Source organism: Bos indicus x Bos taurus, chromosome 20, assembly GCF_003369695.1.
Source record: "Bos indicus x Bos taurus breed Angus x Brahman F1 hybrid chromosome 20, Bos_hybrid_MaternalHap_v2.0, whole genome shotgun sequence".
NCBI classification, from domain to species: Eukaryota; Metazoa; Chordata; class Mammalia; order Artiodactyla; family Bovidae; genus Bos; species Bos indicus x Bos taurus.
In genome coordinates this window covers 51497849-51569937 of record NC_040095.1, presented here as the reverse complement: position 1 = coordinate 51569937, position 72089 = coordinate 51497849, and positions in this window count along the sequence as shown.

The following is a 72089-nucleotide window of genomic DNA, read 5'->3' as shown; positions in this document are numbered from 1 at the left end:
TGTTTAGTAAAACTCTTGAACCATCATTTGCTTTAGTATATATTCAAAATTTTATGTTATTAACTTAATAGTGGGATTTATTCATGACCAGTGACCAGTTACTTGTGTCTTTAAATTGAGAGATACCATCAAGTTATTCTCCAAAATATTTGTACGAACCTATATCCCTCAAACACTTTAAGAGTGTTGTCACAAAGCACATTTCCATCAACAACTGGTGATACTAGACTTTAGTCTTGGCTAATCTACTTTTTTAATTTTTATTTTTTTTACTATTTTAAAATGTATATTTAATTGACCACTACTGGCTTTAAATTCTCTGCATTATAATAGTAAAACACTGCTAAACATCAGACATTCTGTGTAAAAACGCAAGCCAAAATCTTACTTCCTATTATTTCAAAAAGGAAAAAAAATTAAAGCTATGCTTACCACTGCAAAAACACTAATAACATCTGAACTGGATATGGAACAACAGACTGGTTCCAAATAGGAAAAGGAGTACGTCAAGGCTGTATATTGTCACCCTGTTTATTTAACTTATATGCAGAGTACATCATGAGAAACGCTGGACTGGAAGAAGCACAAGCTGGAATCAAGATTGCCGGGAGAAATATCAATAACCTCAGATATGCAGATGACACCACCCTTATGGCAGAAAGTGAAGAGGCACTAAAAAGCCTCTTGATGAAAGTGAAAGTGGAGAGTGAAAAAGTTGGCTTAAAGCTCAACATTCAGAAAACAAAGATCATGGAATCCGGTCCCATCACTTCATGGGAAATAGATGGGGAAACACTGGAAACAGTGTTAGACTTTATTTTTCTGGGCTCCAAAATCATTACAGATGGTGACTGCAGCCATGAAATTAAAAGACGCTTACTCCTTGGAAGGAAAGTTATGACCAACCTACATAGCATATTCAGAAGCAGAGACATTACTTTGCCAACAAAGGTCCATCTAGTCAAGGCTATGGTTTTTCCTATGGTCATGTATGGATGTGAGAGTTGGACTGTGAAGAAAGCTGAGCGCCGAAGAATTGATGCTTTTGAACTATGGTGTTGGAGAAGACTCCTGAGAGTCCCTTGGACTGCAAGGAGATCCAACCAGTCCATTCTGAAGGAGATCAGCCCTGGGATTTCTTTGGAAGGAATGATGCTAAAGCTGAAACTCCAGTACTTTGGCCACCTCATGCGAAGAGTTGACTCATTGGAAAAGACTCTGATGCTGGGAGGGATAGGGGGCAAGAGGAGAAGGGGACGACAGAAGATGAGATGGCTCGATGGACGTGAGTCTGGGTGAACTCTAGGAGTTGGTGATGGACAGGGAGGCCTGGCGTGCTGCAATTCATGGGGTCGCAAAGAGTCGGACATGACTGAGCAACGGATCTGATCTGATCTGATCTGAACGCATCTACACATATAACCCGGGGTGTAATGTTGCAAAATATTAGTGTGTTGCAAAATATTAGAAGCATTGCGTACTGATCAGCAGTTGAGCGTTAACATCTGAGATAGTGTTGTCTTTTATTGACACACGATATGCTTGGTTAACACTTGTATGTAATTTAGACATTCTATAATGAGAATCAGAATACCCCAATATTGTCATATGAATTTACTGGGAACCTTGGCAGAAAAATATAAGAATAACTAAAATTAGAAAAAAATATTTTTTCCAAGCTTCCACATCCGTGTAATTGCAAGGAGACTCTGGTAAAAAAAAAAAAAACAGCAATGGCTTTAGGATTTCTTGACTACTATAAATCAGTCAAAAGGAACTAACCTAAGCTCCTGTCCAGGAAAAGATCATGGACAATGAAGAAAGAATATATCAGGTAAAGATGAGGAGTGAGAAGAGCATTAGAGGAAATTCTAGAGCCACTGACCTATAAAAGATAATGGGGCATCTTAATATGTCTTAATAATATGATAAGTTAAATTTGAGATTAAAAAATTCAATCAAGTAGTTATGGAATATTTTGGCTACCTAATGCAAAGAAATGACTCATTAGAAAAGACCCTGATGCTGGGAAAGATTGGGGCTGGAGAAGAAGGTTGAGATGGTTGGATGAGATGGTTGAATGATATCACTGACTCAATGGATATGAGTGAGCAAGCTTGGGGAGATGGTGAAGGACAAGGAGACCTGCCATGATGCAGGGGTGGCCATGGGGTCACAAAGAGCTGGACACGACTAAGCAATTGAACTGAACTGAACTGAAGTGACATGCAGTACTGTATACACATAAGGTATAGAATACAATGATATGACTTACATATATCATGAAATTATTATTAAAATGTTTGGTGAACATCTGTCATCTCATATAGATGCAAAATAAAAGAAAAATAATTTTCCTTGTGATGAGAACTCTTGGGGCTTACTATCTTAAGAGCTTTTTGTAGTGCTAATTATATTTATCATGTTGTATTTTCCATCTGTAGTACTTTTATATCTTATAACTAAAAGTTTGTACCTTTTGACTATGTCAATCCATTTCCCCTCCCCCTCCATTAACCACAAATCTGATCTCCTTTTATATGAGTTTGTTGCTTCTTAAGTATAATTGACCTACAACACTATGTTAATTCCTGGTGTACAACATAGTGATTTTCTATATATTTGATAATGATCATCATGTTAATTTGAATTACTATTTGGTGGCTCAGATGGTAAAGAATTTGCTTTCAATGCAGGAGACCTATATTCAGTCCCTTGGTTGGGAAGATCCCCTGGAGAAGGAAATGGCTACCCTCTCCAGTATTCTTGCCTGGAGAATTCCGTGGATGGAGTAGCTTGGCGGGCTACAGTCCATGGGGTCGCAAAGAGTTGGACATGACTAAGCAACTAAAACTTTCAATTTTATACCAAGATATTACATTATTATTGACTATATTTTCCACATTGTACATAGCTGTGAATCATGTATTTTGTAACTGAAAGTTTGTACCTCTAATCTCCCTCAACTACATCTCTTATCCCGTGACCCCAACCTTCTTCCTCTGGAAATCACTTTGCTTTCTGTATCTATAGCTCTGTTTCAGTTACGTTTGTTCATTTGTTTTTTAGATTCCACATAAAGATGAAATCATTGAGTATTTGCCTTTATCTTACATATTTCACTTAATATAATACTCTCTAGATTCACCCATGTTGTTGCAAATGGCAAGATGTCTTTCTTAAATGGTTGAGCAATATTGCATTTTGTTTATGTACTAGGTCTTCTTTATCCATTCATCTATCAATGGGCTCTTAGCTTGCTTACACATTTTGGTCATTGTAAATAATGCTTCTGTGATCGTTGGGGGGTGCCTAATATATTTTCTAATTAGTGTTCTCACTTTCTTTGGATAAATAGCTAAGACTGCAGTTGCTGGGTTGTATTTCTTTTTATTTTTAATTTTTTGAGGAAACTTCAGACTATTTACAAGTGGTTGAATCAATATACATTGCCACCAACAGTGAACAGAGTTCCCTTTTCTCCACATCCTTGCCAACATTTATTATTTGTTTCCTTTTAGAGAATAGCCAATCTGACAGATGGAAGACTATATCTTATTGTAGTTTTGATTTGCATTTCTTTGATGATTAGTGATGTTGAGCACATTTTCATGTGCCTATTGGCCATCTGTATATCTACTTTTAAAAATGTCTGTTCAGGTCCTCTGCTCATTTATTAATCAGGTTGTTTGGCATTTTGATGTTGAGTTTCATGAGTTTTACAACACTGAACATTAAAATGAAGTGATGTCTACCAGAAAGCATTAGCATTTTCATGTAGTTTCATATATAGTTTTAAACCACTTGAGATTTCTCTTCTGTGAATAACTTATTCAGACAGGTTTTAATTTTTCTTTTAATTTGTTGGGGTTTAAAAAATGTTTTGTGTGTTATTACACAGCTTTGATTCTAATTATAATTAGTTAAATTATGTTAAATTGTGATCTAGCATGTAACTAAACTTTGTTATGGTGAAAAAAAATTAAACCAGAAATAAACAAATAGATTTAGATGTCACTCATGATACAAATTCACTGTGAGTCAGCCAGGCCTTTGCTTTCCATCATCGTCCCCCTGCGATCCACTACTGAGCAACTTCCGTGTGGTCTAGGATGTTTCTGGTCCCCAAAGACAAGAAAGAGAGTAAGCAAATTGAGAAATGGCTGTCAAAGCTCTGACCCAGAAATGACACTCTGCACATGTCACTTTGCAGAGGTCATTGATCAAAGCAAGTTAATGGCCACACAAATTCTAAGTGGGCAAGGAAAATCACTCCTACCTCGTGTCTGGCAGGAAAATAGAACAGTTGCTAAACAAAACCTTAGGAATATATAACCATAGTTAACTAGATAAATACTTTCTCCCTGTCTACTTTTATCACTTTGTTGGTAATTTATAGACAAAAGATTTTAATAATAAACTCATATAATTTATTAAACTTCCTTGTTAGTTTTTTCTTGAGTGTTTTAAAAGAAATATCCCCTACCCTGAATTCATATAACATTCTATTATATCTTTAAAATGTTTATAAAGCTTGATTTTTCATATGCACATCTTTAACTTTAAGGAATTATTTGTTACCACACAAAAAATCAACATTTTAACTATGGTTCAATTTATATAATATTTTTATTTAAATAGAGTTTATATTTAATATTATGAAAGTGTAAGCTTCCCATGTTGCTTTCATACCTTGCCACATGGTTTCCATGGGAGCATTAGCTATCACCTCTCTCATGTCACATAACTACCATTTCTTTTTTGTGGTTAGAATAATCAAGATCTAGTTTCTTAGCAAAGTTGATGTTATAAGGGTATATGGTTGTTTCTAATCACTGTACTGTGCATTATGTCTCTGGACTGATTTATCTGCTAGTTGCAAATTTCTGCTGTTAAAATATCTCTTGTATCTACCACCAATTAGCCACTTATAACCTCCATCTTACTCTCTTCTTTTAGGAGTCTCACTGTTTTTAGATTCCATATATAAATGATATCATACAATATTTGCCTTCCTTCTTCTGACCTGTCTCATTTAGCATAATGTACTCAAGTTTCACCCATATTGTCACAAATAGCAAGATTTTCTCCATCCTCATAATTTAATAATAGTTTTCTTTATCCATTCATTTGTTGACAAACACTTAGGTTGTTTCTATATCTAGGCTATTTGTGAATGATGCTACAATAAGCATATGAGTGCATATACCTCTTGGATATCCTGTTTTTATTTCTTTTGGATATATAAAAAAAGTGGAATATGAATTGTCAGTTCATATTTGTAGTTCTATTTTTAACTTTTTAAAGGTCCTCTGTATTGCTTTCCACAGTGACTTGTGTTTTTTTGATAATTAGTGATGCTGAGCCTCGTTTTATTTCATTCTTTTTCAAGTGAAAAAAGCCATCTGGATGTCTTTTTTGGAAAAAAACAGCCTATGTAGTTTTACTGCCTATTTCTAAATTGGATTATTTGTTTCTTTTATTATTGAGTTGGTTGAATTCTTATATATTTTGGATATTAACCTCTTACCTAACATATAGTTTATGAATATTTTCTCCAATACTACAGGTTGTCTTTCATTTTGTTGATTATTTCTTATTATATGTAGAAGATTTTTGGCTTGATGCAGTCATATATTGATTTTTGTTTTGGTTGTTTGTATTTTTGATATCATATCTAAAGTAATCATTTCCAAGACCGATGTTAAAGACTTTATTCCCCAAGTTTTCTTCTAGGAATTTTTATGGTGTCAGATTTTGTGTTTAAGTCCTGGATCCATTGCAAGTTAATTTTTGTATGTGGCATAAGATAGAATCTAATTTCATTTTTCTTCATGATTTATCCAATTTTCCTAGGAACATTTGTTGAAGAGGTTATTCTTTTCCCATTGGTATAGTTTACTCCTTGTCAAATATTGTTGTTATTGCTGTTCAGTCACAATAAAGGACAGAAATGGTATGGACCTAACAGAAGCAGAAAATATTAAGAAGAGGTGGCAAGAATACATAGAAGAACTGTAAAAAAAGATCTTCATGACCCAGATAATCACAATGGTGTGATCACTCACCTAGAGCCAGACATCCTGGAATGTGCAGTCAAGTGGGCTTTAGGAAGCATCACTATGAACAAAGCTAGTGGAAGTGATGGAATTCCAGTTGAGCTATTTCAAATCCTAAAAGATGATGGTTTAAAAAAAAAAAAAAAAAAGATGATGCTGTGAAAGTGCTGCACTCAATATGCCATCAAATTTGGAAAACTTGGCACTGGCCACAAGACTGGAAAAGGTCAGTTTCTATTTCAATCCGAAAGAAAGGCACTGCCAAAGAATGCTCAAACTACCAAACAGTTGAGCTCATCCCACACACTAGCAAAGTAATGCTCAAAATTCTCCAAGCCAGGCTTCAACAGTATGTGAACCATGAACTTCCAGATATCCCAGATGGATTTAGAAAAGCCAGAGGAATCAGAGATCAAATTGCCAATATCCACTGGATCATTGAAAAAGCAAGAGAGTTCCCAGAAAACATCTGTTTTATTGACTATGCCAAAGCCTTTGACTATGTGGATCACAATAAACTGTGGAAATTTTTTCAAGAGATGGAAATACCAGACCACCTGACCTGCCCCCTGAGAAATCTATATGCAGGTCAAGAAGCAACAGTTAGAACTGGACATGGAATAACAGACTGGTTCCAAATAGGGAAAGGAGTATGTCAAGCCTGTATATTTTCACCTTGCTTATTTAACTTATATGCAGAGTACATCATTCAGAATGCCAGGCTGTATGAAGTACAAGCTGGAATTGAGATTTCTGGGAGAAATATCAATAAGCTCAGATATGCAGATAACACCACACCATTGTTCTTTGAAGAAGGCCTTTTTGTCTCTCCTAGCTATTCTTTGAAACTCTGTGTGTTGGCTTAAAACTCAACATTTAGAAAACTAAGATCATGGCATCCAGTCCCATCACTTCATGGCAAATAAATGGGGAAAAAGTGGCTGATTTTATTTTTTGGGGCTCCAAAGTTACTGCAGATGGTGACTGCAGCCATGAAATTAAAAGACACATATTCCTTGGAAGGAAAGTTATGACCAACCTAGACAGCATATTAAAAAGCAGAGATGTTACTTTGCCAACAAAGGTCTGTCTAGTCAAAGCTATGGTTTTTTTCTTTAGTCATGTATTGATGTGAGAGTTGAACTATAAAAAATGCTGAGCGCCTAAGAATTGATGCTTTTGAACTGTGGTGTTGGAGAAGACTCATGAGAGTTTCTTGGAGTGCAAGGAGATCCAACCAGTCCATCCTAAAGGAAATAAGTCCTGGATATTCATTGGAAGAACTGATGCTGAAGCTGAAATTCCAATACTTTGGCCACCTAATGCAAAGAACTGACTCATTGAAAAGACCCTGATGCTGCGAAAGATTGAAGGTAAGAGGAGAAGGAGACGACAGAGGATAAGATGGTTGGATGGCATCACCAGCTGGATGGACATGAGTTTGAGTAAACTCTGGGAGTTGGTGATGGACAGCGAAGACTGGTATGCTGTGATCTGTTGGGTCACAAAGAGTCAGACACGACTGAGTGACTGTTCTGAACTGGTACAGATCTTCTATGTATTTTTTCCATCTCTTTCTGATCTCTTCAGCATCTACTAGGTCTCTACAGTTTTTATCCTTTATTGTGCCCATCTTTGGGTCAAATACTCCCTTGATGTTTCCAGTTTTCCTGATGAGATCTCTAGACTTTCCTCTTTTGTTGTTTTCTTGTATTATTAAGCATTGTTCTTTGAAGAAGGCCTTCTTGTCTCTCCTAGCTATTCTTTGAAACTCTATGTTTAATTGGTTGTACCTTTCCCTCTCTCCATTGCTTTTCATTCTCTTAGTTTTTCTGCTATTCATAAAGCCTCCTCAGATAACCACTTAGCTTTCTCGCTATTCTTTTTCTTTGGGATTGTTTTGTTCACCAGCTCCTGTACAATATTATGGACCATGTATATAGTTCTTCAAACACACTGTTAAGTAGATCTAGTCCCTTGAATCTATTCACTACCTCTGCTGCAAATTCATATGGAATTTGATTTAAGTCATACCTGATTGGCCTACTGTTCCCAGTTTTCTTTAGTTTAAGCCTGAATTTTGCTATAAGAAGCTCATGATCTGAGCTACAGTCAGGTCAAGGTCTTGTTTTGGCTGACTGTATACAGCTTCTCAATCTTCAACTGTAAACAATGTGACCAATTTGATGAATAGAATATCTTTTTTAGGTGTTAGTTCTAGGAGATCCTATAGTTGATCAGTTGAACTGATCAACTTCAGCTTCTTCGGCATCGATGGTAGAGGCATAGATTTGGATTACTGTGATGTTAAATGGCTTGCCTTGGAAATGAACCAAAATCATTCTGTCATTTTTGAGGTTGTACCCCGGTACTATATTTCAGACTCTTGTTGACTATGACGGCTACTCCATTTCTTCTAAAGGATTCTTGCCCACAGTAGTAGATATAATGGTCATCTGAATTAAATTCACCCATTCTGGTCATTTTAGTTTGCTGATTCCTAAGATATCGATGTTTATTCTCATCATCTCTTGCTTGATCACATCCAATTTTCTGTGATTCACGGACCTAACATTCCAGGTTCCTGTGTGATACTGTTCTTTGCAGCATTGGAGTTTACTTTCATCACCAGATACATGAACAACTAGTATCATATCCTCTTTTGCCCAGCTGCTTCATTCATTCTGGGGCTATTGATAATTCTCCTCCACTCTTCCCCAGTAGCATATTGGACACTTTCAGACCTGGGGGATTCATCTTTTGGTGTCATATCTTTTTGGCCTTTTTATACAGTTCATGAGGTTCTCATGCCAAGTGCATGGGTGGTTTGATATTCCCTCCTTCAGTGAATCATGTTTTGTCAGATCTCTCTGCTATGACCTGTCTGTCTTGGGTAGCCCTGCATGGCATGGCTCATACCTTCATTGAGTTAGCTGACTATATATGTGGGTGTTTAATGACCAGCTCTTGATTCTATTCCATTTTTCTTTCTGCCTGTTTTTATGCCAATAGCATACTTTTTTTAACTACAATTGATTTGTAGTACAGTTTGAAATCAGGAGGAGTGATGTCTCTTGTTTTGTTCTTTCTCATAATTTCTTTGGCTATTCATGGTCTTTTATGACTCCATGCATATTTTGAATTTTATGAAATTAAAACAAATTTACTGTATTAAATGATTTTTTAAATTGTAAAATTTAACAACTGATTTTAAAATTTCATGTTTGTTAATTTATAAGGATGTATTTCATATTTTTGTTTGTAATTTTAATTAATGTGTCCATTTTCTTAAGCATTCTAAATGTGTTTTTATATAATTTCATAAAAATAATTTTAACAAGTATGCTTTACCATCTTCTTGTTTATTTTATGGTTATTATTTCAACTGCATATTTTCATAGGGAAGAATTTACATGTTTAGGCTCATTTTGGGGCTTCCGATATGGCTCAGCTGGTAAAGAATCCTCCTGCAAGGCAGGGGACCTGGGTTCGATCTCTGGGTTGGGAAGATCCCCTGGATAAGGGAAAGGCTACCCATTCCAGCATTCTGGCCTGGAGAATTACATGGACTGCATAGTCAATAGGGTAACAAATAGTTGGACATTACTGAGTAACTTTCACTTTCATTTTCTTGCCCATTTTGAATAAGAACAGTTTTTGTTTGTATCTGTGTGCACATGTATATTGCCATGTTTTGCTCTTTCTCACCCTGTGACCATCTCTTTTTTTCAAATTAGTCTAAGATTGACTCTATAAAGGGGCTTCTGAGGTAGCACTAGTGTTAAAGAGTCCACCTGCCAATGCAGGAGATGCAAGAGATGTGGGTTAGATCTCTGGGTCACGAAGATCCCCTGCAAGGAGATCAAAGTAGTCAATCCTATAGGAAATCAACCTTGAATATTCATTGGAAGGACTGATGCTGAAGCTCAAATACTTTGGCCACCTGATGTGAAGAGCCAATTCATTGGAAAACACCATGAATCTGGGAAATACTGAGGGCAGGAGGAGAAGGGAGCAGCAGAAGATGAGATGTTTGGATGGTATCATTGGCTCAATGGACATGAGTTTGAGCAAACTCTGGGAGATAGTGGAGGGCAGGGAAGGCTGGTATGCTGTAGTCCATAGGGTCTCAAAGAATCTGACTTAGTGGCTGAATAGCAGCAACAAACTTAGTAGAACACAGGTTTGATAATATATTTCAAAATTCCTTTTCCAGGACACAGTGGGACTATTCAGGTATATTCACTGGGTATCATATGGTATGACTCATGTCTTAAACCAAATTTTGGATCTGGCAGTTTCTTTCTGTCCATACCCTTGACCTTTCAATCAAAGGAGCCCATCAGAAGATGCTATTAATAGTTTCAAGTAGTGACACTTGTTCTAGGACATTACTGACGTGGAAGAATTTTAGTCCCTGTTATTTTGGGAAAAGCCACTAGTGACCATGATTAATGCCTTTGAGATCTGGAAGCCCAAATGCTACTATTTAGATATATTCATAACTGTGTGTGTGTGTGTGTATTAAAGTGTTTCATCTTTTGTTTTTAACTTTCATTATGTGATGTTGATTCTCTACTTTTATGTTTTTCTAAAATTACTATGCATTTGGATTGAAAGTATTGTGCCAAATCTCGGACAGATATCTTGATAGAAAAATATGATTCATTTCATTTTTATTTGTTATGGCTAAACCAAGGTTAGGTATATGTCACTTCTCAGAGCTAGATCAAAATTTACTTAACAATAATTAAGCAAAAATAAACCCCTCTGTGATAGAGACCCAGTAAAGATTTTGTCTCAATTCTCTGTTATTTTCTGATTTCTTATTAATTTCAGTGCAAAGCAAGAGCTAGATACTACAAACAATACTGTCAAGTGTTGCTGAAAGTAGGATTTTTTTTTTTTTTTGGAGTTCCATTTTTTTATTTTTTAATTTTATTTTATTTTTAAACTTTACAATATTGTATTGGTTCTGCCAAACATCGAAATGAATCCGCCACAGGTATACATGTGTTCCAAATCCTGAACCCTCCTCCCTCCTCCCTCCCCATACCATCCCTCTGGGTCATCCCAATGCACCAGCCCCAAGCATCCAGTATCATGCATCAAACCTGGACTGGTGACTTGTTCTATATATGATATTATCCATATTTCAATGCCATTCTCCCAAATCATCCCACCCTCTCCCTCTCCCACAGAGTCCAAAAGACTGTTCTATACATCAGTGTCTCTTTTGCTGTCTCGTATACAGGGTTATTGTTACCATCTTTCTAAATTCCATATATATGCATTAGTATACTGTATTGGTGTTTTTCTTTCTGGCTTACTTCACTTTGTATAATAGGCTCCAGTTTCATCCACCTCATTAGAACTGATTCAAATGTATTCTTTTTAATGGCTGAGTAATACTCCATTGTGTATATGTACCACAGCTTTCTTATTCATTCATCTGCTGATGGACATCTAGGTTGCTTCCATGTCCTGGCTATTAGGATTTTTTTGATGTTACAAAAATTGTGCATAGTACTACTCAGGTTGCTTTTATTTTAATGGAAGCCAAACCCATTCATAAAGACAAGCTAAGGAATTTTCCTATATCACAGAGCAAAAGTAATTTCTTAATCATTTAGCTGATCTAGAAAACAAAAATGTTTAAAGTGTTGTCTTTTCCCCTAAACTAATGATTCTCTTCAAAGGAAAAGTATAAAATGTTTCTCTTTTGACTCACTTCACTCTGTATAATAGGTTCCAGGTTCATCCACCTCATTAGAACCGATTCAAATGTTTTCCTTTTTATAGCTGAGTAGTATTCCATTGTATATATATATCACAACATCTTTATCCATTCATCTGTCAATGGACATATTCTAACACATATATACAGAATCTAGAAAAATGGTACTGAAGAATTGATTTACAGGGCAGCAATGGACATCAGACATAGAGAATAGACATGGATATGGGGAGAGGGGAGGAGAGGGTGAGATGTATGGAAAGAGTAACAGGGAAACTTACATTACCATATGTAAAATAGCCAATGGGAATCTGCTGTATGGCTCAGGAAACTCAAACAGGGTCTCTGTATCAACCCATAGAGGTGGGATGGAGAAGGAGATGGGAGGGAGTTTCAAAAGGGAGGGGATATACACATACCTATGGCTGATTAATGTTGAGGTTTGACAGAAAATAGCAAAAGTCTGTAAAGCAATTATCTTTCAATAAAAAATAATTTAAAAGATATAAAATGAATATTTAAAAAAATACACAATTTGTAAATATTGTTTTATAAAGTCCTGAGTTCACTCAAAATTGTTAAAACTGTGTCAATAGAGTTTTGGCCATTTAACAACACATCCATGGCATACCAAGGCATGATCATGTTTGGTGTGATAAGATAAATTAGATGAATAGGAGACCCAGTAAGACAATTATAACTTTTAACCAATTAATTTTCGACAGTTTCTTTCTAGATCTTGAGTTAGTCTATTCATAACAGCCATGATAGCTTAAAAACAAACCAACGAATACAAACATGTGCTTGATTCTTTTAACTCCACAGTATTTGTACTTTGAGATCTGAGCTGGAACTAATCATTTTTCTTTTTAGATGGAAAATTTTACAAGTTTCCTTGTGTTCTAGACCACATCCCATATTTCAGAAGGAGACTTGGTTACCAGGAAGAAAAATTTCCCAAGTTATGGAAGATAGAAGGACAAAATTTATATTAAATTGAAAAGAAGCATCTAAATCATGATATTTATCTAAAAATTACAGTGGCTAACTTTAAATGTAGTGAATTTTCCACTATTATGGAAGTAAGCTATGGCATGGAATAGGGGAGAGTATGTTTATTTATAGAGGGCATTCAAGCACAAGATACGTCATTTTATAAAGCTTTATTTGACATACAAATTTTAACATTTTAGAATAATTTATCCAATTTAATATTCATATTTCAAGGTTGGAATAAAGAAAAATATGAAATAAAAAGTGCTGTGTTCAGTTGTTCCTACTAATTGATAACTTGTATATTCAAGAAAACTTTTATAAGTTGAAATAAACAAGGGCAAATTTCAAACAAGAAGTCCTTATAATTATTATCTTTTTTTTTTAATGATAAGGTAAGCCATATATTAGACATGTTTTGATTTTCTATTATGTTCAGTGACCACTTAATTAAGTAACCTTAAAATAAATCCAAGTTAGTAATAGAAACTTTTTTAACAATTTCAATACCATAAGTGCTAAGATAAGGAATAATTATCTTACTTTAATTAACCTATCAATGATTGATAAACCATACAATTTTAGCTATCTTCTGTTATCAGCAAATTTAGCTTTACTGAAATAAACAAATAATTAACCTTAGTTTTTCACTTCAAAAATGTGAACTATGGACTGCTTCTGATAGTCATCTAGAAATCTTTATAATTTGATTCAGTTAAAAAGATAAGAAAGATTAGACTCTAATTACATCACTTTAGAGATTGTCTCTTCTTTCACCTTCAGTTGTTTCTCTCAGGTTTGTCTTTATCATTTTCCTCACCCTCTAATTCCTCTTTCTCTCTCTCTCTTTTTTTACTTCTTTCCCTCCCCATTTCAGTAATTGTTTATTGAGCACATCTGACTGCCAGATGCTGTCTCTGGTTGTTATATACAAAGCCAAAACCCTAGACACTTACCTTCAGTCTAATAGGACATGCCTGTATGTGTGTTGTGCATTCATGCTAAGTTCCTTCAGTCATGTCTGACTCTTTGTGATCCTATGGATTGTAGCCTACCAGGCTTCTCTGTCCATGGGATTCTCTAGGCAAGAATATTGGAGCAGGTTGCCATTTCTTTCCCCAGGGGAATCTTCCCTGCCCAGGGATCAAAGCAGCGTCTCTTATGTTTCCTGCATTGGCAGACACGTTCTTTACCACTAGCGCTACCTGGGAAGCCCCTATTAGCCCCTATTAGGACACTGGCCTTCAAATAAATAACTGTATCACAATGTGAATACTATTCTATTTATTTTTCCATACTCTATTTTTTATTCATTAGCTTTCTTTTGACTAGGAAGATTTGTGATTTCAGTTTTGTAAACTTGTATAGCATTTATTCTTAGGAATGGGCGAAACATTTATTGTAAGTTATGTGCTCTGTGCTGTGCAAGTCACTTCAGTCATATCCGACTGTTTGTGACCCTAAGGACTGTAGCCCACCAGACTCTTCAGTCCAGGGGATTCTCCAGGCAAGAATATTGGAGTATTCCTTCATTATTAAAGCTGAATTAAAGCCTAATTTTCCTTGATTTCTTTTTCATCTTTCACAGGTTAAAAAAAGAAAAAAAGGCTGGATTTATATCTTTACTATATGCAATCTATAATGCACAAATAAAAGCCTACTACTGTAGGCAATAATTATATCAAAGTGCATTTTGTTTCATTTTATGATGGACTGCCAACTTCCCATTAAAAAGCAAATCTTGTATTTTGAAAGGTTAAATAGGATGATATTTAAATAGTATCTTAGCAGGTTCAATTTAGAATGCAGAATATATTCAACAGAAGACCAATCTCTACCTTACTGAATTTTACTTAAAGAGAAATTAAGCCCATTTTTAGTCCCTTTAAGTTCCTAAATTGCTATACCATTGCAATTTGTGAATTTGCACAGAACTATTTTTTTAAGCTTTTTATTCTATATTGGATTATAACTCATTAACAATGTTGTGATATTTCAGGTGGACTGCAAAGTGCACAAAACAGTGTCTTAAAAAAAATGTGCTAAAAATTCATAATGATAATAAATTCTACAAAAACATTAAAAATTAAAAAATATGATAGCATATTGGAATGAAAAATGATAAAAAAGTAAGTTTTTGGACTGTGAAGAAGGCTGAGCACCGAAGAATTGATGCTTTTGAACTGTGGTGTTGGAGAAGACTCTTGAGAGTCCCTTGGATTGCAAGGAGATCCAACAAGTCCATTCTGAAGGAGATCAGCCCTGGGATTTCTTTGGAAGGAATGATGCTAAAGCTGAAACTCCAGTACTTTGACCACCTCATGTGAAGAGTTGACTTACTGGAAAAGACTCTGATGCTAGGAGGGATTGGGGGCAGGAGGAGAAGGGGCCGACAGAGGATGAGATGGCTGGATGGCATCACTGACTTGATGGATGTGAGTCTGAGTGAACTCCTGGAGTTGGTAATGGACAGGGAGGCCTGGTGTGCTGTGATTTATGGGGTTGCAAAGAGTCGGACATGACTGAGCAACTGATCTGATCTGATTCGATCTGATATATATATGTATATAAAACCTATAAAATAGGTTTCCCAAGTGGCACAGGTAAAGAATCTACCTGCCAGTGCAAGAGACACAAAACATAAGCATTTGATCACTGTTGGGAAGATCCCACAGAGTAGGAAATGGCAACTCACTCCACTATTTTTGCCTGGAAAATCCCATGGACAGAGGAGCCTTTTGGCCTACAATCCAAGGGGTCACAAAGAGTGGGACACGACTGAGCAACTAAGGACACACACACACACACACACAGATATATATATATATATATATATATTGTATATATATTGTATAATATATATATATATTATACAATGCAAAGAAATAGACTCAACTGAAACCAGAGAGAAGAATTTCCTGAATGGAATATACTATTCTCCAGTACTGTTGCCTGGAAAATCCCATGGACGAAGGGAGGAGCCTGGTAGGCTGCAGTCCATGGGGTCGCTAAGAGTCGGATACGACTGAGCGACTTCACTTTCACTTTTCACTTTCATGCATTGGAGAAGGAAATGGCAACCCACTCCAGTATTTTTGCGTGGAGTATCCCAGGGACGAGGAAGTCTGGTGGGCTGCCATCAGTGGGGTCACACAGAGTCGGACATGACTGAAGCGACTTAGCAGCAGCACTAACTTTATTCAACAAACATTTGATAATTTGTATGTACCCTATGCTTTACAAGGTAGTACAATAGTCCTATTGTTTATAGAAAATACTTTCCTATTATATTTCTGCTTCTTCCCTAATTGCCAGATGGTCTGTACTATATGTTTATAACTCTATTTAAGGACATTTTTGTATGTGTGCTTCTGTTTGTGTAGATGTGTTAAGTAAGATGGCTTTCTTGTTTACTTCTTCACTCCTTATTTCTCAAGGGCCTTCATTGTGTAAATAAGTATTTTCACCAGAAATATATATTAGTGGTACCTAATGTGTCATTTCTTTTTGTGTGTGTGTAGTAATGTTAAACAGTATATTATTTAAGGCAAAGTGATACTAGTTCCTATTGTTTCTATTTTCTATTAAGGCAAAGTTATGTGAATATTAGCCACAGAAATATTATTTACCACTACCTGCTTACTCCTACCAAATGGCAAAGTGTTAACTAATATAAATGTTTAGGGGCATGGCTAACCACTGATTTCTAGCCTTGTACCCCCAGGAAACAATGCAACTTAGTTTTGCATTCTCCTGATATTAGAACTACTGTAGGCAAATTTATCTTGATAATTGATAGCAAAGATGGAGCTAGATAAGAAGGATATTTCTTAACAGGTTTCCCTATAAATGATGGGACAAAAACAAGTCATCCATTTCACTTGCCTGAAAATACCTCTATTTATTAAAGAAACTTGTAACCCTAAAGAGATGAAACTGTATGCGAAGTATGATTTAATTTTTTTTAATTCTATGTTGTTAATTTTTTAAAATCCACATGGTTCTTCTCCAATGCAAGATATATTAACTCTTTAGTACAGTATGGAAACATTTAATGTACTGAAGAAGTTAATTTAATAGGACCCCAGGAGCCTGAGAGCAACTTACACAGTGGGAAAATTTCGCTCATTAATTTCCATGATGCACCACCCAAAGGTATTGAATTTTAAATGAATTCACGAACATAATAAATCATCCTGACCGTCAAGTGAAATACAATTTGTAAAAAATTTATTACCCACGATTATCATGTATTAATCATAAGGTTTAAAAATCTAAGCAAATGTTATACTCCTAGTTGGATAAATACTCCAGACTGCAAGGAGTATTTAATGCATTTTGACATCAAGCTGGCCATGGCAGAGTTTATATTTCTAATGAACACAGTCTTAGTCTTTGATAGCTCATCTTCTTCTTGTCAAGGTACTGAACCCATCTGTAATAATGTCACATATATCCTTGTGCTTTGACTTCTAAATCCATGCATTCGTCTCTTTCTAAATGCTCATATATCTCCCATGTGTGATCCAATGCCTCAGTGTCATTTTGGAATGATGGCAAAGAACACAGATTCTTCAAGAATGGTTTGTGGCTGCAAAGCATCCCAAAGTCTCTAAAAATCCACTTTGAGGTTTATGGCTGCCTTTCATTGTAGCCATACAACTCAGTGAAACATTGGTGTTTTCACTTTTGTCTTGAACAAGATAGGCTGTTTCCATATGTGAAAGCAGACATTATATCTTCAGTCATTTTTATGCATAGCAAAAAAGTCAACATTCATAAAAATCAAACCCTAATTTCTGGGACTTATTGTAGAGCTCCATGGTCTCATGGAACTTGTCAAGCAACCATTCTTCCTGTTAAGATTTGTATATGATTGATGCAAAAAATTGATAAGCATTTATTCTACATTATTCTATAAGACCATGTGTGTGTGCTCAGTCTTCTCTGACTCTCTGAGACCACATGGACTGTAGCCTGCCAGCTTCCTCTGCCCAACAAATTTTCTAGAGAGGAATACTAGAGTGCCATTTCATTCTCCAGGGGATCTTTCTGACCCAGGGATCAAACTCGAGTCTATTGTGTCTCCTGTACTGGCAGGCGAATTCTCTACCAATAGTACTGCTTGGGAAGCCCCCTATAAGACCATACTAAATATGATTCACATAATGGCTGCAGTAAACCAGATAGGAGGGAGTTATATCTCTATGTCAGACGTTAGAAGATAAAAATTCTAGGAAACCTATCATCTGTCCAAGCTGCAATTTCTAATAGTCTCCATGCTGCTACTGCTACTTCTGCTAAGTCGCTTCAGTTGTGTCTGACACTGTGCGACCCCATAGATGGCAGCCCACCAGGCTCCCTCATCCCTGGGATTCTCTAGGCAAGAATACTGGAGTGGGTTGCAATTTCCTTCTCCAATGCATGAAAGTGAAAAGTCAAAGTGAAGTGACTCAGTCGAGATGACAGCCTACACGCTTTCAAATTTAAAGGAAAAATATTCTGTAGTAAAATAAGGCTCTTAGTTTTTAAAAGTCTTCAAAGAGGTTTGGGACTATTCAGAGATGTGTTAGAATACTTTCCATAGAGTCATTAATAGTTCTGTAAATGGTTCAAGCATAATGTTTCAAATGTTTTAGTCTATTTGCAAAATTTATTGTAGAGAGACACCAAGTCCCTTTTCGGGGTTAGTATGGTTGTTCAGTCACTGAGTTGTGTCCGACTTTCTGCCACTCCATGAACTGCAGCACTCTAGATGTTCCTGTCATTCACCATCTCCTGGAATTTGTTCAGACTCATGTCCATTGAGGCAGTGATGTCATCAACCATCTCATCCTGCATTGTCCCCGTCTCCTCTTGCCTTTAATCTTTTCCATCATCAGGGTCTTTTACAAGGAGTCAGTTCTTCACATCAGGTGGCCACTTTTTGGAGCGTCAGCTTCAGCATCAGTCCTTCCAGTGAATATTCAGGATTGATTTCTTTTAGGATTGACTGGTTTGATCTCCTTGCTGTCCAAGGGACTCTCAAGAGTCTTCTCCAGCCCCACAGTTCGAAAGTATCAGTTATTCGGCACTCAACATTCTTTATGGTTCAACTCTCACATCCAAACTCAACTAGTGGAAGAAACACAGCTTTGACTAGATGGACTTTTGTCAGCAAAGTGATGTCTCTGCTTTTTAATATGCTATCTAGGTTTGCCATAGCTTTTCTTCTAAGAAGCAAGCGTTTTTTAATTCCATGGCTGCAGTCACCATCTACATTGATTTTGGAGCCAAAGAAAATGAAATCTGACACCATTTCCACTTTTTCCCCATCTATTTGCTATGAAGTAATAGGACCAGATGCCATGATTTTAGTTTTTGTTTGTTTGTTTGTTTTGTTTTTTTAATGTTGAATTGTAAGCCAGCCTTTTCACTCCCTCTTTTACTTTCCTCAAGAGGCTCTTTAGTTTCTCTTCTCTTTCTGCATTAAAGTGGTGTTGTCTGTGTATCTGAGGTTGTTGATATTTCTCCCAGCAATCTTGATTCTAGCTTGTGAGTCATCCAGCCCAGCATTTCCTACAATGTACTCTGCATATAATTTATGTAAGCAGTATGTCAATACACAGTCTTGACATATTCTTTTCCCAATTTTGAACCAGGGAAGTATGAAATTCACTTATATTATGCTGCTGCTGTTTAATCACCAACATGCCCCACTCTTAGTGACCCCATGAACTACAGCCCACCAGGTTCCACTGTCCATGGGATTTCCCAGGGAAGAATACTGGAGAGGTTGATTCTGAGAGCCAGCACAGGAGTCCCCACCTATGACAAGGTCATGCAGGAGAGGCCTGACGGGCAAGGCAAGTCAGGACTCGAGGGGCCCCCTGGACCTGTTCGAGCATCTCCCCCCAAACCATAATCTGTCTGTTTTACTATTTTATGACTTTCACCAACTCCTCTGATATTAACTGGGGGCTATCCCTGACCACCTTTCTCTGAAGGAAATCAACTTAGAACTCTAGTTAATAAGCCTCCTGGGCATCATAGGAGTCTTTCAATCCAAACCCCTCAGATGGCTCTCTAACTTGCCTGACAGGTTTATTCAGACTCCTACAGCTACACATATGATTTTTTACAGCCTCCCAACTGTGATAGGCAGGGGAAGCTTAAGATATTCAAATAATATAGAGCCTTTTGAGGAGTTAATAATTATTAGAATAGAACTGGTGAAGGATTTCATTGTTGAGCCAATGCTTGCTGCCAAGTTTCCATATCCCTTACGCACTGTGTCCCTGGGAGTATATTAATTAGTATAGTTGGTATATAGAAAACATAAGTAGTGGCCTTGGTGTTAACAACTTTAGACCCTTGAGGTAATAAATTCTTTCCTTGCTGCAGCCCACTGCATCTTTGCCCTATAGGAATGCAACTTTACATAGTGCTTTCGGAGAGTGGTGCCAAACTTTAGAAAAATTATTTTTAGAGAAAATAAGTTTTCAGGCGGCTGTGACGGGCTCACTAGGTGCGGCCGAGAGGAGCTACCCCACATCCAAGGTCAGGGGCAGAAGCAGGGAGGACCCCATGCCCGAAGGGCGGTGGCCAAAAGGAGTTACTCCAGGTCTGAGGTCAGGGGCAGTGGCCGAGAATGTCAGGCTGCGACGGCGCAGGAATGACCGAGAGGAGTTACCCAAGTCCGAGGCCAGGGGTGGTGGCCGGGAGGAGCAAACCCATGCCTGAGGCCAGGGAGGGCAGCCAGGAAGAACAGCTCCACGTCCAAGGATCGGTGGCTGCTAGGGCGCAGGAGGGCCTAGAGGTGCTGTCCCATGTTGAAGGTCAGAAAGAGTGGCGGTTAGGAGATACCCCTTGTCCAAGGTAAGGAGCAGCGGCTGCGCTTTGCTGGAGCAGCCGAGAAGAGATACCCCACGCCCAAGGTAAGAGAAACCCAAGTAAGACAGTAGGTGTTGCAAGAGGGCATCGGAGGGCAGACACACTGAAACCATACTCCCAGAAAACTAGTCAATTTAGTCACACTAGGACCACAGCCTTGTCTAACTCAATGAAACTAAGCCATGCCCATGGGGCAACCCAAGATGGGCGGGTCATGGTGGAGAGATCTGACAGAAGGTGGTCCACTGGAGAAGGGAATGGCAAACCACTTCAGTATTCTTGCCTTGAGAACCCCATGAACAGTATGAAAAGGCAAAATGATAGGATACTGAAAGAGAAACTCCCCAGGTCAGTAGGTGCCCATATGCTACTGGAGATCAGTGGAGAAATAACTCCAGAAAGAATGAAGGGATGGAGCCAAAGCAAAAAGAATACCCAGCTGTGGATGTGACTGGTGATAGAAGCAAGGTCTGATGTTGTAAAGAGCAATAATGCATAGGAACCTGGAATGTCAGGTCCATGAATCAAGGCAAATTGGAAGTGGTCAAACAAGAAATGTCAAGAGTGAATGTCTACATTCTAGGAATCAGCGAAGTCAAATGGACTGGAATGGGTGAATTTAACTCAGATGACCATTATATCTAGTACTGCGGGCAGGAATCCCTCAGAAGAATTGGAGTGGCCATCATGGTCAACAAAAGAATCTGAAATGCAGTACTTGGATGCAATCTCAAAAATGACAGAATGATCTCTGTTCATTTCCAAGGCAAACCATTCAATATCACATTAATCCAAGTCAATCCCCCAACCAGTAATGCTGAAGAAGCTGAAGTTGAATGGTCCTACAAAGACCTACAAGACCTTTTAGAACTAAACACACAAAAAAGATGTCCTTTTCATTATAGAGGACTGGAATGAAAAGTAGGAAGTCAAGAAACACCTGGCTGCTGCTGCTAAGTCGCTTCAGTCGTGTCCGACTCTGTGCAACCCCATACACAGCAGCCCATGAGGCTTCCCCGTCCCTGGGATTCTCCAGGCAAGAACAGTGGAGTGAGTTACCATTTCCTTCTCCAATGCATGAAAGTGAAAAGTGAAAGTGAAGTCTGAGTCTTGTCCGACTCTTAGCAACCCCATGGACTGCGGCCCACCGAGCTCCTCCATCCATGGGATTTTCCAGGCAAGAGTGCTGGAATGGGGTGCCATTGCCTTTTCCGAAACACCTGGAGTACCAGGCAAATTTGGCCTTGGAATACGGAATGAAGCAGGGCAAAGACTAATAGAGCTTTGCCAAGAAAATGCACTGGTCATAGCAAACACCCCTTCCAACAAAACAAGACAAGACTACACATGGACCTCATCAGATGGTCAACACAAAAATGAGATTGATTATATTCTTTGCAGCCAAAGATGGAGAAGCTCTACACAGTCAACAAAAACAAGACCAGGAGCGGACTGTGGCTCAAATCATGAACTCCTTATTGCCAAATTCAGATTTAAATTGAAGAAAGTAGAGAAAACATTAGACCATTCAGGTATGACCTAAATTGAATCCCTTATGATTATACAGTGGAAGTGAGAAATAGATGTAAAGGCGTAGATCTGATAGAGTGCCTGATGAACTATGGAATGAGGTTCATGACATTGTATAGGAGACAGGGATCAAGACCATCTCCATGGAAAAGAAATGCAAAAAAGCAAAATGGCTGTCTGGGGAGGCCTTACACATAGCTGTGAAAAGAAGAGAAGCGAAAAGCAAAGGAGAAAAGGAAAGATATAAGCATCTGAATGCAGAGTTCCAAAGAATAGCAAGAAAAGATAAGAAAGCCTTCCTCAGCAATCAATGCAAAGAAATAGAGGAAAACAACAGAATGGGAAAGACTAGAGATCTCTTCAAGAAAATTAGAGATACCAAGGGAATATTTCATACAAAGATGGGCTCTATAAAGGACAGAAATGGTATGGACCTAACAGAAGCAGAAGCTATTAAAAAGAGGTGGCCAGAATACATAGAAGAACTGTACACAAAAGATCTTCACGACCCAGATAATCACGATGGTGTGATCACTCACCTAGAGCCAGACATTCTGGAATGTGAAGTCAAGTGGGCCTTAGAAAGCATCACTATGAACAAAGCTAGTGGAGGTGATGGAATTCCAGTTGAGCTCTTTCAAATCCTGAAAGATGATGCTGTGAAAGTGCTGCACTAAATATGCCAGCACATTTGGAAAACTCAGCAGTGGCCACAGGACTGAAAAAGGTCAGTTTTTATTCCAATTCCAAAGAAAGGCAATGCCAAAGAATGCTCAAACTACCACACAATTGCACTCATCTCACATGCTAGTAAAGTAATGCTCAAAATTCTCCAAGCCAGGCTTCAGCAATATGTGAACCGTGAACTTCCTGATGTTCAAGCTGGTTTTAGAAAAGGCAGAGGAACCAGAGATCAAATTGCCAACATCCAGTGGATCATGGAAAAAGCAAGAGAGTTTCAGAAAAAACATCTATTTCTGCTTTATTGACTATGCCAAAGCCTTTGACTGTGTGGATCACAATAAACTGTGGAAAATTCTGAAAGAGATGGGAATACCAGACCACCTGATCTGCCTCTTGAGAAGTTTGTATGCAGGTCAGGAAGCAACAGTTAGAAGTAGACATGGAACAACAGATAGGTTCCAAATAGGAAAAAGAGTACTTCAAGGCTGTATATTGTGACCCTGCTTATTTAACTTATATGCAGAGTACATCATGAGAAACGCAGGACTGGGAATGCTGGACTGGAAGAAACACAAGCTGGAATCAAGATTGCTGGGAGAAATATCAATAACCTCAGATATGCAGATGACACCACCCTTATGGCAGAAAGTGAATAGGAACTAAAAAAACTAAAGCCTTTTGATGAAAGTGAAAGTGCAGAGTGAAAAAGTTGGCTTTAAACTCAACATTCAGAAAATGAAGATGATGGCATCTAGTCCCATCACTTCATGGGAAATAGATGGGGCAACATTGGAAACAGTGTCAGATTTTATTGTTTTGGGCTCCAAAATCACTGCAGATAGTGACTGCAGCCATGAAATTAAAAGACGCTTAACTCCTTGGAAGGAAAGTTATGACCAACCTAGATAGCATATTGAAAAGCAGAGACATTATTTTGCCAACAAAGGTCCATCTAGTCAAGGCTATGGTCTTTCCTGTGGTTATGTACGGATGTGAGAGTTGGACTGTGAAGAAGGCTGAGTGCCGAAGAATTGATGCTTTTGAACTGTGGTGTTGGAGAAGACTCTTGAGAATCCCTTGGACTGCAAGGAGATCCAACAAGTCCATTCTCAAGGAGATCAGCCCTGGGATTTCTTTGGAAGGAATGATGCTAAAGCTGAAACTCCAGTACTTTGGCCACCTCATGTGAAGAGTTGACTCATTGGAAAAGACTCTGATGCTGGGAGGAATTGGAGTCACGAGGAAAGTGGGATGGCAGAGGATGAGATGGCTGGATGGCATCACTGACTCGATGGATGTGAATCTGAGTGTACTCCCGGAGTTGGTGATGGACAGGGAGGCCTAACGTGCTGCAATTCATGGGGTCCAAAGAGTCAGACACAATTGATCGACTGAACTGAACTGAACTGAACTCAACCTTTATCAGAACAACGAGTCATAAAATATTAATAGGCCTCCTGGCCAGAAGTTGATGTAAATCACCTAAAGCATTTTTATACAGAAAAGAAAGCCTGGTCTCGATAAGGGTCGACTGTTGACTTTCTATGACTCTGCATCCCCTATTATCCTCTATGTATATCTTTGGGTATAAAAACTCCTTTTGAAAATAAAGCTACGGGCCTTATTCATCTGGCTTGGTCTCCCCGTGTTGTTCTTGTTTCCTTTTCTCTCCTTTTCTTCTCTGTTCTTCCTTCAGGATGACCAATTGGAGAGTGGGGGCCCTCTGAGACCACTTAACTGCCCAGGCCTCTAAGACACACTTGAGAATATGCCTAAGGTGGGGCACCTTTCAGCTATTCGAGAGGGCACCAGTGGCCTCCGTGGTCAGAGCAAGTTCGGTGTCACGAACTTTATTGGCTTTCCGCGTAAACCAGTTAGATCAAGCCTCTTTCTCTCCCCTTTTATCTATCCTCTTTTGCCAACGCCATTCTACTGAGGGAATCCCAGGACCCCACCAGGGCTGGACCCGGTAGGTTGCCATTTCCTTCTCAAGGGATTTTCATGACCCAGGGATCAAACCCGCATCTCGTACACTGGCAGGTGAATTCTTTACCACTGAACCACCAGGGAAGTCCTTAAAATCAACTCTACTTGTATTAAAAAAAGACATGACTAGGAATTAGGTGGTATGAAAATCTGTAGAAAGAGACCTTTTTGAACGGAGAAAGAGCTGGTGCAAAAGCCAAACAAGAGCCAGAGATGTCCTTGACGTATTGAAAAACAGCAAGTACACTGGTATCTAAGAGAAGGGTGGGTGAAAGGGTCTAAGACATGGCTCAAATGACTTGTGACTGAGAGGCAGAGCTCACAAGGCCTTTCATTGGGCTTGTTAAGGGCTTTGCTTTTTCTTCTGAGTGAAATGTGAAATCATCTAAGTATTTATGACAAGTGCCAAATTCTGGTTTATCATTTTAAAGGTCGAAGTTCAGAAAATATACAGAAGGGAGAGAGAATCTCATGTGATTAACCTGGTAGCTATTTTGATAATCTCAACCAAGAGTTTTTTCATGAGTATAAGACCCAGGAAGGCATAGGTTTTTGTCTGTTTTTGTTTTTTTCCCTGCTGTTGTATCCAAAACAGAACAGTGTCATAGATGTGGTAATCACTCAGGAAATATTGTCTAATGAATGAATAGCAGATTGAAGGCATTTTATGATGGGCGTAGTGATATGATGGAGTTCTGATTATAGCTTGATTGTTCAGTTCAGTTCAGTTGCTCAGTCTAGCCCAACTCTTTGCGATCCCATGGACCACGCCAGGCCTCCCTCTCCATCACCAACTCCCAGAATTTACCCAAACTCATGTGCATCAAGTTGGTGATGCCATCCAACCATCTCATCCTCTGTTGTCCACTTCTCCTCCTGCCCTCAGTTTTTCCCAGCATCAGGACAGTTTCAAATGAATCAGCTCTTTGCATCAAGAGGCCAAAATATTGGAGACTCAGCTTCAACATCAGTCCTTCCAAAGAACACCCAGGACTGATCTCCTTTAGGATGGACTGGTTGGATCTCCTTGCAGTCCAAGGGACTCTCAAGAGTCTTCTCCAACACCACAGTTCAAAAGCATCAATTCTTTGGTGCTCAACTTTCTTTATAGTCCAACTATCACATCCATACATGACTACTGGAAAGACCATAGCCTTGACTAGACAGACCTTTGTTGGCAAAATAAAGTCTCTGCTGTTTAATATGCTGTCTAGGTTGGTCATAACTTTCCTTCCAAGGAGTAAGCATCTTTTAATTTCATGGCTGAAATCACCATCTTCAGTGATTTTGAAGACCCCCCAAAATAAAGTCAGCGGCTGTTTCCACTGTTTCCCCATCTATTTGCCATGAAGTGATGGGACCAGATGCCGTGATCTTAGTTTTCTGAATGTTGAGTTTTAAACCAACTTTTTCACTCATTTTTCACTTTCATCAAGAGGCTCTTTAGTTCCTCTTCACTTTCTGCCATAAGGGTGGTGTCATCTGCATATCTAAGGTTATCGATATTTCTCCTGGCAATCTTGATTTTAGCTTGTGCTTCATCCAGCCAAATGTTTCTCCTGATGTACTCTGCTTATAAATTAAATAAGCAGGGTGACAATATACAGCCTTGAAGTACTCTTTTCCCTATTTGGAACCAGTCTGTCATTCCATGTCCAGTTCTAACTTTTGCTTTCTGACCTGCATACAGATTACTTAGGAGTCAGGTCAGGTGTTCTGGCATTCCCATCTCTTGAAGAACTTTCCACAGTTTGTTATGATCCACACAGTCAATGGTTTTGGCATAGTCAATAAAGCAGAAGTAGATGATTTTCTGGAACTCTCTTGCTTTTTTGATAACCCAGCGGATGTTAGCAATTTGGTCTCTGGTTCCTCTGCCTTTTCTATATCCAGCCTGAATATCTGGAAGGTCACAGTTCATGTACTGTTGAAGCCTGGCTTGGAGAATTTGGGGCATTATTTTGCTAGTATGTGAGATGAGTACAATTGTCTGGTAGCTTGAGCATTCTTTGGCATTGTCTTTCTTTGGGGTTGGAATGAAACCTGACCTTTTCCAGTCCTGTGGCCACTGCTGAGTTTTGCAAGTTTGTTGGCATTATTGAGTGCAGCACTTTCACAGCATCATCTTTTAGAATTTGAAATAGCTTAACTGGAATTCCATCACCTCCACCAGCTTTGTTCGTAGTGATGTTTCCTAAGACCCACTTGACTTCACATTCTAGGATGTCTGGCTCTAGGCGAGTGATCACACCATCTTGGTTTTCTGGGTCATGAAGATCTTTTTCATATAGTTCGTCTGTGCTTTCTTGCCACCTCTTCTGAATATCTTCTGTTTCTGTTAGGTCCATACCATTTTTGTCCTTTATTGTGCTCACTTTGCTTTAAATGTTCTCTTGATATTTCTAATTTTCTTGAAGAGATCTCTAGTCTTTCCTATTCTATTGTTTTCCTCTATTTCTTTGCACTGATCACTGAGGATGGTTTTCTTATCTCTCCTTGCTATTGTTTGAAACTTTGCATTCAAATGAGTATATCTTTCCTTTTCTCCTTTTCCTTCAGCTTCTCTTCTTTTCTCAGCTGCTTGTTAGTCCTCCTCAGACAACCATTTTGCCTTTTTGTATTTCTTTTTCTTGAGGATGGTCTTGATGCCTTCCTCCTTTATAATGTCATGAACCTCCATCCATAGTTCTTCACTCACTCTATCAGATCTAATGCCTTTATCTATTTATCACTTCCACTGTATAATCATAAGTGACTTCATTTAGGTCATCCCTGAATGGTCTAGTGGTTTTCCCTGCTTTCTTTAATTTAAGTCTTAATTTGGCAATAAGGAGTTCATGATCTGAGCCACAGTCAACTCCTGGTCTTGTTTTGCTGACTGTGTAGAGCTTCTCCATCTTTGACTGCAAATATAATCAATACAATTATAAGTCACCCAGAAATTATTTAAAGTATACAGTGGGATGTGCCTGGGTTGTTTGCAAATATTATTTCATTTTATATAAGTGATTTGAATATTTTCAGATTTTGCTAACTGCCAGACTTCCCATAACAAAGGGACTACTTACCATACTTTGAAGGTCACACGCATTTAAGCTGTTTCATAATGTTGGTTCCCTGCTCTTTTTTTTTTTTTTTTAATCAACACAGATATTTATATCTAATGTCTCTCTAGTTGCATAAGTTGCTGCAAAGGAAATGAAAATTACCCTAAATATTTCAACTAATATAATATGTTATTGTAAGCTAGTAATTTATTTTATAAAATCAACACTAGAAATAACCTCTCCCACTTAACTATATTTTTATATTAATATGTGTTATTTATTTGAAAGTTCAAACAGCTTTCCACAGTAAATGTTAGAAAGGATTTTAGTTATATAATACTATTGTGATGTGATCATTTAATAAAATATTAGAGATATATGGTACACTTTTAATTAGATTTTTATAGTTCATTTTTAAAGCTAACATTTGCCTATTTAAGAAAAATGGATTAAATGTTATGAATGACCATATAAAAGCAAAAAAAATCTTTAATAATAAGTACCTGTTTGGTAATAATAATCCATTGAGTTCTGCTTAGCATATTAGATAAATAACATTTATCAAAGTGATTACTATAAATTAATAAGCTATTTTTGGAGAGTTCATGCTACTTTGCTAGGCTAGAGTTAGCATTTGTTATACAAAAATATTTCATAAAATGAGTGTATTTATCTAGAATGATTTTTAGCTGCGATCATATCAAACTACATTCAATATATTTTTAATTTTTTTCTGATAACACTGAAAAGCAGGAATAATGCACCACCTAAGATGTCCATTGAAGAAAGTTATGCACACAATTACTTTATATAATTTAGCTTAAAATATATTTGAAATTTTAATATAAATCTTAAAACCTTAAGAAGGAGGACTTTAGTCAGTCATATAAATCAGGAATTTTATTCTTAAATGCAACACATGCTGTGAATACTTTCTAATTGATATAACTATTAACCATTATAATTTTTAAAATATGTTTTTATCCCACAGATAGTGATAAAAGTAGATTTTATGAGCAAATGCATTGCAAACTAAAACTGATTACCTGCACATTTTTGATCTAGAATTTTGATTCAAAGTTTAAAATTATCCATGATTTTATGAGCTCTAATCATTTAAAGAAGAACTTTATTTGCAGGTAAGTTTTTGTCACCAAATTTAAGGTAAAGCGTCTGTCTACAATGGGGGAGACCCAGGTTCGAGCCCTGAGTTGGGAAGATCCCCAGGAGAAGGAAATGGCAATCCACTCCAGTACTATTACATGGAAAAACCCATGGACAGAGGAGGCTAGTAGACTACAGTCTATGGAGTCGCAAAGAGTCTGACACGACTGAGTGACTTCACTTTCACTTTATAACCTCTAAAGTTCTCTTTTTTCTCTCAGTCCATCTAATTCTTCCTAGCATCCATTTTAAGAAAATCATGGGCTTCCTGGGTGGCTTAGACAGTAAAGAATATGCCGGCAAAGCAGGAGACATGGGTTAGATTCCTGGGTTAAGAAGATCCCCTGTGTAAGGAAATGGCTATTCACTCCAGTATTCTTGCCAAGAGAATCCCATAGACAGAGGAGCCTGGAGGGCTACAGTCCACAGGGTCATAAAGAGTCAGACACGACTGAGCAATTAACACTACTATTACTACAAGGTCATTGATAGAAGAAGTTAACAGAAAAAACACTAAGTAAAATTATTCATTTTCTACTGTTCTTCATGCTTAAGGATATATACCATGCATGCATGCTAAGTCGCTTCAGATCAGATCAGATCAGATCAGTCCCTCAGTCGTGTCCGACTGTTTGCGACCCCATGAATCCCAGCACTCAAGGCCTCCCTGTCCATCACCAACTCCCCAGAATTCACTCAGACTCATGTCCATCGAGTCAGTGATGCCATCCAGCCATCTCATCCTCTGTCGTCCCCTTCTCCTCTTGCCCCCAATCCCTCCCAGCATCAGAGTCTTTTCCAATGAGTCAACTCTTTGAATGAGGTGGCCAAAGTACTGGAGTTTCAGCTTTAGCATCATTCCTTCTAAAGAAATCCCAGGGCTGATCTCCTACAGGATGGACTGGTTGGATGTCCTTGCAGTCCAAGGGACTCTCAAGAGTCTTCTCCAACACCATAGTTCAAAAGCATCAATTCTTCAGCGCTCAGCCTTCTTCACAGTCCAACTCTCACATCCGTACATGACCACAGGAAAAACCATAGCCTTGACTAGACGAACCTTTGTTGGCAAAGTAATGTCTCTGCTTTTGAATATGCTATCTAGGTTGGTCATAACTTTCCTTCCAGGAGTAAGCATCTTTAATTTCATGGCTGCAGTCACCATCTGCAGTGATTTTGTAGCCCAGAAAAATAAAGTCTGACACTGTTTCCACTGTTTCCCCATCTATTTCCCATGAAGTGATGGGGCCGGATGCCATGATCCTTGTTTTCTGAATGTTGAGCTTTAAGCCAACTTTTTCACTCTCCACTTTCACTTTCATCAAGAGACTTTTTAGTTCCTCTTTACTTTCTGCCATAAGGGTGGTGTCATCTGCATATCTGAGGTTATTGGTATTTCTCCCAGTGATCTTGATCCAGCTTGTGCTTCATTCAGCCCAGCATTTCTCATGATGTACTCTGCATATAAGTTAAATAAACAGGGTGACGATATACAGCCTTGACGAACTCCTTTTCCTATTTGGAACTAGTCTGTTGTTCCATGTCTACTTCTAACTGTTGCTTCCTGACCTGCATACAAATTTCTCAAGAGGCAGATCAGGTGGTCTGGTATTCCCATCTCTTTCAGAATTTTCCACAGTTTATTGTGATCCACACAGTCAAAGGCTTTGGCATAGTCAATAAAGCAGAAATAGATGCATTTCTGGAACTCTCTTGCTTTTTCCATGATCCAGTGGATGTTGGCAATTTGATCTCTGGTTCCTCTGCCTTTTCTAAAACCAGCTTGAACATCAGGAAGTTCACCGTTCACATATTGCTGAAGCCTGGCTTGGAGAATTTTGAGCATTACTTTACTAGCGTGTGAGATGAGTGCAATTGTGTGGTAATTTGAGCATTCTTTGGCATTGCCTTTCTTTGGGATTGGATTGAAAACTGACCTTTTTCAGTCCTGTGGCCACTGCTGAGTTTTCCAAATGTGCTGGCATATTTAGTGCAGCACTTTCACAGCATCATCTTTCAGGATTTGAAAGAGCTCAACTGGAATTCCATCACCTCCACTAGCTTTGTTCATAGTGATGCTTTCTAAGGCCCACTTGACTTCACATTCCAGAATGTCTGGCTCTAGGTCAGTGATCACACCATCGTGATTATGTGGGTCATGAAGATCTTTTTTGTACAGTTCTTCTGTGTATTCTTGCCATCTCTTCTTAATATCTACTGCTTCTGTTAGGTCCATACCATTTCTCTCCTTTATCGAGCCCATCTTTGCATGAAATGTTCTTTTGGTATCTCTGATTTTCTTGAAGAGATCTCGTCTTTCCCATTCTGTTGTTTTCCTCTATTTCTTTGCATTGATCGCTGAAGAAAGCTTTCTTATCTCTTCTTGCTATTCTTTAGAACTCTGCATTCAGATGTTTATATATTTCCTTTTCTCCTTTGCTTTTCACTTCTCTTCTTTTCACAGCTATTTGTAAGGCCTCCCCAGACAGCCATTTTGCTTTTTTGCATTTCTTTTCCATGGGGATGGTCTTGATCCCTGTCTCCTGTACAATGTCACGAACCTCATTCCATAGTTCATCAGGCACTCTATGTATCATATCTAGGCCCTTACATCTATTTCTCACTTCCACTGTATAATTATAAGGGATTTGATTCAGGTCATACCTGAATGGTCTAGTGGTTTTCCCTACTTTCTTCAATTTAAGTCTGAATTTGGCAATAAGAAGTTCATGATCTGAGCCACAGTCAGCTCCTGGTCTTGTTTTTGTTGACTGTATAGAGTTTCTCCATCTTTGGCTGCAAAGAATATAATCAATTTGGTTTCGGTGTTGACCATCTGGTGATGTCCATGTATAGAGTCTTCTCTTGTGTTGTTGGAAGATGGTGTTTGTTACGATCAGTGCATTTTCTTGGCAAAACTTTATTAGTCTTTGCCCTGCTTCTTTCCGTATTCCAAGGCCAAATTTGCCTGTTACTCCAAGTGTTTATTGACTCACTACTTTTGCATTCCAGTCCCCTATAATGAAAAGGACATCTGTTTTGGGTGTTAGTTCTAAAAGGTCTTGTAGATTTTCATAGAACCATTCAACTTCAGCTTCTTTAGCGTTACTGCTTGGGGCATAGACTTGGATTACTGTGATATTGAATGGTTTGCCTTGGAAACCAACAGAGATCATTCTGTCGTTTTTGAGATTGCATCCAAGTACTGCATTTTGGACTCTTTTGTTGACCATGATGGACACTCCATTTCTTCTGAGGGATTCCTGCCCACAGTAGTAGATATAATGGTCATCTGAGTTAAATTCACCCATTCCAGTCCATTTGAGTTCGCTGATTCCTAGAATGTCGACATTCACTCTTGCCATCTCTTGTTTGAACACTTCCAATTTGCCTTGATTCATGGACCTGACATTCCAGGTTCCTATGCAATATTGCTTTTTACAGCATGAGACCTTGCTTCTATCACCAGTCACATCCACAGCTGGGTATTCTTTTTGCTTTGGCTCCATCCCTTCATTCTTTCTGGAGTTATTTCTCCACTGATCTCCAGTAGCATATTGGGCACCTACTGTCCTGGGGAGTTTCTCTTTCAGTATCCTATCATTTTGCCTTTTCATTCTGTTCATGGGGTTCTCAAGGCAAGAATACTGAAGTGGTTTGCCATTCCCTTCTCCAGTGGACCACCTTCTGTCAGATCTCTCCACCATGACCTGTACGTCTTGGGTTGCCCCATGGGCATGGCTTAGTTTCATTGAGTTAGACAAGGCTGTGGTCCTAGTGTGATCGCTTCAGTTGTGTCCAACTCTTTGAGACACTGTGGACTGTAGTTCTCCAGTCTCTTCTGTTCATGGGATGCTCTTGGCAAGAGTACTGGAGTGGGTTGCCATGCCCTCCTCCAGTGTATCTTTCCAACCCCAGGTATGAACCCGCATCTCTTTTGTCTTCTGCATTGGCAGGCAGTTTCTTTACTACTACTACCACCTAGAAAGCTCAAAGTTACATATTAATTAGTTACTGTAATGCACATGCTCTGTACCACTTGTGGTTCCAAGAAAACTGATCTTTGCCAGCCACACCTGAAGCTTCTAACCCAACCCTGACCCCATCTCAACTCTCTTCTTCCCTCCAGAAAGATTAATATACCTAACTTTTTATAATAATTTGCTTGCACTTCTTTATGGTTTTATTTCCCAAATGACTACACCCAAGCATTTTAGTTTCAGCCATTTATTTAATTAACTTAAATTTATTTTCAGACATTTGTAATGTTTAGAGTAGTTTTAGGCTCACAGTAAAGTTGAAGGGAATGTACAAAGATTTCCCAAATGCCCACAATGTACACACATGTATAATATCTGCCATTATCAACATCCTCCACCACAGTAGCACATTTGTTACAACTGATGAGCCTGTAACGGCACATCATAACCACCCTAGGTCCATAGTTTACACTAGGGTTCATTTTTGTGTTTTATGTTCTATGGGTGTGGGCAAATATAAGTACATGTATCCATCATTATAGTATCATCTGCAGTAATTTCACTTTAAGAATAATTTATGTTACTCTTATTCATAGTATCCTCAATACCATCACAATTTCTAAGCATTCTACTGTCTCCATGATTTGTACATTTTCACAGTGTGTGATAGTTGTAATCAATATGCTTTCACTTATTAATATGTATTTAAGTTTCCTACATGTCTCTTCATGCTTGATAACTCTTTCATTTTAGTGAAGAATATTTCATTGTCTAGAGGTAGCACAGTTTATTGATTCACTTAATTCCTATTGCTTCACATCCTTACCAGCACTCAGTAATGCTAGTGTTTCATATTTTGTCTTTCTCATAGGTATGCTGTGGCAAACTCATTGTTTTAACTTGCATTTCTCTGATGACATATAATGTGGAATATCTTTTCATATGCTCATTAACCATCTGTGTATCTTCTTTGGTGATGTATTTGTAAAAAGCATTTGGCTGACTTTTTTAATTGGGTCATTTGTTTTCTTACTGTTGAATTTTGAGGTGTTTTTTTTTTTTTTTTTTTTGTATATTTTGGAGTATAGTCTTTTACCTGATGTGTCTTTTGCAAATATGTAAAAAGGAGTACGTCAAGGTTGTGCATTGTCACCCTACTTATTTAACTTATATGCAGAGTACATCATGAGAAATGCTGGGCTAAAGGAAGCACAAGATTACCGGGAGAAATATCAATAACCTCAGATATGCAGATAACATCACCCTTATGGCAGAAAGTGAAGAAGAACTAAACAGCCTCTTGATGAAAGTGAAAGAAGAGAGTGAAGAAGTTGGCTTAAAACTCAACATTCAGAAAACTAAGATCATGGCATCCAGTCCCATCACTTCATGGCAAATAGATGGGGAAACAGTAGAAACAGTGGCTGACTGTATTTTTATGGGCTCAAAATCACTGCAGATGGTGATTGCAGCCATGAAATTAAAAGAAGCTTACTCCTTGGAAGGAACGTTATGACCAACCTAGACAGCATGTTAAAAAGCAGAGATGTTACTTTTCCAACAAAGGTCCATCTAGTCAAGGCTATGGTTTTTCCAGTGATCATGTATGGATGTGAGAGTTGGACTATAAAGAAAGCTGAGCACCAAAGGATTGATGCTTTTGAATTGTGGTGTTGGAGAAGACTCTTGAGAGTTCCATGGACTGTAAGCAGATCCAACCAGCCCACCCTAAAGGAGATCAGTCCTGAGTGTTCATTGGAAGGACTGATGCTGAAGCTGAAACTCCAGTACTTTCGCCACCTGATGCAGAGAGATGACTCATTTGAAAAGGCCCTGATGCTGGGAAAGATTGAGGGCAGGAGGAAAAGGAGATGGCAGAGGATGAGATGGTTGGATGGTATCACCGACACAATGGATATGGATTTGGGTGGACTCCAGGAGTTGGTGATGGACAGGGAGGCCTGGCGTGCTGCAGTTCATGGGGTCACAAAGAGTCGGACACAACTGAGTGACTGAACTGAACTGATTCCAAGTCTATGGCTGGTATTCTCATACTTCTGACATTGTCTTTCCTAGATGGTGGATGATGGAGGGACCAGAAAAAGCATACTGAACTAAGAAGGCATCTTGAGACCAAAAAGTGAGGCAGATAGGTCCACATAATTAATGGATCTTTCTTAAAGGGAGTGATCAGATTTGGACAATGATCCAGAAATACTTGCAGCTGCATTCTGCATCACTGATGGGCCACTGAGAAAATTTTATAGTAGAACCATGGTATGGAAGTATGTCTTGAAAACAGGAAGGCCATTCCTAAGTCAAGATTCAAGAATGAGTAACTAATCTCATAGGTGTTGGATTCTTTGGGAACTAACAGAACATAGAGGTCACCTGATCCTAATGATTATTTTAAAAACACCTATTAACTGCAAAGACCTTGACAACAGAAAAGTGATTTATTGCATAGTACAATCCTGGGTGTGGTCAGTAGAAGAACAGGAGAATCCCTAGTATCCACTGGCATCAGTTATGCTAACCAGAGAAGTTATTGTTGTTGTTTTCTTCTTAAACTTTTAATGGATTATAGTTAATCAATTTTTTGCTTTCATGAATCATGCCTTTGATGTTGTATCTAAAGAGTCATTGCCATACCTGGGGATATCTAGATATTTTTCCTATGTTATGTTCTAGAAATTTTATAACTCTGTGTTTTACATTTAGGTCTATGATCCATTTTGATTTAATTTTTGTGAATGAAGTAGGTCTCTACTAGACTAGATTGATTTTCATTTGGGTGTCCAGTTATTCCTTGATGTACTCCTTGACATATGTCAAAGCTGTATATAGTCTCCCTGCTTATTTAACTTATATGCAGAGTACATCATGAGAAATGCTGGGCTGGAAGAAGCACAAGCTGGAATCAAGAGAAGTATCAATAACCTGAGATAAATATCAATAACCTCAGATACGCAGATGACACTACCCTATGGCAGAAAGTAGAGGAACTGAAGAGCCTCCTGATGAAAGTGAAAAAGGAGAGTGAAAAAGCTGGCTTAAAACTCAACATTCAGAAAACTAAGATCATGGCATTATTTTGCAAAGATCTGTCTAGTCAAAGCTATGGTTTTTCCAGTAGTCATGTGTGGATGTGAGAGTTGGACTATAAAGAAAGCTGAGCAGTAAATAATTGATGCTTTTGAACTGTGGTGTTGGAGAAGATTCTTGAGAGTCCCTTGGACTGCAAGGAGATCAAACCAATCAGTCCTAAAGGGAATCAGTCCTGAATATTAATCGGAAGGATCGATGCTTAATCTGCAGCTCCAATAGTTTGGCCACCTGGTGTGAAGAACTGACTTATTTGAAAAGACCCTGATGCTGGGAAAGATCGAAGTTAGGAGGAGAAGGGGATAGCAGCAGATGAGATGGTTGGATGGCATCACCAACTCAATGGACATGACTTTGAGCAAGCTCCAAGAATTGGTGAAGGACAGGGAAGCCTGGCATGCTGCAGTGCATGGGGTCACAAGAGTCGGACGTGATTGAGCCACTGAACTGAATTGAACTGCCCAATTATTCCAGCACCATTTGTTGAAGAAATTAACTTTGTCTCATTGTTTTGCTTTTGCTTCTTTATCAAGGTTATACTGACTATATTTATGGGGGGTTATTTCTGGGCTCTCTTTCTGTTGCATTGATCTATTTATCTATTCTTTTGCTAATACACACTGTCTTGATTACTATAGTTAAGTCTTAAAATTGGAAAATATAAATTCTTATTTTATTTTTCTCTTTCAATATTGTTTTGGGTATTCTAGGACATTTGCCTCTCCATATAAATTTTAGAATCATGTTGTTCATATCTACAAAGTAACAATCTGGAATGGTCCATTTTTTATTTTGTAAACTTTTTATTTTGTATTGGGCTATAACAATATTGTGATAGTTTCAGGTGACCAGCAAAGGGACTCAGTAATACATGTACATGTACCCCTTATCCCCCAAACTCCCCTCCCATCCACCCTATCACATAATATTGAGCAAAGTTCCATGTGTTATGCAGTAGATCTTGTTGGTTATCCATTTTAAATACAACAGTGTGTACATGTCCATCCCCAAATCCCTAATTATCACTTTCCCCCATCCTTCCCCTTAGCAACCATATGTTCATTCTCTAAGTCGTAAATCTGTTTCAAAAATAAGTTCATCTGTGTCATTTCATCTTAGATTCTGCATATGCCATGCCATATTCCACATTTCTCTTTCCCTGTCTGACTTACTCCACTCAGAATGACAATCTCTAGGTTGGAATGGTCCATTTCTAACTTTATTTTTTGAAAAAACAAGGCTATCTGGTAGATTTTTTTCTGTGGGTTGGAGTTTTCAGTGCAAGAGACTCAGGTTTGATCCCTGGGTCCGGAAGATCTCCTGGAGAAGGGAATGACTACCTACTCCAGTATTCTTGCCTGGAGAGTCCCATGGACAAAGAAACCTGATGGACTACAATTCGTGGGTCACAAAGAGTCAGACAAGACTGAGCCATTAACACTTTCACTTTTTCATTAGATTTTGTTGATTGCATATTCATGGTGAAATTTGTATGTTCTTCTGCCCTTGATATTTCTTACAAACCAACAGCTGGAGCCAAAGTCTTGATAAGACTCTAATTTATTATTTTTTTTCAGTAACATTATACACAGTGTGTGATTTCATTGGGGAAAAATATCTTTATTTCTTCCTCTCTATTTTTTGTGTGTGATAGTAACTGTTCATACATTGTAAATGAGATTGCAGAATACACACCAAAATTTCTAATTCAAGAAACTGTCTGATTTTAAAAATGTATTAATAATAACAGAAATATTTATTTAACTAGATGTTAAATCTTTACCTGGGCTTCCCTGGTGGCTCAGATGATAAAGAATCTGTCTGCAGTTGGGAGACCTGGGTTCAATCCCTAGGATGGGAAGATCCTCTGGAGAAGGGCATGACAACCTACTCCAGTAATCTTGCCTGGAGAATCCCCATGGACAGAGGAGCCTGGTGGGCTACAGTCCATTGGGTAGCAAAGGGTCAGACATAACTGAGTGACAAAGCACATAAATCTTTGCTTATTGCCAGTAGTTATTGCAATTCTTGGAGTTTTTAAAACTCTTTTTTTTAATGTTTTTCATTGACTATATATATATATATCTATTGCATTCATTCACTCTTGTATCCCTTCTAGTTCAATGTTCCTATCTGAATTTAATTTTTCTTGTATTGTTATTTCTTGGATATTGTCGATTTATTTCTGAGTTTTTAAAATTTGGATTTATATTGTTCTTTTGTGCTTAGTAATAATTTCTTAAGTAATTTCTTAAGTCATTTGCATTAAATAGAAAAGTCGATTTATCTGTTCTATGGACATAACTATGGCAAGTTTTTAATTTCTGTAGACATGTCATTCAGCTTATTTTTGTCTTTTTTTCCCCCTTATATCAACTTTTCTGCTGATCATTATTATATCAAATTAGTTTACCTGAACTTTTTGAAGAATTTGTAGAATTTTGAAGAATTTTGAAGAATTTGATGAATTATAAATGTTCTTCATAAATTCATAAAGCTCACAGTCTTTTAAGTGTGATTGTGTGTTTGTGCATGCATGTGTGTGTTTAGTGATTTAATATGAGAGCTAGATTTCTGGGATGTTGTGGTAATATTTCCTTCTATCACTTTTATGTGGATCTTCTCTTTCTGTCCTTTGTACTATTCCTCATATTTCTAGTCTACTCCCAGAAATGTCTTCTCAGTTTGAGAGCCTGTAATTGAAGGTATCTCTGGATCTCTGGAAGCTCACTTTCTAGGATTCATAAGTGCTAGTCCACTCCAGTCCCTCCAAACTGCCATTGGCCACTTGTCTTCAACTTCTTTTATTTATTTTTTTTTCACATTTTTCAAAGGAATTTATTAAGAAACAGGGAGGGGGGGGGAATATAAAGTACACAATCAAAGGAATCAAAGAGTTTACAACATAGCTTCTTCAGGCCAGTGGCAACTAAGAAATATTTGCTGAGCCGACACCAAGGGTACGGAGGCCCCAGTTCCATTTTCAATCCCATCTCCCTTGGCTGCTAACCCAATCAGCTCGAAACTTCCTCCGAAGAGAAGTCAGATTGCCTTCCCAAACCTCCCCAAACTACTTCCCAATTGCCTTTACAGCCCTTCTCTGCCTGGTCCCAGAGTCCTCACCTAGGCTTTGGGTGAGGTCAGCCAGACCCTGCTGAGCCTTCTCCACTCTTCCAGTCACTCTAAATCTATTTCTGTTCCCATCTGGATTCATGTAATTGAACTATATTCATGAACCAATTGGGCTGGCTTGATCTGCTGCCTTTGGTCAAGTTACCTATCTTTCTAAGCCTACGTCTGAACCTGATCCTTCTGTGGGGAACAACTTCTTGAGCAGTGTCTCTCACAGCTCCCTGACCCAGTTAGTCCAAGGCTACTTTCTCCCCCAGACAGAACTCTGCGCCTGCGTCCAACCTCCCACTTAACTTCCAGGTGGCTTTAGTTCTCAGCTAACCCTCCTGGGTGGTGGTGTAGTTGCTAAGTTGTGTCTTAGCGACCTGAGGCCTCATGGACTGTAGCCCACCAGGCTCCTCTGTCCATGGGATTCCCTGGGCAAGAATACTGGAGTGGGTTGCCGTTGCTTTCTCCTAACTTCTTTTAGAAGGTATAAAACCTCCTCCAATTCAATTGCTAGTCCTAATTTGCCCTGTGGCTCTCTAGTGAATACCAGATGGCTACTTTGGGGGTCTCTTGTTCTTAGGTTTGTCAGCTAATCCAGTACTTTCCATATCTTTTCCACACAGAGTCCTATACTGTGCTGATTATTTTGGTTGTTGAAAGTTTGTTCCCACCAACATCTCTTTTGGAGTTTGTGAGGATACCATCCTACCTAGTTTTGTTGAAAAGTTTGTCATTTAGATCGTGCTATTTTTGAGGGCTTGCTCTATTTTTGTGAATAGATTCAAATATTAGTAACTATGATTATTTTGTATTTATCTAATCAGAATCATTCATTTGATATACATTATAACAATAAAAATAAGTAAAATATCCTTTATCCCCGTAGATAGATAAAACCTTAAACTAAATAATAATGAAAGCTGGATATTATTTTTTTGTATTTATGTTCAATAGATTGCTATTAGATTTATTTCACCTCATGAAGATAGGATATACGAAATTTAAACAATTATTCTTTCAGTATCAGTATCGTTAAGCATTGATAGTTTAGAATGTAAATGAATGGAGAAATGTTTGCAAACATAATAAAGTGCTAATAATATGTGCAGTGCAAGCATGCATGCTCAGTGGCTACAGTCATGTCTGACTCTTTGCGACCCAGTGGACCATAACCCTCCAGGTTCTTATGTCCATGGGATTCTCCAGGCATGAATACTGGGATGGGTTGCCATGTCCCCCTCCAGGGTATCTTCACCACCCAGGGATCAAACCCGCATCTCCCACATTGCAGGTGGATTCTTTGCCACTGAGCCACTGGAGAAGCCCAATATGTACAGTACAGGGGTTAATTCCTTTGCCACTTTCTGTTTCTTCCAAAATGAAGTCTTAATATTTCAATCATCATTATCATGAAAATTTAGTTCCTTTAAAACATATTTTCTAGCCTTAAAAATATATTTTCACTTATTCTAATTCTATCATTTCTAGAATTTTTCTTACAATATGCACTAAATATAAAATATTTTTTTTCTCATTTAACTTCACCTTAGATCAAATCAACTGACAGCATCAGACCCTGTTTTGTACATAATTTAAGCAGTTCCTTCTCTTTCCACTTGACTATGACAAGAACCACATTTTTAACTATACATATTGATGATACAAAAAGGAATAAAATAAATAAGGTTTGTAAAATATCAGACCAGAGCTTATCCACTTGTCATTTATATCCTGGTTATGCATATATCATCTGCTTCACAAATGGGAAAGAATTAGGCTATTTAACTTGATATAATGGTCATGATTTAAACTGAAATCATATACAAGAAGAAAATGTGAGTTTTTAAAAATGTGTTGAAGGAAAATAGAAAAATTATATAAAGTGTTAAAACACTTTTGTGGATAGAAGTGATATTGGAAACTTATATTTTAAAATTCATAGATATTACTATTTGAGAGGAATGAAGAGTCCACCTGAATGCATCTTTCATAAATTGTATAAATATGTAAAGAATACTTTCTATGTGTCATGGTCTCCACTGGTATGGAGAACACCAAAATAATATGAAAATTCTTGTCTTCAAAGAATGCACAGTCTAGTTTGGAGACAAAGCAGTAATATGAAAAAATGTAAAAATAAAAGAAGCACACAGCATTAATAAAAAATCACCAAACTCTTCCTGTGAATATAAGAAAATGCAGATACTTCTTCACAGAGGATGTGAAATTTAAACAAAGAAGAACTCTATTGATTGATTAATGGGAGACCTCATCTAAGTGACAGCTAACTTTGTAGCCCAAAATAGTTTAAAAGAAAAATGCTCCAATTACCATCAGTCTCACTGAAGATGGAGTGAGAAAGCATTTTTGTATCCATTTTATGGATTTTCTGTGGATGGGACACTGAATTATTTTGGAAGATTGGAGTCAGATGCATATGGAGAATTAGAGATTAATCAGATGATAAATGTTTATTTATCAGAAAGATAAAGAATATTTATTTAATGTTTCTGTCCAGCAAGCAAAGACCTACATCCTTCATTCACTTGGCAAATATTTTTTGAATACTTGCTTTGTGTTCCTCTAGGTTTATACCAGAAAAAGATAGAGAAGACAGAGCTCTGTGTTCTCATGAAGCTTGCATTTATGGGCAAATATAAAATAATCATTAAAAATAATAAGTAAATATGTAGGAAACATGAGTTCAGTCCCTGGGTTGGGAAGACCCCCTGGAGGAGGAAATGGCAATCCACTCCAGTATTCTTGCCCAGAAAATTCCATGGACAGAGGAGTCTGGTGGGCTATAGTCCATGGGTTCAAAAAGGGTTGAAAAAGACTGAGCATGAAGGCAAGAATTATCTGGCATACTAGGAAAAGATAAGTATTATAGGAAAGAAAAAATGTACAGCAGAGTAGTGGAGATCAGAAGTGTGCAAATGAAATCAGGGAATATTACCTGTCACGTTTAAAAGCTAAAGTTCCAACAAAAAGAAAGAGCCTGGTAAGCTGATATCCAATCATTTTAGGCAAAGAGAAGAGCTGGGAGAATATGACCAGGGCAAACATTTGCAAGTTGAAACAAATGCAGTCCACTGAAATATTCAAGGTAGATGTTAGATCATGGTTCAGATATGCTTACAAATACATTATTAATTGATTCTTCTCATGTGTTTTATATTTAGAGAATTTTTTTTAAAGGAGGCACTATGCATCTAAAGATGTTTTGAAGACTTGCTTACCAAGTATTTACTACCAAATTCAAACTCCACTTATTTTCTTGTGCAGCAGGATAAAATTTAGAACATCACTGCATGACAATCACCTCAAAACAAATGAAGGATTTCCTAAATGATTCATGGATCAATGACTTTGAGTGATACATGACATTGTAAGAAGAACGAAAGTTGTCCAGGCTTAAGAGTATAGATAAACAATTTTGAATGTAAATCAAAGGGCTTCAGTTCAGTTCAGTTCAGTCCCTCAGTAGTGTCCAACTCTTTGCGACCTCATGAATCACAGCACGCCAGGCCTCCCTGTCCATCACCACCTCCCGGAGTTCAACCAGACTCACGTCCATCGAGTCAGTGATGCCATCCAGCCATCTCATCCTCTGTTGTCCCCTTCTCCTCCTGCCGCCAATCCCTCTCAGCATCAGAGTCTTTTCCAATGAGTCAACTCTTCGCATGAGGTGGCCAAAGTACTGGAGTTTCAGCTTTAGCATCATTCCTTCCAAAGAACACCCAGGGTTGATCTCCTTTAGAATGGACTGGTTGGATCTCCTTGCAATCCAAGGGTCTCTCAGAGTCTTCTCCAACACCACAGTTCAAATGCATCAATTTATCGCTCAGCTTTCTTCACAGTCCAACTCTCACCTCCATACATAACCACTGAAAAAAACATAGCCTTAACTAGATGGACCTTTGTTGGCAAAGTAGTCTCTGCTTTTCAATATGCTATCTAGGTCGGTCATAACTTTTCTTCCAAGGAGTAAATGTCTTTTATGTTCATGGCTGCAGTCACCATCTGCAGTGATTTTGGAGCCCAAAAAAGTAAAGTCTGACACTGTTTCCCCATCGATTTCCCATGAAGTGATGGGACCAGATGCCATGATCTTCGTTTTCTGAATGTTGCACTTTAAGCAAACTTTTCACTCTCTTCTTTCACTTTCATCAAGAGGCTTTGTAGTTCCTCTTTACTTTCTGCCATAAGGGTGGTGTCATCTGCATATCTGAGGTTATTTATATTTCTCCTGGAAATCTTGATTCCAGCTTGTGCTTCTTCCAGCCCAGCATTTCTCATGATGTACTCTGTATATAAGTTAAATAAGCAGGGTGACAGTATACAGCCTTGACGTATACAAAGGGGCTTACACACTATTTATTTCATCAAATACTGGAGTAAAGATGCTTAAAGAGTGCAATCACCAGACAACTGCAGTTTCAAGTTTATTAAATATCATTTAGACAGCAGAGGTTAACTGAGCTTCTTTCTGTGAAAGAGAAAATGGTCATTTGACTGATTGGGTGAGGATAGAACTTCACGTGCTCATTGATATCTTGTCATTCTCTCCTTTAAAAGACAAGAGGATAATACTTAGGTTTTGAGTGAAATAAAATGAGTAGTTTTTATGAATAAGTTGTGGCTAGAAGTGATTTGTTTCATAACAGGAGCAAAGTTAACTTGTGATGAAAGACCTTCTGGATTTCTCTTTGATGCTGTGGTCATTGTAGAAGATTATTTGCTCTTGTAGAGATGATGTAGCCACAAAATCCAAACAGTGTGAATCACTGGGTCACTGAATTACTACCTGGAAGACAGTTGTCCTGGGAGGCACCTAAAGTTTTTGAGCATACAATATATATTTTGTTGTGGGAGACTAGTGAAATTTGGGGATAGCTTTTTTAAAGACAGTTTTTTATTTAAATTGAAAGGAAGTTATAAAAATTTTCCATCCCCTTTTCTTTCCCCCAAATCATCAATGTCCCCCACAGAAATGCTGCTGCTGCTGCTAAGTCACTTCAGTTGTGTCCGACTCTGTGCGATCCCATAGACGGTAGCCCACCAGGCTCCTCCATCCATGGGATTTTCCAGGCGAGAGTACTAGAGTGGGTTGCCATTACCTTCTCCACAGAAATGGTACATTTCTTTTCTTTTTTTTTTTTTTTTTTACAATGAATGTACCTCAGTGACATATAATCACCCAAGTCCATACTTTAACTTTAGGCAAGGTAGTTTTTATTATTGTTATTATTAATTTTTATCAGACTAAAGTTGCTTTACAATGTGGGGTAGTTTTTCAAAGGAAATTAAATTAATCTACAGTTGCAAGTCTCTGTGATCTCTCAAACTAGTAAATATTGTTCATTTTCTTCCTAAAACCACATAACTCTAAATAGCTTCATACCACAGAAGTGTTAATGTGATAACACAATACACACACAAACACACACACGCACACGCATGCACAAACACACACACAGGCTTTCAGAGTTGACGCTATTAAGAGGCAGTGGGTATTGTAGTTTTCTGGGTTTATGCCAAAAACTGTAAAATGAGTAAGAAATGTGTAATGGTTAAATTCATTTTAATGCTACTCTGTAGTCAGGTCCAAGTATTTCATTGTCTACCCTCATCATGAATTATTTTGAGCTATTTTATCTAGTTTAGCTTTAAGATCTACCATGAGATCAAATGCCAACATTTAAATAGTTTAATAATAAAAGGCCAACATTTAGATATTCTGAATTTGATTATAAATTTCATCCTATCATCAAATTATCAAGCAGAAATCAAATATACAATCCATCTTGTGGGTTAAAAATCCAAAAGAGATAAAAATCAATATTCTTGAATAATAATATACAGAAATCAAAGTCCAAAATGGAATGTTTGCCTTGTAAATTAAATAAAAGTAAAAAAAAACGTAATTTCCAAAATTAATCCTCAGAGTTTTAGTCTGGTTAGTCTAAGCTGGTGTGGGAGGAGTGTGCCTCAGTTTCTAAGTGGACTTGTTTCTTTCAAAGAACCTGAATTGTCCTTCAGTGAAGTAGCTGTGATGTTCATTGGGTGCCAAGAGTTCTGTTCGTTCAGTGTCAAGGCTCTTAAGTGTTTCATTTTTTAAAGAGTCTAAAGTAATGATAGGATACAAAAGTGTAACAAGGTGCCTACATCAACCAAATTTAGAAAACAGCCAAATGCCAAGTAAAAGCGGTCACTTCAAGCTTTCTCAGGATTGACAATCTAGAGGTACCAAGAGGATAGCTGATGTTCAGTAACAGTTGATGGGAAAAGGACAGATGGAGAAAATCATGGTCACACATTTACCAGGGTGGCATTCCACCTCTGCTGTTTCAAGAGTCCATTAGTTTAATTTTCCATTGCAGAGTGGAACTATTATGACCATAGCTGAAGGTTCATCTCAAAGGGTGGTGTCTTAAAAACAGCAATTTGGCCATGGTAGTCACTTGAGAAGACTTCCTTTTCTATTTATGCATCTCAACTCTCAATTTCCAGGTTTTCTTTGTGTTTCTCATTTAAAATGTTCCAGTACTTAATTAATTATGGGTGCTCACTGGTGTCAGCTTCATAACTCATTTGTAAGCACTCATTTTCATTTCTAGGACACAAATATGTTTCTCTTATGACATGAGCCTTCTCAGGAAATATTCTCCATCACCTCAACTTCATATCAGTTGGAGATAGACCTTCAGGACTCTCACTATTTGATATTATTATTAATGTCCCTGGGTCAGATGAAGACCAAGCCCTGGACTTTTTGGTCAAATGCTGTCTTTCCTCAGATTTTAATACTCTAGCTTTTGAGTCTGTTTCATTTTACTTTATTTTCTTTGCTATAATTTTCTCTTTGTTACATCATTCTTCCATCTCTATCTTCCAGTGCTTCTCTTGTCCTTGAGGGCAACTCAGTCCAAGTGGTACAATTTAATGGGTTTAATGCAGTCCCTCTCTCTCTGTGACATATGTCAATAGAGTTGATACCATTTGTTTAATTTAGTTTAGTTAGTTAGAAGCCTTCTTTCCTTATACTTTTCATTTTTTCCCTGGCTTAACCATTCATTTATCTAAATTTTCCTCAGTCAGCAATTTCAGAGATTGTAAAATTATCTGTTGTTCAAACAAATTTTATTGATACACATTTACCTGAATTGGATAAATCCATTCAGGAGGTATTTCCCCATCAAACCGACTTCTTAACTATACTGGGACAACATTTGATGTTATTCTGCTCAGTTGTCCTCTACTATTTTACTAAATTAATTCTTAAATGTTAACTGATAATGGATATAGTAGTTACAGTGATGTACATACATATCTGGTCTTCCATGGTACCTCAGATGGTAAAGAATCTGTTTGCAATGAAGGAGACCTGGATTTGATCCCTAGGTTGGGAAGATTCCCTGGAGAAGAGAATGGCTACCCAATCTAATATTCTTGCCCAGAGAATTCCATGGACAGAGGAACCTGGTAGGCTACAGTCCATGGGGTCATATGTTTACTTTTATGTATCCATACAAATGTAGCTAATATATTCAGTATTAATATCTGAGTGAACTACTAAGAGCTTGAATCATTTCTTAAGTTTTATCAGAGATATTCTGCTTGTTTTATTTCACAGCTAAGCCAATATTATTCTGCAGCTATTCAAAAACAGTATATCTAAAATATTCTAAGTATTTGACAGGAACATTATTCACTGTTTCTCAATAACTTTAAAAGCCAAGTGATGACAAATGATAATTGGGAAGTTATGAATGTTACGACACAGAAAATCTGAGAGGAAATGTATTTAGAGTGAAGGAAATTGCCATAGACATGGGGACACTGGCATACCCTTCCCTGTCCTTCCATCCCCAAAAGAGGGCCAAGAGGGTGAATTTGCCGTATGCTTTTGATTTTTGCTTTTGTTTGTTATGCTTTCCTGGTGGCACAGATGGTACAGAATCTTCCTGAAACACAAGAGACCTGGATTCTATCCCTGTGTTGGGAAGATACCCTGGAGAAGGAAATGACAACCCCCTCCAGTTGCCTAGGAATTTCCATGAACAGAGGAGCCTCGTGGGCTACAGTCCATGGTGTCGCAAAGAACCGGATACAACTGAGTGACTGTCACTTTTGTTTGTTATCTGTAGGTATAATGAAGAACAGAAAGCCTAGGTGTGAGGATGGATTGACTCCACGAAGGCAAAGAATTCAGAGGAAAACATTGTTACAGAAGTATGTATCTCATAATCATACTCAGTTGTGACCAACTCTTTGCAACCCCATGGAATGTAACTCTCCTCTGTCCTTGGAATTATCCAGGCAAGAATACTGGAGTGTGTAGCCATTCACTTCTCCAGGGGATCTTCCCTACCAAGGGATTGAACCTGAAACTCTTGCACTGCAGGTGGATTCTTATTCACTGAGCCACCTGGGAAGCCCTGCAGAAGTATGGTTGAACATTATAAACCAATGAGCTGTGCAGGTCCTGGATTCACCCTGCCGTCCTGCCAGGGCAGAGAAATGAATTCATAGCCTTTTCTGCTGAATATGGCACCAGTTCCCATCTAGGAAGTCTGACCAGAGACTCCAGGAAAACTCAGAGCCCATCCTCCAGCCTAACGGGGATAAGGAACCAAACCAGAAGTCCTATTAGCCAGGGGCATCCCAACCAACTTATGAGTTTTAATAAGTTAAAGAAATGCAAGTAAACACTGCAATCTATATTATCTCACTGGCTTATTACTTTCAATGAAAGTTTATAAGAAATTCACTTTGTAGCTCACTCTCTAAGATTTTAAGATGAACCTTAAGAATGCTCTATTGTCTTTTTGATTAAAGGAAAAAAAAGAGTCATCATCATCTTTGACCTGAGCAAGGAGTAAATTTTCAGTATAACAGACTGAAAATTGCCCCAAAATTTTAAGACTTAAGGAAAGATTACTTACATGATGTTGGCCTTCTTGAAATCAACTACAAAGTCAATGTGACATTAAAGAAACATATTGATATAGAAACTACATTTTGACAGATAATATGCACATTATAATTGGTGTTTCAAGTGAAGAATCAGACCTTAGTGGTCTTATATGAGGTTAGTGAATTAGGAAGTCTAAAAACTCTCATGACTTCAAATTGGAGTCAGAATTTCTATGGACTTTTCCCACCACCTAAGGTGTGTGTGTCTGTGTATTAAGTATTCATTCCTTTATATATCTATATGTGTCTCACAAAGTGCCTGTGTGGAGACTGTGGAGTTCGCATCTGGCCATAACTTTTGCCTTTTCCAGAGGTCAGTGCCGGGGTCCAGCCCCGGCTGATCCAGGGTATTCGAAGCAGGGACGGCGTCGGCGAGGATCAGGATACAATAGTTTCAATTAGATATTAATTAGAGATGTAAAGAGTAATAGAATGAGGATAGCTCAGTAGGAAAATTCAGTGGGGAAAAGAGGGTGAGTAGCTTGGTTTACACGGGAGACCAATAAAACTTCAAGACAAGAAGCTTGCACCACTTACATAGGCCGCAGGCGTCCTTTCATTCTCCCGAAGGAGAGGAGACATTGAGGCCTCCCCGGTCGGATCTTAGAAGCCCAGGCATAATTAGTAAGCATGGCGGGTTCCGTGCTCCAGATGGAGACTCAGCCAGAGTGAGAGAGAGAGCAACATGGGGAGACCAGTATGTCGAGAAACTGATCCCAATTCTTTATTTACCATGGTCTACTTTTATACACTGAGATGTTATGCAAAAGTCACGTGGGGTCAGCAGTCCTGACTTTTATCAAAGTCAGGTGCTTCATACAAATATATACAGAGGTCTTAGGGGTGTTACATCATCTTCTGGCCAGGGGGCCTGCTGACAATTTATGACCCTCTCCTTGTGACAGCGGTCAGTCAACCAGAACACTTATTTCTCCAGGGGTGATTATTCTTAAAACAGACACCACCCAAATAAAGTTACATTCCTATAGGGTGAGGGTGTAGTGGGTTTTAGTTAAGGAAAGAATTTACTTAGCCTAAGGTCTAACGTGATTTATATCAAAGGTTAATGCTTATTTCTTCTATATATTCATTAATGTGTGTAAGGGCAGGGGATATGGAGACTTAGCAAACATTGGCTCAACAAATGAAAAACCCTTCACCAACACAATTTCTAATCAGCCCATTATACTTATACTAATAGTTTTCTAACTTTTCTAAGGAACCTGTTTTTAGAAGGTTTAAAGCATCTCATGCCTCTCACAGTTGGGAGGCTGTGAGCAATCATATGTGGCCAGACAAGCCTGTCAGGCAGGCTAGAGAACCTTCAGTGGAGTTGTAGGTTAAAACACTCTTGTCACACCCAGGAGTTTTTATTAACTGGAGCTCTAAGTTAACTCCTTCTCCGAAAAAGGTGGTGGGGGACAGCCCCCCATAAAGTCACAGGTGTAGGTGGGCACAAAGTAGTAAAGTAGGCAGGCTCTGGATATGGGGGTAGATGCTCGAGGATTTCCAGGGGGACTCCTGAGGCTCGATCCCGCCTTTGCTTATGTCGAGCCTCCTTCCTCATGACCTTTGCCACGGGCCGAGTGCCTCACTCTGGCCCTCAACAGGTCAGCAAACATTTTATTAATATTTGTCTGTCACTGTAACAAACACATTGGTAAAGGGAGTTATATACGATTACTGATTTAGCTAACCAAGCCTTAACTCTGAATGGATACTTCTCCAGAACAATCTGATGGTCCTATCACTACCAGGAGGAAGATATTATTAGCAAATATCAGCTGTGCCACTAAATGATGGTAGTAGTAAGCCAAGGCTCCTGAATTGTCCAGGAAATGGAGGCCAGATTTTCTTAGAAATGAATTTAGTAGTGAGGATTTTGTTTACTCAGATTTCAGAAGATTTGTCTGGGTAAAGGCTAATTATTATTGTCATCTTGAAAAAGTTCAGTTCAGTTCAGTCACTCAGTCATGTCCGACTTTTTGCAACCCCACGAACCGCAGCACGCCAGGCCTCCCTGTCCATCACCAACTCCCAGAGTCCACCCAAACCCATGTGCATTGAGTTGGTGATGCCACCCAAACATCTTATCCTCTGTTGTCCCCTTTTCCTCCTGCCCTCAATCTTTCCCAGCATCAGGATCTTTTCCAATGAGTCAGCTCTTTGCATCAGGTGACCAAAGTATTGGAGTTTCAGCTTCAACATCAGTCCTTCCAATGAACACCCAGGACTCATGTCCTTTAAGATAGACTGGTTGGATCTCCTTGCAGTCCAAGGGACTCTCAAGAGTCTTCTTCAACATCACAGTTCAAAAGCATCACTTCTTCGGTGCTAAGCTCTCTTTATAGTCCAACTCTCACATCCATACGTGACCACTGGAAAAACCATAGCCTTGACTAGATGGACCTTTGTTGACAAAGTAATGTCTCTGCTTTTTAATATGCTGTCTAGATTGGTCATAACTTTCCTTCCAAGGAGTAAGCGTCTTTTAATTTCATGGCTGCAATCACCATCTGCAGTGATTTTCGAGGCCAGAAAAATAAAGTCAGCCACTGTTTCCACTGTTTCCCCATCTATTTGCCATGAAGTGATGGGACCAGATGCCAAAATGTATAGACAAATAATATCAGGGATTGTGACAAAGGATATTATCATAGCTACGTTATAGAAATGCATCAATGTTGAGCAGCTTCTACCCTAGGTGGGATGGATCTTGGTGGTTGGAAAGTCTTTGACAGACTGCGACTGGTGACGCTTTTTGATCTATGCAAGAATGTTAAGGTAGAGGGGAAAATGATGAGGGCTGGAGACCAAGAATTTCTAGAATACTTTAGTTCAGCATACATCAGGGGCAAAAAAGACTTTATAAAGTAGGACTGCTACAAATTTCTCTGATTTTAAGTTTGTTTGGGAGATATAGACATTTTTCATCTCTTTTGTTTTTTGGACTTGCCTTCCTATGAATGTAACACCATAGTGATAACGAGCTATATATGACCTTGAATTTCATTTAAACTATAGACAATTGACAATTTAATGAAGAACATGCAGTTTATCCATTTAATTAGATGCTCAAAATATATATTTGGATTTATCTGGATAATCACAAACTATCAACTTCAATCACATTACATTGTTTGGCACAACACAGAATTATTTTTACTTAAGCTATAATTAGTGTCGTGCCAATGGTCAAATTTGAAGGATGCTAAAAGAATAGATCCATGACTCTTGTACTTATTTATGAAATGTTGTTGGCCTTATTGTTTACTTATTGTTAAACTAATTATTATTTAATACTTAACACCATTTATTTTTTGAAAACTTCTGGGAGATATATTTTGATGGTTCTGTAATAAGAGTAATTGTATCTCTTATTTACCAAAACAGATTTTATGTTATGAGTGTTGAAAAATCATGCTACAAATCATCTCCCCTTTTCCATAACCACCCAGGAACCCCAGAATCAAATAAGAGGTCTACATCTCTGAGGTGTACATCACCTTCCTTATTCTAATCTACAAAATCCCGCCTGAACTCATTTTTACTGTTTTATTATCACTAACATGAGAAGAAAAGAGTGAAAGTAATAGTATTAGCTGCATTAGCAGTGTGTGTGTGCTCAGTCACTCAGTCATGTCCAACTCTTTGTGACCCCATGGACTATAGCCCACCAGACTCCTCTGTTCATGGAGTTCTCCAGACAAGAATACAGGAGCAGGTTGCCATTTCCTCCTCCAGGGGATCTTCCCGACCCAGAGATCAAACCTCTGTCTCTTATGTCTCCTGCATCAGCAGGTGGGTTCTTTACCACAAGTCACCTGGTAGAAACTGACACTAATAAATTCCTTACTATATATCAAGCTACATGTCCTAAGCCACTATCCTACTTATAATTTTTTCTCTAGTTATAGGTTTGTCAGCAGTAAGGAATCTGCCTGCCAAGCAGGAGATGCAGGAGATACAAGTTCAATCTCTGGGTAGGGAAGAATTCCCAGAGTTGGAAATGGCAACCCACTCCAATATTGTTGCCTGGGAAATCCCATGGACAGAGAAACCTAGCAGGGCTACAGTCCATGTGGGTCACAAAGAATTGGACAAAACTGAGTATGACTGAATCACATACATTATCTTATGATCATTCTTTTCATTTTTTTCATATCATTATTTAAACAATGGGAAAGTCTGAAAAAAAGAGAAATTTGAGACATTTTATTGTCTTTCAAATATAAACATGGCATTGAAAAATCATCCTATCTAATCAAGAAAACTAAAATTGTTTCTATGCACAGACATTGGTTTTTACTTATAATGCTTAACTGCTAATTACTGTAAGGGTAAATTATAAATTAAGATTTTATATAGAAAATAAATAGTGTTTGTGTTTGTGGTAAAAACTATAAACCCCTCAAAAGCATATTGTTTTTATCTTAACAGTGGTCCTCATGTTGATTTGCACAAAGGGCTAGTAATCTCTTATGGATTTCATTAAATGAGTAAATGGATGATGATATTTTTGGCCAGCTAAAAGCAAGAGTACATCCATAGGGTTGGGGCTTCCCTAGTGGTTCAGTGGTAAAGGATCCACCTGCCAGTGTAGGAGACAAATTTGATCCCTGGGTTGGGAAGATTCCCCGGAGATGACAATAACAACCCATTCCAGAATTCTTTCCTGGGAAATCCCATGGACAGAGGAGCCTAGTGGGCTACTGTGTCTGGGGTCGCAAATGAGTTGAACACAACTTAGGGATTAATCAACAACAATTTATAGGATTGGAAGCTGATGAAATGGAGCAGCGGGAAATCCAAACAACAAAAATTAGTTTTCTCAAAACAAAATCTCAAGACTTCATAGGAAAGCATGGTCATAAATATTAATTCAACTTAAGTCTCTTTTAGGCAAAAGTCATTTTAATTTGTTATGTTCACTAATGTTTTATTTAACTGCCTCCAGTAGAGTTCTTTTGATGAAAATCTGAAGTGCCTGAGATCCTCAGCAGTAATGTCTGCTCTGTTATTCCCCAAAAGGTCACCCCAATGACATGGCAGACCTCTGACTTATACTCCTATCTGTGGCTATAAACCTCTCACTCGCTGTTGAAGAAGGTAATTAAAAGGTTTCTATGACAAGGATGTGCCTGCTTAGAGATGAAGTCTAAGTGTGCACTGCTGAAGGATTTATGAATTAAATTTGCCCGCTGAGCTGCAGCTAAGGTGATGGCAGCTCCAGTTTACAACCATGTTTTTAATTTAGACATGTTATGCATGGCCAGAAACAACAACAGTCATTTCCTTTTTACAAGTCTTATTACTTATAAATCATGACAGCAGCATAGCTGCATTAATTTGAAGGGATGAGTAGATAATGCTACCAAAACTGCTTAATTTAAAAAACACTCTTTCCCTAAAGAAGAAGTAAACAAAAGAGTATTTTCTATTTTTTCACATAAAAATAAATGCTTATATTGAAGTATTTAGAGGGAATTACATTTGTTGATGGCAAAATTTACTTTGAATGGCATCCCAAGTTAAGAATTGCCCATTGATGGATAGAAAGAGGACTAGATAAAGCCAATGTAGGAAAATGTTAGCGCTAATATCTAGATAACAGATTTATGGACATTCACTGTAAAAAATCTATCAAATTTTCTCTGAAAATTATCATAATGAAATGGGAAATATAAGTTGAAAGATTATTACAGTGTTAAGAGTAATATGAAAAGAGTATGGGGATATATTTCACTGTTGACAATTATCCTTTAAAAACTGAAAGCAAAAAAAAAAAAACCTGAAAGCAAATTGGGTTAATTACCAGTGTGCTTTCTGTACATCACTAAGTATCTGGATGGAAGTTGGAACTCCTTATACATTTCAGTATGTCTCTGAACTTTTGGTCTTTATAGTTCTAACAAGTTCTACCCAGAAGTAAATTGAGCTTCAGGCAGCACATTTGATCATTTATTTAATGATCCTCCAAGTGGATGACTGAATCTCAATCTAATCTGGTACATTCTAATCAATCACAGTGATGATTTATATAAAACTGCTTTCCTTTAAGTATTGATTGGTTACTAAAAGCTACTGATGACTACATACTGCCTGGCATTTTGCTCTTAGATTTTCAGTCTTTTGATAGTACACATTAGTCTCTATAAAGGACATCACTCCAGGCTTTTCAACAAATTCTAGTTGGTATAACATAGGAGGGGGAATTAGGGAACATTGGAAACATGTATATGTGTGGCTGGGTCCCTTTTCTGTTCACCTGAGACTATCACAATACTGTTAAGCTGCTTTGTCTCAATACAAAATGGTGTTTAAAAATAAATGAAGTGAAAAAAAGTTTGAGCTGAAAAAAATAGTTATATATATGTATATGTGTGTGTGTGTGTGTGTGTGTGTGTGTGTATATATATATATATATATATATATATACATATAATGAATCAAATCTCTAGAGGTGATTTGAAATTCCATTAACAGACAGTGCATGGAATCTACTAAGATGATATTGTTTAAGACTGAAAAAGATTGAATAATAATACTCCGGGAGCTCTGAGCTCTGCAAAAACACATGTTACAGTCAAGGTTGAAACTTTTATTAATACAAAACTGTGATTGAAAATGAAAAAATGTACCAGTATTTCAGAAAACAAGGTGAGATTTGCACAAGTTGAGGCAAATGGTAAGATCATTAAGTCTGGGGATATTTGGGTCAGGGAGCCTAGAAATAAAGCTATCTTGTAGCTCAGAAGTCCTAGAACCATTGGTAAGTCCTACAGTATCTCTAAGCCTCAGCTTTTCCATCTGCAATATAGAGACAGTAGTATTTTTCTATTTCTTAGGCTTCGTAAGAGTTATCAAGTTATACATGACAACCTACATTCCATAATGCATGGAGAATAGTATGTAATCAGTAAATGGTGATCATTGTTAACACTGTCCTTCAATAATTAAAAAGGATGAGTATTTATAGCCAGCAGTTGTTTGTTAAAAAGTAAGCATGGAAAGCATGTATTAGTAGGCAGTAAAGTGCATAGGATTTCATAGAATATAATTTGTTAAAACACAAAGATTGATAGAATATCTATTCATCTTAACTATTCCTAAGGATATTTAAAATGAATATTTATATGTCATTTTTCTCATGAACCAAATAAAGTAAATGCCAAGAAAATAGATTTAAATGCAAGAAGACACAGAAGAACAGTACAAAAAAGATCTTCATGACCCAGATAATCACGATGGTGTGATCACTCACCTAGAGCCAGACATCCTGGAATGTGAAGTCAAATGGGCCTTAGAAAGCATCACTATGAACAAAGCTAGTGGAGGTGATGGAACTCCAGTTGAGCTATTTAAAATCCTGGAAGATGATGCTGTGAACGTGCTCTACTCAAAATGCCAGCAAATTTGGAAAACTCAGCAGTGGCCACAGGACTGGAAAAGGTCAGTTTTCATTGCAATCCTAAAGAAAGGCAATTTCAAAGAATGATCAAACTACTGCACAATTGCACTCATCTCACACAGTAGTAAAGTAATGCTCAAAAGTCTCCAAGCCAGGCTTTAGCAATACGTGAAATGTCAACTTCCAGATGTTCAAGCTGGTTTTAGAAAATGCAGAGGAACCAGAGATCAAATTGCCAACGTTCGCTGGATCATCGAAAAAGCAAGAGTTTCAGAAAAACATCTATTTCTGCTTTATTGACTATGCAAAAGCCTTTGACTGTGTGGATCACAATAAATTGTGTAAAAAAAAAAAAATTCTGAAAGAGATGGGAATACCAGACCACCTGACCTGCCTCTTGAGAAACCTATATGCAGGTCAGGAAGCAACAGTTAGAACTGGACATGGAACAACAGACTGGTTCCAAAGAGGAAAAGGAGTACATCAAGGCTGTATATTGTCACCCTCCTTATTTAACTTATATGCAGAGTACATCATGAGAAACGCTGGGCTGGAAGAAACACAAGCTGGAATCAAGATTTCCGGGAGAAATATCAATAACCTCAGATATGCAGATGACACCACCCTTATGGCAGAAAGTGTGGAGGAACTAAAAAGCCTCTTGAGGAAAGTGAAAGAAGAGAGTGAAAAAGTTGGCTTAAAGCTCAACCTTCAGAAAACTAAGATCATGGCATCTGGTCCCATCACTTCATGGCAAATAGATGGGGAAACAGTGTCAGACTTTATTTCCTTGGGCTCCAAAATCAATGCAGATGGTGATTGCAGCCATGAAATTAAAAGACACTTATTCCTTGGAAGGAAACTTATGACTGACCTAGATAGCATATTCAAAAGCAGAGATTACTTTGTCAACAAAGGTCTTTCTAGTCCAGGCTATGGTTTTTCCAGTGGTCATGTATGAATGTGAAAGTAGGACTGTGAAGAAAGCTGAGCACCAAGGAATTGATACTTTTGAACTGTGATGTTGAAGACTCTTGTGAGTCCCTTGGATTGCAAGGAGGTCTAACAAGTCCATCCTAAAGGAGATCAGTCCTGGGTGTTCTTTGGAAGGACTGATACTGAGGCTGAAACTCCAATACTTTGGCCACCTCATGCAAAAAGTTGACTCATTGGAAAAGACCCTGATGCTGGGAGGGATTGGGGGCAGGAGGAGAAGGGGATGACAGAGGATGATACAGTTGGATGGCATCACCTACTCGATGCACATGAGTTTGGGTAGACTCCAGGAGTTGGTGATGGACAGGAAGGCCTGGTGTGCTGTGATTCATGGGTCACAAAGAGTCGGACACGACTGGGTGACTGAAGTGAACTGACCTGACCTGATACACATGAGATGGCTTCACTTGTGGCTCAGCTGTTAAAGAATCCACCTGCAATGTGGGAGACTGGGTTCGATTCCTGGGTTGGGAAGATGCCCTGGGGAAGGGAAAGGCTACCTCCCCAGTATTCTGGCCTGGAGAATTCCATGTACTGTATTGTCCATGGGGTAGCAAAGAGTCAGACACGACTGAGCAACTTTTATTTTCATAAACATTAGAATAGATTACATATTTTTAAAGTCAATTTTCTTTGGATACTAGAAAAGTATGATTTTATTCATAAATGTAAGAAGAGGAATAACATAAAACATAACAGAACATATGTGATTGTTCTTTTTTCCCCTCATAATTCGAATCTATGTGAATAGGAGAAATACGTAATAAAAACTGGCAGTTGAAAGAATTGAAATACATTGTAAAATTAATTGAGATAAACAATATTTAAAATACCTTTGTCTCATGGACACTAATTTGGAAAAAAAATGTTTTCTATTATACAAGTCATACTTCTTTAGTTCTGTATTACTTCATCCTGTTGTCTGCAAGTAGATCCTATATGTTTGCAAGGTATCTACCCTTCTGCCTAACTCAAGAAACCTACATGATGAAAGCATTGAGACTTGGTAAATCCAACCTTGATTTCTGGGTTTTGGTAATTTTCACTTTTCAACAAAAATTATCCTTTTATTTGTCCTTTCAAAAGTTTCAACACAGAGGAGTATGATGTAATGAATTGCAAAAGAATTTTTAAAACTCTGCATTTCCTCAAAAAACTGATCACATTTTAGTATTTTTCATAAAAAGGTACATTTAAGATCCTTCAATTTTTGTTCAGGAGTTTCACATCTATATCTACAAAAATGATTAATCTGAGATACCCTATATTGCATTAGCTTTATTAAATTTTGGTCATATCATTAATTTAGGTGATTCCAGATTAAATAATATGGAAAGTATTTGATCAGCTATGCAATTATTTATAATGATGTGGTATTCACAATATATCAATATATAGAATATAAATTTCGTCAATTCAGTTCAGTTCAGTTCAGTCACTCAGTCATGTCCAACTCTTTTTTCGACCCCATGAATCGCAGCATGCCAGGCCTCCCTGTCTTTGACCAACTCCTGGAGTTCACCCAAACTCATGTGCATTGAGTTGGTGATGCCATCCAGCCATCTCACCCTCTGTCATCCCCTTCTCCTCCTGCCCCCAATCCCTCTCAGCATCAGGGTTTTTTCCAATCAGTCAACTCTTCGCATGAGGTGGCCAAAGTATTGGTGTTTCAGCCTCAGCATCAGTCCTTCCAATAAACACCCAGGACTGGTCTCCTTTAGGATGGACTGGTTGGATTTCCTTGCAGTCCAAGGGACTCTCAAGAGTCTTCTCCAGCACCACAGTTCAAAAGCATCAATTCCTTGGCGCTCAGCTTTCTTCACAGTCCAACTCTCACATCCATACATGACCACTGGAAAAACCATAGCTTTGACTAGACAGACCTTTGTTGGCAAAGTAGTATCTCTGCTTTTTAATATCCTATCTAGGTTGGTCATAACTTTTCTTCCAAGGAGTAAGTGTCTTTTAATTTCATGGCTGCACTCACCATCTTCAGTGATTTTGGAGCCCCCAAAAATAGTCTGACACTGTTTCCATAGCTAGGCAGGCTCCTTTGTTGATGGGACTTTCTGGGAAAGATTATTTGAGAGGGTTACAGTTTCCTTCTCTAGTGAATTTTCCAGACCCAGGGATTGAAACAGAGTCTCTTGCAGCTCCTGCATTGCAGGCAGATTCTTTCAGTTCAGTTGCTCAGTCGTGTCTGACTCTTTGCAACCCCATAAATCACAGCATGCCAGGCCTTTACCACCTAGCTATTGCGAAAGTACCAGTAGCTAATAATACTAATGCTAAATAAGTACATATAATAATATATAAATGTATATAAATTGTATCTCTGGACTCTAAAGCTCTTTGGCCCTCTAACACTTTTAAACCTAGTTTTTCACTTTCAAAATTTTCTCATTGATATCTCCATGTCTTTTTTGTCAGAAAATTTCAGTTCAGTTCAGTTCAGTTCAGTCACTCCATGTTTTCTGACTCTTTGCGACCCCATGGATTGCAGCACTCCAGGATTCCCTGTGCATCACCAACTCCTGGAGCCTGCTGAAATTCATCTCCACTGAGTCGATGATGTGACCCAGCCATCTAGTTCTCTGTCTTTGCTTCTCCTCCTGCCTTAAATCTTTCCCAGCATCAGTGTCTTTTCTAATGAGTCAGCTTTTCACATCAGGTGGCCAAGGTATTGGAGTTTCAGCTTCAACATCAGTCTTTCCAACGAATATTCAGGGCTGATTTTCATTAGGATTGATGGGTTTTATCTCCTTGTAGTCCAAGGGACTCTCAAGAGTCTTCTCCAACACCATAGTTCAAAAGCATTAAATCTTCAGAACTCAATTTCTTTCACATCTTTCACATCTGTCCAGCTTTCACATCTGTACACAGCTAATGGAAAAGACATAGTTTTGACTAGATGCACTTTTGTTGGCAATGTCTCTGCTTTTCAATATGCTGTCTAGGTTGTTCATAGCTTTGCTTTCAAGGAGCAAGCATCTTTTAATTGCATGGCTGCAGTCACTATCAGAAGTGATTTTGGAGCCCAAGAAAATAAAGTCTCTCACTGTTTCCATTGTTTCCCCATCTATTTGCCATGAAGTGATGGGACTGGATGCCATGATCTTCATTTTTTGAATGTTGAGTTTTAAGCCGGGTTTTTCACTCTCCTCTTTCACTTTCATCAAGAGTCTCTTCTGTTCCTCTTCATTTTTCTGCCATAATGGTGGTGTCATCTGCATATCTGAGGTTATTGATATTTCTCCAGGCAATCTTGATTCCAGCTTGTGCTTCATCCAGCCTGGCATTTCACATGATGTACTCTGCATAAAAGTTAAATAAGCAGGGTGACAATATACAGCCTTGATGTACTCCTTTCCCAACAGTTTTTTGCTCCATGTCCCATTCTAACTGTTGCTCCTTGACCTACATACAGATTTCTCAGGAAGCCTGTAAGGTGGTCTGGTAATCCCATCTCTTGAAGAATATTCCATAATTTGTTGTGATGTACACAGTCAAAGATTTTGGCATAATCAATAAAACACATGTTTTTCTGGAATTCTCTTGCTTTTTCAATGATCTGAAGGATTTTGGCAGTTTGATCTCTGGTTCCTCTGCCTTTTCTAAATCCAGTTTGAACATCTGGAAGGTCATGGTTCATGTACTGTTGAAACCTAGCTTGAAGAATTTTGAGCATTACTTTGCTCGTGTGTGAGATGAGTGCAATTGTACAGTGGTTTGAACATTCTTTGGCATTGCCCTTCTTTGGAATTGGAATAAAAACTGACCTTTGGTGGTCTTGTGACCACTGTTGTGTTTTCCAAGTTTGCTGGCATACTGAGTGTAGCACTTTCACAGCATCATCTTTTAGGATTTGAAATAGATCACCTGGGCTTCTATCACTTCCACTAGCTTTGTTCATAGTGATGCTTCCTAAGGCCCCCTTGACCTCGCATTCCAGGATGTCTGACTCTAAGTGAGTGATCATAGTTATCTGGGTCATGAAGATCTTTTTTATATAGTTCTTCTGTGTATTCTTGCCACCTCTTCTTAATATCTTCTGGAGATTCCCTAAAAAACTGGAAATAGAACTGCCTTATGATCCAGCAATCCCACTGCTGGGCATACACACTGAGGAAACCAGAAGGGAAAGAGACACGTGTACCCCAATGTTCATCGCAGCACTGTTTATAATAGCCAGGACATGGAAGCAACCTAGATGTCCATCAGCAGATGAATGGATAAGAAAGCTGTGGTACATATACACAATGGAGTATTACTCAGCCATTAAAAAGAATACATTTGAATCAGTTCTAATGAGGTGGATGAAACTGGAGCCTATTATACAGAGTGAAGTAAGCCAGAAGGAAAAACACCAATACAGTATACTAACGCATATATATGGAATTTAGAAAGATGGTAACGATAACCCTGTATACGAGACAGCAAAAGAGACACTGACGTATAGAACAGTCTTATGGACTCTGTGGGAGAGGGAGAGGGTGGGAAGATTTGGGAGAATGGCATTGAAACATGTAAAATATCATGTATGAAACGAGATGCCAGTCCAGGTTCAATGCACGATACTGGATGCTTGGGGCTGGTGCACTGGGACGACCCAGAGGGATGGTATGGGGAGGGAGGAGGGAGGAGGGTTCAGGATGGGGAACACATGTATACCTGTGATGGATTCATTTTGATATTTGGCAAAACTAATACAATTATGTAAAGTTTAAAAATAAAATAAAATTAATTTAAAAAAAATATCTTCTGCTTCTGTTAGGTCTATACCATTTCTGTTATGTCAATACCATTTCCATTAGGCCCATACAATTTCTTAGAAAGTTTACATTTTTCTAAATATTTTTTAATTTTATGTCCATTTTTAAAACATTTAGCCAATGTAAAGCATATTATTCTTTATTGTCCTTTAAAATTCTATATGATCATCGGTATATCTATTGATACTTTATTATTTTTCTTTTTCAGATTTTTCTTTTTTATTGGATAAAATCTTGAAATTTTTTAAACAATGATTTATTAAATTTGCTATTCATTTTCCTTATTGTAATTAATTTCTACAATTATTTTACAATAGCTTTTTTCTAAGTTTGACTGTATATGTTGAATCTTCTAAATTAATTTTTCCCTAACACTATACATATATTTTTTATAGATCACATATGTATTTCAACTTAAAGCCTGTGTTTTATACCATGTTTACATAAGATAGCTATTTAATGGAAAAATCAAAAATAATTTTTCCAGCTTTATCAAGATTTAATTTAATTTATAAGTTACATAACATCATGATTTGATACATTATTTATATATTATGAAATAATTACCACAGTAGTTTAGCTCCTTCTATTGTCACCTCATATAATTACTTTTTCTTTTTTGCAATAAAAACCTTTAAGATAAATATATATCACATCTTATTCATTCACCTGTAGGCGGGCAATTTTTCCAAATTTTCATATTGGCTGTTGTGGCTATTGTGACTAATGTTGCAGTTAACATGGGAGTGCAGATAACTCTTCAAGGTCTTGATTTCATTACCATTGGGTAGATGCTTAGAAGAGAGATTAATGGAACACATAGTTCTATTTTTACAGCTAGTTTTAAATTATTGAGGCAACTCTGTAACATTTTCCATATTTGTACCAATTTACATTTCCACAAAGTGTAGAAGGATTCTCTTTTCTCCAGAAGCTCATTGACACTTTTTGTCTCCCATCTTTTTTCCTAATAGCTGTCCTGAAAGATGTAAGGTAATATCTCATTGTGCTGTGGATTTGCATTTCCCTAATGATTAATGATGCTGAGCACTTTTATAGTAGATATTGTTCCCTTAACCACTCCTCTTATTTTCACTCATGCTAACAGATTTTGTTCTCCCTAATAAAGTGTTAACAGAAAAGGCCTCTGACTCAAGATTTGCTTTGTAGCGAATCTAAGTTGTAATAATCTCTAATATTAAAGCAAGAAAATCTAGGCCTTAAAACCTAGGAGGGTGTGTGTTTTATGAAATAGTACTGGAGTCATGACTATAAGATAGTGTCATGGGTGTTTAGTCCCTAACAAGATCATTTCATGAGGTTACTCTTTCCATTCATATACCAGAAATTGGTAATTTAAACTTCCATTTCTTTGACAATAAAGGCAAGTACTGAGCTAACTCAAAGTTCGGAGTTTGAGGAGTGATTTCAGCAGATTATGATGGCTTAATTACAGTTCCAGTGAATCAAATCAGATTCATAGTACGATCAGGGATGAAACTTGAGATTGTGCCACTAATAGTTTGTATCAGAATTTAATAAAGCTTATTAAATCATATAAATAAAGTTGGTAAATAGCATCACTTGAGCACAAACCAAATTAATAAGGGATAATTGAAACGTTATGAATTTCTAAGATAAATGGTTACATTAAAAAGGGTTAATATGGCAATATTTTGATTCAGAAACTATAGAAAAACGATTTTTTACAATTCCAACATATTTTTGAGATAAAAGAATGGTCCTCTAGATCAAAATAAGAGATATTATGTCCAAAACATGTTAAAGGAGAAGGAAATGACAACCAACTCCATTATTCCTGCATGGAGAATTCCATAGACACAGGAGCCTGGTGAGCCCCAGTCTATGGGGTCACAAAGAGTTGTACATGACTGAGTGACTAACACTTTCACTTTTCTTTCACTTTCAAATATGTTAAGATATTTTTAATTTGTGATGAATTTAACTCAGCAGAGATAGTTAAACCTGTCATGTATAACTTCAGTTTTCATTCAAACTAATTATTAAGATTAGAGAGATTATATACATGAGATTGGCAGTTGCTAAAAAGAAACTCTTCTCTATCTCCGTGTTTGAAGTATGAAGCATTGAAGGCTTGGCATGTTTATTGGATGCACTTAGAGTATATCTTATTATTTTTTGGCTGCCCAATAAACTTTGATGGAAAAACAGATCACTCTGCCATTGCCGTTAAATCAATCCTTAAAGACCTTTATCTTCTGACTACAGTTTGATGGAGCTGTAAACAAAGTTTTTGCTTAATATATACCTATACACCTATTAAAATCTAATATTTGGAAAAATAATCTTTAGTTGAGAGTATCATATAACAAACATACTGGAAGAATTTAATTTCTTATTCATGTGTTTAATTAAATTTTGATGCAATATAATAATAATAAGTACTTCTATTTCTCAAGAAGGAGTGTTTCTATTAAATCAGGGATGTTAGGTATTGGTTTTCTCTAAAAAAGATGTCAGCATTTAAGATTAATATTTTACATTTTATTGGCAATAACTAATGCTGCCAGCAAAATGCATATTAAAGACAGCTTATGCCTGAGATTCAATTTAAAAAATGCTCATTTTTATTAAATACTGATGTTCTCTAAGTTTCACTTCTTAAGCTACTAGCCCACTTTTCCAGCTGATTTCATAGGCATTTATGATTTCAAATGACACATTTAAAATATTTGCCCTTAATGTATTTATTATATATTATATATAAGTATATATTCATTGATATTAGTGTTTTAGGTGATAGAATATTATTGGAGGATTATTGTTAGGTCTTTAAAGGGCAACAGAATATCATTTTTGAGTTTTGATATATAAGTGGTTAAGTTTCAAGATCAGATAGCCTACTATGCAATTTTCATTGTATTTAATATTTAATAAAGTATATAAAGTATGTGGTGTGTGTGTTTATTAGTGTGCAATTGCTGTGCAATATCTTAACTGTCCTAGTGAAAAGCTAAAGAAGTGTTAAAATTAACCATTGGCATGAATTGTATCAAATATCTCATTTATTTTACTAATCTATAGTTAACGATTTTGATTAAGATTTAATTTAAACTTTCCAACCAACCTGTAAATATATATTCTTCTCTGGTTTCCTCTTATTATAAATAACTGGGAAAATATTTGATTTCCCAGAAACGTTGGGCAGAATGCTGACTTCTGTTGGTATTTATTATGCTAAATCAGCTTTAAAGCCTGTAGTTAATTGCATGCTTATTCCATGGCTGTACTTTTTAAACAAGTGGTTCCTAAAGTTGCATGTGATTAATACATTTACCTTCTGAAGTATCTTTAATTCCTTTAACATTGGCAATGATTGTTTTGCTTAAATTTATAAACATAACATGTCTTTGAAGTCTATTTTTCAAAATACTTTGAGCCCTTAAAAAATAAAATGTAGGCATTTCAGAATATGCTATGCTGATCCAACTTTGATAGGAGTGATATATTTTTCTTTTAAAGTCTGTCCAAATGATGTATTACACAAGCAATAGAGAATATGAGTCTGCATAAATGCAACAATCAATTCAGCAATTGAAAGGATTCAGTTTTGCTAGATTTGCAGTTCTATCAGAACCAAAGTCATTAACAGAATATTAATATTTGTTTAGATACTAGAATGTTTTAATGGGCTGTTAGCATGGCAACCCACTCCAGGGTTCTTGCCTGGAGAATCCCAGGGACAGGGGAGCCTGGTGGGCTGCCATCTATGGGGTCACACAGAGTCGGACACGACTGAAGTGACTTAGCAGTAGCAGCATCTCCAAGACAGTTATATAAACTGTTATTCAAGTTAGAGTTGCAAGACAGCAAAATTCTGGTTGCCCCATATTAAGCAGCAAATAATCATTTTGTACTGGAGTAGGAAATAGTATCCCACTCCAGTATTCTTGCTTGGGAAATCCCATGGACAGGGGAGCCTGGCAGGTTACAGTCCATGAGGTCGCAGAGTCAGACATAACTGAATGACTTAGCATGTAATAGGATGATCATCTTTGTATAAGTATGCCTTATGTGATACTTTGTCCATACTTATATTTAAAAAACTCATTTGTTTTTTATCTGAAATTTTAATTTAAGTGGCAGCCTGTATTTTATCTAGCAAACTTGATCCAAGAAATGATGTTGATTAATTTGAAACTTTCAACTTTTATACTATTTTCCTTTATCTCTAAACTGATAGGAGGTATACTCTATTTAAGGATATGTCTATATGTAGTTCAGAGAAGGCAATGGCACCCCACTCCAGTACTCTTGCCTGGAAAATCCCATGGACAGAGGAGCCTGGTGGGCTGCAGTCCATGAGGTCGCTAAGGGTGGGACACAACTGAGCGACTTCACTTTCACTTTTCACTTTCCTGCATTGGAGAAGGAAATGGCAGCCCACTCCAGTGTTCTTGCCTGGAGAATCCCAGGGATGGGGAAGCCTGGTAGGCTGCGGTCTATGGGGTCGCACAGAGTTGGACATGACTGAAGCCACTTAGCAGCAGCAGCATATGTAGTTAATTCTATGTATCTATATTTATATCTGTATCCACATAGCTCTATCTATCTATACGTCTAGTCTACAGATTTTGACAAATGTAGAGTAATGTATATTTACCATTCCAGATTCATAAAAAAGTTTCATCACTCTAAAATTCCCCAGTGCTCAACCTATTCATTCTCCCTGCCTTTATCCAAAAATTCCTAGCAACCACATCTTTTGCTGTTTCTTCCAGAAAGTAGTATACTGAAATCATACAGGATTTCATTTTGTAGTCTTTACAGATAGATTTTTTTTCACTTTGAAATATATATTTTTTTGGTTGAGTGCTCATATGTTTTTCTTTTGTCTTTTTTTGATTGAATAATATTCCATTGTATGAATTACCCATAATGTGATTATCCATTCATTCCCTGAAAGAAATTTTGACTGCTTCCAGGTTTTGGAAATTATGATGAAATCTGCTCTAAATATTTATGTGCTGATTTTTGTCCAAACATAGGTTTTAAAGTCATCTGATCAATGACTTTATACTAAGGAGCACAATTGTTGAACAGTATGTTCAGAATATATTTAGCTTTGTAAGAAATTGCCAGCTGTCTTTCAAAATACCTGTACCATTTTGCAATTGGTTTTACTTTTTTTTTAAGTCTGATTGAAAATATTTTCTTGACATGGATTGAATTGAAAAGTAATAAGTAGAAAGAAGAAGAGATATTCAAAAATAATGAAGACACTAGCTAGTATGGAAAAATTGTAACTTCATAGGAATCAGTCCCGGTATTCTAACTGACAGTTGCCCTTCACCAAGTGTCATCATGGGTAAGATTATTTAATATTTTAGAATCTTTGTTTCCTCACCTGTAAAGCTGTAACTTTAAAACCTACTACATTTCTGGGTGGAAGTATTTTAAACAGGGTCACCAATGCAGGTGCCATGGTGGGTTCTATCCTTGGGCTGGGATACACTCCAATATTCTTCCCTGGAGAATCCCCATGGAAAGAGAAGCCTAGCAGGCTACAGTCCATAGGGTCACACAGAGTCAGACACAACTGAAGCACCTTATCACACACATACATGCACTCTTAGCTACTCCCGCTCTCCTCACCGAATAGAGAATCTTGAATAGCAAAGCATTCTCTTCTCTACTGTAGCTTGAAAAAGTACAGAAGGTCATTTATTTATTTATTTATTTTATTTTTAATGTCTTTAACTTTTTTTATGAGAAATGGAAACATATAAAAATAAATAAAAGTCATTTATCACCAAATTGCAACAAGAAATAATTCTTGCTGATGGATTCCTATTGACTTTTGGCATTAAAAGACAAAGGGGGTTAAAACAATTGAATTACATTGCTCCAATACTCCTTACTGTCTATTCTCATCCTTACTTTTGTGACATGATTTCAGAGTGCTTATATGTGGATGTCCTGAGCCCTTTCAAAGGACTGATAAGCAATTGTCTCTTCCACGCTGATCAATTCCTGCTTCCAGATTTCATCCTGGGGGGGTCTGTTAGGTCATTTAGGTTTTTTTCTGATGTTTCACATCTATATCACTCCTCCTGTAAGGCATGCATTATTAATGAATAGTCCCTCTGATAATGCTCCTTATGGTTCTCAAAGGATTCTTCTAGTCTGGCCTGAGTTTCCCAGATCTCATGTAATAGTGCATCATATCCTGGGCTATGCATGTCCAGGGTGTTTGTTTTGGAGCTGGATGTTCCTATAGCTATGCTTCTAGTGGTACTATTGGCTCCCATTGATCTTGAAGTGGCACTAGAACATTCTTCCTCACTACCATATTGAGGGCTGGACTGAAAGTTTGAAACCACTCCCAGAGCCTTCGAAGCATCATCTACTGTTCTTCCTCAAAAGAGTCCTTCATGTATGCACATGTGCTAAGTCACTTCAGTAGTGTCCAACTCTTTGAAACGCTATGGACTCCTCTGTCGATGGAATTTTCAGGTAAGAATACTGAAGTGGGTTGCCGTGACCTCCTCCAGAGAATCTTTCTAATCCAGGGATTGAACACACATCTCTTATGTCTCCTGCATTGCAGGTGGATTCTTTACCATTGTGTCACCTGGGAAACCCTAGAATAATTTGTATATCCCTCAATCACTAATGTAATATATTTCATATAGATTTTATGAAAACAATAGGCAAGAAAATATTTTTCTACACTGTAAAGATAAAGCAAACTGTTTTTATTTTATTTTATTTTATGTTTTGTTGCTTTATTTCGAATAAAAGTCAGGACAATAAAAGGAGAGATTCCATGTGACTTTGAGAGCTTCATTACAATCTAATTTAAGGAAGTCTGATAAGTTTCAGAGATTTGGGAACTTAAATAATAATGAATATATTTAGTAATAAAATTCTACTAGTATATTTTGCAATAAATATTTTTATTTCACATAAGTGCAAAGATAATGCATGCTTTGAGAATTTACCTTAGGGGGGGAAATGCTAAATCATAAATTTATTTCAAGCCCTTAAAGAGAACAAAAGATCAAAATAACTCAAGATTTCACAGACTTATATAATATTTTAGCAAAAGAATAGATTTTAGTACAATCCTTCTTGAACATATAAAGAAATAAAACTGAGATTTGCCCATGGATTTATACTTAGTCATTAAGTCCATCACATTTTTTAAAATAAATTATTTCTTTGAATTTAGAGACTATCAAAGCAGGTGAATTCCTATTTCAATCAAACACATGTTGAATATAGCATTGTTTGAAGTGTTTCTAAATTTAGGTGCCCTTCAGTTTTTTAAATATCATACAAAACAAGGTATTTTTAAAGTGAAGAATCTCAGAACATTTAGCAGATTTATTGTTATAACTGAAATAGAAGTCAAGCCACCAAGGGCCTACAAAAAGTTAATCCAATTTACTATAGGTGAGGAAACCAGTTTGTGTGCCAGCTAGATTCCAGTAAGTCAATTTATAATATCACTGTCTCTACTTTTGAAACTTCTCTTTTTTCCTTTCTAACGGGTTCTACTACATCAAATTAGAAAGGGAGGGCAGTCTTTGGATGAGAAACTTGAGTCAATAAAATTGGTAATCTTCACCCATGCAATCTCTGAACTCAAGGGAGGGAAATATTTCACTTTATTTTTAGTTCTATCTGTATAAACCACCCAATTGCCCAACTCTGCTTTTCCCAGTGGTGATATCAAATAGTGCCATCAAACCCAGCAAGGTTTCAAACTGTAATAGACACACAAAGTGAGAGAATATATACCACCCGGTCAGCAACAAACTTCTTTTTTTTAACTTCGAACTGCACAGATTCAGGTTGATGACTGTCATATGAGAACTTTTAAGAATGGTAAGGTGAAACTGTGTAACAGAATGCCTACAGAGCATATGTGTGTGTGTGTGTGTGTGTGTATATATATATATATATATATATATATGCTTATATATAAGGTACATATATAAGTACCTTATATATATATAATATATATAAAGTGATGTTGGACTTCAGAATGTATTTGGTCAACATATATTAATTAAATACCCAATGTATACTATTAATATATTAACATTTTTAAGAGAAAGATGACCAAATGAAGTATTTATTTTTATGTACCTATCAATAATCTTTAATTATATGCATTAACTACATACTTATATATTTATGTTTCTCTATATTTTACATAGGAACCTGGAATGTCAGGTCCATAAATCAAGGCAAATTGGAAGTGGTCAAACAGGAGATGGCAAGAGTGAACATCAACATTCCAGGAATCAGTGAAATAAAATGGACTGGAATGGGTGAATTTAACTCAGATGACCATTATATCTACTACTGTGGGCAGGAAACCCTTAGAAGAAATGGAGTAGCCATCATGGTCAACAAAAGAGTCCAAAATGCAGTACTTGGATGCAATCTTAAAAATGACAGAATGATCTCTCTTCATTTCCAAGGCAAACCATTCAATATCACTGTAATCCAAGCCTATGCCCCAACCAGTAACGCTGAAGAAGCTGAAGTTGAACGGTTCGATGAAGATCTACAAGACCTTTTAGAACTAAGACCCAAAAAAGATCTCCTTTTCTTTATAGGGGACTGGAATGCAAAAGTAGGAAGTCAAGAAACACCTGGGATAATAGGCCAATTTGGCCTTGCAGTACACAATGAAGCAGGGCAAAGGCTAATAGAGTTTTCACTGGTCATAGCAAACACCCTCTTCCAACAACACAAGAGAAGACTCTACACACGGACATCACCAGACAGTCAACACTGATATCAGATTTATTATATTCTTTGCAGCCAAAGATGGAGAAGCTCTATACAGTCAGCAGAAACAAGACCAGGAGCTGATTGTGGCTCAGATCATGAACTCCTTATTGCCAAATTCAGACTTAAATTGAAGAAAGTAGGGAAAGCCACTAGATCATTCAGGTATGACCTAAATCAAATCCCTTATGATTATACAGTGAAAGTGAGAACTAGATTTAAGGGACTAGATCTGATAAAGAGTGCCTGATAAACTATGGACAGAGGTTCATAACATTGTACAGGCAACAGGGATCAAGACCATCTCCATGGAAAAGAAATGCAAAAAAGCAAAATGGCTGTCTAGGGAAGCCTTACAAATAGCTGTGAAAGAAGAGAAGTGAAAAGCAAAGGAGAAAAGAAAAGATATAAGCATCTGAATGCAGAGTTCCAAAGAATAGCAAGGACAGATAAGAAAGCCTTCCTCAGTGATCAATGCAAATAGAGGAAAATAACAGAATGGGAAAGACTAGAGATCTCTTCAAGAAACTTAGAGATACCAAGGGAACATTTCATGCAAAGATGGGCTCGATAAAGGACAGAAATGGTATGGACCTAACAGAAGCAGAAGATATTAAGAAGAGGTGGCAAGAATACATAGAAGAACTGTACAAAAAAGATCTTCATGACTCAGATAATCACAATGGTGTGATCACTGACCTAGAGCCAGACATCCTGGAATATAAAGTCATGTGGGCCTTAGAAAACATCACTATGAACAAAGCTAGTGGAGGTGATGGAATTCCAGTTGAGCTATTTCTGCACTCAATATGTCAGCAAATTTGGAAAACTCAGCAGTGGCCACAGGACTGGAAAAGTCAGTTTTCATTCCAATCCCAAAGAAAGGCAATGCCAAAGAATGCTCACACTACTACACAATTGCACTCATCTCACATGCTAGTAATGCTCAAAATTCTCCAAGCCAGGCTTCAGCAATACGTGAACCATGAACTTCCAGATATTAAAGCTGGTTTTAGAAGAAAAAGACAGAGGAACTAAAGATCATATTGCCAACATTTGCTGGATCATGGAAAAAGCAAGAGAGTTTCAGAAAAACATCTATTTCTGCTTTATTGTCTATGCCAAAGCCTTTGACTGTGTGGATCACAAGAAACTGTGGAAAATTCTGAAAGAGATGGGAATACCAGATCACCTGACCTGCCTCTTGAGAAGTCTGTATGCAGGTCAGGAAGCAACAATTAGAACTGGACATGGAACAACAGACTGGTTCCAAATAGGAAAAGAAGTACATCAAGGCTGTATAGTGTCACCCTGCTTATTTAACTTATATGCAGAGTACATCATGAGAAATGCTGGGCTGGAAGAAGCATAGGCTGGAATCAAGATTGCTGGGAGAAATATCAATAACCTCAGATATGCAGATGACACCACCCTTATGGCAGAAAGTGAAGAGGAACTAAACAGCCTCTTGATGAAAGTGAAAGAGGAGACTGAAAAAGTTGGCTTAAAGCTCATTATTCAGAAAACTAATACCATGGCATCTGGTCCCATCACTTCATGGGAAATAGATGGAGAAACAGTGGAAACAGTGTCAGACTTTATTTTTGGGGGCTCCAAAATCACTGCAAATGGTGACTGCAGCCATGAAATTAAAAGACACTTATTCTTTGGAAGGAAAGTTATGACCAACCTAGATAACATATTCAAAAGCAGAGACATTACTTTGCTGAAAAAGGTCCGTCTAGTCCAGGCTATGGTTTTTCCAGTCATCATGTATGGATGTGAGAATTAGACTGTAAAGAAAGCTGAGCACTGAAGAATTGATGCTTTTGAACTGTAGTGTTGGAGAAGACTCTCTTGAGAGTCT